The following is a 60,948-nucleotide window of genomic DNA, read 5'->3' on the forward strand; positions in this document are numbered from 1 at the left end:
TTCCAACTGGGTAAATGTTTTTGATTATTATGCTAGTAATTTTACATGCTTACTAAACATCAAATAATAGGCATATAAATAAAAATTATTAGTGTAACCTTACCTATCCATACACATGCACACAGTTTTGGTATATATCTATAGAGATTTCTTTGGCCTACATAAACTAGTTTATGTAAGTTCTTTTTATATGAACTAATCTGTAATAAGGCCAATATTAGGATTTGAATGATACGAAGAAAGTAGATCATAAACTTGTTAGTACATTTTGGGACCTTAAGAAGAATGGGAAGCCAATGAGAAGCTTGAACCAGGGAACTGATACAATCCAATTTTCCTGTCTCATTGGCTGTATCACTCAAATTCCAAATATTAGTCTTAGCTGGATATATAAATTTAGAAGTCAGCAGTAATTGCATAGAAACTAGGCTGGGCGCTGTGGCTCATGCCTGTGATCCCAGCACTTTGGGAGGCCGAGGTGGGCAGATCACTTAAGGTCAGGAGTTCAAGACCAGCCTGGCTAATATGGTGAAACCCTGTCTCTACTAAAAACACAAAAATCGGCCGGGCGCGGTGGCTCAAGCCTGTATCCCAGCACTTTGGGAGGCCGAGGCGGGCGGATCACGAGGTCAGGAGATCGAGACCCTCCTGGCTAACACGTGAAACCCCGTCTCTACTAAAAATACAAAAAAAAAAAAAACTAGCCGGGCGCGGTGGCGGGCGCCTGTAGTCCCAGCAGGAGGCTGAGGCGGGAGAATGGCGGGAACCCGGGAGGCGGAGCTTGCAGTGAGCCGAGATCGCGCCACTGCACTCCAGCCTGGGGGACACAGCAAGACTCCGTCTCAAAAAAAAAAAAAAAAAAAAAAAAAAAAAAAAAAACACAAAAATCAGCTGGGCGTAGTGGCATGCACCTGTAGCTACTCAAGAGGCTGGGGCAGGAGAATGACTTGAATCCTGGAGGCGGAGATTGCAGTGAGCCAAGATCGCGCCACTGCACTCCAACCTGAGCATCACAGTGAGACACTGTCTCAAAACAAAACAACAAAAAAAGTGAAAACTACAACTTTAAAGTTTCAGAAGCAAAGATGATGGTGTACAGATCACAAGAGGAATGTTCAAACTTTGACACGTAGAGAGGTAATTGCTTGATTTTAAAAAAGGGGCCGGGCGCGGTGGCTCAAGCCTGGAATCCCAGCACTTTGGGAGGCTGAGACGGGCGGATCACGAGGTCAGGAGATCAAGACCATCCTGGCTAACACGGTGAAACCCCGTCTCTACTAAAAACTACAAAAAACTAGCCGGGCGACGTGGCGGCGCCTGTAGTCCCAGCTACCTGGGAGGCTGAGTCAGGAGAATGGCATGAACCCGGGAGGCGGAGCTTGCAGTGAGCTGAGATCCGGCCACTGCACTCCAGCCTGGGTGACAGAGTGAGACTCCATCTCAAAAAAAAAAAAAAATTAAAAAAGGTTCCTGGCTGAGGGCCGTGGCTTACGCCTGTAATCCCAGCACTTTGGGAGGCCAAGGCGGGTGGATTACCTGAGGACATGAGTTCAAGACCAACTAGGCCAACATGGTGAAACCCTGTCTCTACTAAAAATACAAAAATTAGGCCAGGCATGGTGGTTCACGCTTGTAATCCCAACACTTGGGGAGGCCGAGGTGGGCGGATCACGAGGTCAGGAGTTCGAGACCAGCCTGGCCAACATGGTGAAACCCTGCCTCTACCAAAAGTACAAAAAATTAGCCGAGTATGGTGGCGCATGCCTGTAATCCCAGCTACTTCGGAGACTGAAGCAGGAGAATCACTTTAACCTGGGAGGCGGAGGTTGCAGTGAGCCAACATCATGCCACTGCACTCCAGCCTGGGCAACAAGAGTGAAACTCCGTCTTAAAAAAAAAAAAAAAAAAAAAAAAAAGCTGGGTGGGGTGGCATGGGCGTGTAGTGTGTAGTCCCAGCTACTCGAGAGGCTGAGGCAGGAGAATCACTTGAACCCATGAGGTGGAAGTTGAACCACTGCACTCCAGCCTGGGTGACAAAGCAAGACTCCATCTCAAAAAAACAAAAAATAAAAAAGGTTCCAGTGGAATTGTAAAAACATAAATCATAAAAAATTAAAAAAGGTAAGGAGGAGTGGATGGGATCAAATATAGGTCTCATAAATTCCTTATGAGAAGTTGAGGGATTTCCCATCTCATGACCTCTTTTTTGTTTTTGAGACAGAGTTTCCGCTCTTGTTGCCCAGGCTGGAGTGCAATAGCACGATCTTGGCTCACTGCAACCTCTACCTCCCGGGTTCAAGCAATTCTCCTGCCTCAGCCTCCTGAGGAGCTGGGGTTACAGGTGTGCGCCACCACGCCCAGCTAATTTTTTGTATTTTAGGAGAGACAGGGTTTCGCCATGTTGGCCAGGCTGGTCTCAAACTCCTGACCTCAGGTGATCCACCCTCCTTGGCTTCCCAAAGTGCTGTGATTACAGGCATGAGCCACCATGTCTGGCCTCATGACTTCTATTTTTAATCCTGATATACATAAATTTTTTCAATTAAAAATTTTTTCTTGGTGTAAATTACTACAAAACATTATCCATATTGTGGATCTGGTTTCAAGTCATACAGGAAGTCATTTCCTACACCATGGTTGTAAAAATGGTCTCCAATATTTTCTTGTATCTTCATGCTTTTTAGAAGCATGCTTTCGGATGGGCATGGTAGCTCATGACTGTAATCCCGGCACTTTGGGAGGCCAAGACTGGAGGATCACTTGAGGCCAGGAGTTCCAGACCAGCCTGGACAACACAGTGAGAGCTCATGTCTAAAATAAATAAATAAATAAATAAAACAAACAAACAGAAAAAGGACCTTTTAGATTACTGTGGGACCACAGAGCTGATTAAAGAAAATCTCACCATCTCTCTTGATTCCTAATTTAATCACACTGCAAATTCTCTTGCTATGTAAATTAAAATATTCACAGGTTCCTGGGATTAAGACACGAACATCTTTGGGGCCGGGACATGATTTTGTCTACTACAGTCCATCTTCTGGTCCCAAACATGAACATCTGTCCCATATGCAAAATACTTTCACCTCATCTCAACATCCACAAAGTCTCAACCTGTTACTATTGTAATATTGGTTATACAATTTTATTTTTCAAAAATCGTAGAACTATATACCAACAGTGAATTTTACTGAATATAAACATTAAAATGGGTATTGAAAAAAGAGGAAACAGCAAAGGAGAATGAGAAGAAGTCACCAATAAGGTGGGAAGAAACCAAGAGATTGTGCTGACCTGGAAGCCAAATAAAGAAAGTATATTAAGGAGTATGTAATATGGCCAGGCAAGGTTGCTCATGCCTGAAATCCCAGCACTTTGGGAGGCTGAGGTAGGTGGATCACCTGAGGTCAGGAGTTTGAGACCAGCCTGGCCAATATGGTGAAGCCCCGTCTCTACTAAAAATACTCAAATTAGCCCAGCATGATAGTGGGTGCCTGTAATCCCAGCTACTCGGGAGGTTAAGGCATGAAAATCGCTTGAACCCGGGAGGCACAGTTTGCAGTGAGTTGAGATTTCACCACCACTGTACTCCACTCAGGGTGACAGAGCCAGATGCTATCTTAAAAAGAAAAAAAAAAATGCAGTTCCAATTACATGCCCATGATTGCCATATGAAGTGTCTATACTCCTGCCAAGCCTGGATATAACGAATCTCTTTACTCTTGCCACTATGAGTCATGAAAATACCATTTAACTTGAATTTTCCTGATGAATAATGAGGTGGGACATCTTTTCACATAGTTTGGACATTGTGTTTCATCTACAAACTGCATGTATTTATCCTTTGCTTATTTTTCTTTGCTTTGTTTTTTTTTTTTTTTTTTTTTTTGAGGCGGAGTCTCGCTCTGCCGCCCAGGCTGGAGTGCAGTGACGCAATCTCGGCTCACGGCAAGCTCCGCCTCCCGGGTTCACGCCATTGCCATTCTCCTGCCTCAGCCTCCTGAGTAGCTGGGACTACAGGCGCCCGCCGCCGCGCCCGGCTAATTTTTTGTATTTTTAATAGAGACGGGGTTTCACCGTGGTCTCGATCTCCTGACCTTGTGATTCGCCCGCCTCGGCCTCCCAAAGTGCTGGGATTACAGGCGTGAGCCACCGCGCCCGGCCTGCTTTGTTTTTTAAATCTTAAATTCAATTAATATTTGAATATGTATAAGAATCAAGTTTTGAAACTCAAAAGGTAGAAAAGGATAGTTTGAAAAACCTTGCCTCCTAGCCACCCAGTTCCCCATCCCAGAAGCAACCAAAGTTATCAAGTTTTATAGTTTTAGAGACAGTCCATGCATATATAAAGAAAATGTACACATCTTTTCTTCTCTTTTTATGCAAATAGTAGCATGCTATCAGTTGGCACCTGGCTCTTTTTATTCAAAAATTATTTGGAAATTATTTCCTTCTCAGTAAAGAAAGCTGCCTCATACTTTTTGATGGTGTTACTTAACCAATCTTCTACTGATGAAGACTGAATCTGTAGTTTCATTCTGGCTATAACAAATAATCATTGAATTAATGCTGTAGCATAGGTGGGACTATATTGCCAGGATAAATACCTGAAGTAGAGTAACAGGGTCAAAGGACATATGCATCTGTGATTCTTTTTTTTTTTTATTTAATTTTTTAAACAACTGGTAATCAATTTATTAAAATAGTTGACTTAAGCATCTGCAATGGTGACTTCCACCTCAACTCCTGGCTCAATACTGATGGAAGTCATCTGCATAACAATCTCAGAAGGACTGTGCAAGTCAATGAGTCGCTTGTGGATTCTCATCTGGAAACGATCTCATGTCTTAGAACCTTCACCACAGGAGTTTTTCTTGTAGTGATTCTCAACGTCTTGGTAGGTATTCGAATTGGTCCTTTCACTTTGAGATTCTTTTTTTTTTTTTTTTTGAGACGGAGTCTTGCTCTGTCGCCCAGGCTGGAGTGCAGTGGCAGGATCTCAGCTCACTGTAAGCTCCGCCTCCTGGGTTCACGCCATTCTCCTGCCTCAGCCTCCCGAGTAGCTGGGACTACAGGCGCCGCCACCTCGCCCGGCTAATTGTTTGTATTTTTAGTAGAGACGGGGTTTCAACGTGTTAGCCAGGATGGTCTCGATCTCCTGACCTCGTGATCCACCCGTCTCAGCCTCCCAAAGTGCTGGGATTACAGGCTTGAGCCACCGCGCCCGGCCCACTTTGAGATTCTTTACCTTTGTGCCTCTGATCAAGTCAGCACACACCTTTTCCAGGGGTTTTGTGTTGCGGCTCCTTAGAGTGATTCGAATTCAGTGAATTGCCACCTCCAGGGCTCCACAGGTGTTTTTCCGGTATCCTTAACAGCCACGGCTGCTGTGCGGCTTCCTGACCGACTCGTTCCTCTGCAAGAGCGAACAGCGGTGAGTCGGGAGCAGGAGCTTGCGGGTCAGCGATCCACAGCACCTACGAGCGCGTCTTCCTCAAAGAGCATTCTAACAGATATTTCCAAGTCTGCCCTGCCCTCCACAGAGGTTACCAACACGTCTCGGTAGGATACAGGAGAATGCTGGTTTCTCTACAGACTTGCTCACATCAAGTGTTAACGTTTTTCTTCTATCCGCTTTGCTAACTCAGTGTCAGTCACTGAGGAGTTCTCTTATTATAACAGAAGTTTATTATCTTTTCATAGAAACCATTCCTGTTTCCTTTACTGTTAACTGTTCATACACTTGGCCCTTTTGGAAGCAGTCATTCTTTTTCTTTTTTCTTTTTCTTTCTTTTTTTTTTTTTTGAGACAGTGTTTCGCTCTTGTTGCCCAGGCTGGAGTGCAATGGCACGATCTCGGCTCTCCGCAACCTCCGCCTCCCGGGTTCAAGCGATTCTCCTGCCTTGGCCTCCTGAGTAACTGGGATTACAGGCACGCGCCACCACGCCGGCTAATTTTTGTATTTTTAATAGAGACGGGGTTTCAGCATGTTGGCCAGGCTGGTCTCTAACTCCTGACCTCGTGATTTGCCCGCCCTGGCCTCCCAAAGTGCTGGGATTACAGGCATGAGCCACTGTGCCTGGCTTCCTTTTCTTATGATTTGTAGGATCTTTGGTGTTAGAGAATTCTACCCTCGTACATGATATAAACGTCATGCACATGTACCCTAGAACTTAAAGTATAATAAAAAAAAAAAAAAAAAAAGAGAATTCTACCCTTGGTCTGTGACCCTTGTCTGGGTAAAAAAAAAATTTTTTTTTGAGATGGAGTCCCGCTCTGTCGCCCAGGCTGGAGTGCAGGGGCATGATCTTGGCTCACTGCAACCTCCAAGATTCTCCTGCCTCAGCATCCTGAGTAGCTGGGATTACAGGCGCATGCCACCATGCCCAGCTAGTTTTTGTATTTTTAGTAGAGATGGAGTTTCACCATGTTGGCCAGGCTCATCTTGAACTCCTGACCTCAGGTGATCCACCCGCCTTGGCCTCCCAAAGTGCTGGGATTACAGGCCTGAGCCACCACCATGCTTGGCTTTTCTTTTCTTTTCTTCTTTTTTTGAGATAGGGTTTTGCTCTCTCACCCAGGCTAGAGTGCAGTAGCGCAACCACAGCTCATTGAATCCTCAGCCTCCCGAGCTCAAGTAAATCTCCCACCTGTGCCTCCTGAGTAGCTGGGACTACAGGCATGGGCCACCACACATGGCTAATTTTTTTCTGTTTTTGTAGAAACAGGGTCTCACTATGTATTCCAGGCTGGTCTTGAATTCCTGGGCTCAAGTGATCCTTCCACCTCCACCTCTCAAAGTGCTGAGATTACAGGGTGTGAGCCACTGCACCTGGCCTTTATTTAAAAAAATTTTTTTTAGAGGTGGGGTCTTGCTATGTTGCCCAGGCTGGTCTTGAACTCCTGAGCTCAAGGGATCCTCTTGCCTTGGCCTCCCAAAGGGTTGGGATTATGGGCATGAACCACTGCACGTGGCCCTTTTTTTTTTTTGAGAGAGAGAGAGTCTCACTGTTGCCAGGCTGGAATTCAGTGGTGCAATCTCAGCTCATTGCAACTTCCCACTTCTGGGTTCAAGTGATTCTCCTGCCTCAGCCTCCCAAGTAGCTGGGATTACAGGCACATGCCACCACGCCCAGCTAATTTTTGTATTTTTAGTAGAGACAGGGTTTCACCATGTTGGCCAGGCTGGTCTTGAATTCATGACCTCGGGTGATTCTCCCGCCTCGGCCTCCCAAAGTGCTGGCATTACAGGCATGAGCCACGGAGCACAGTCTGGGCCCCATTTTTAACAATAAAATATTTGAATCAGCTGGGGTTTAGTAGATATGAATTATGAGGCAGGGATATAACATAAGTTCTTGATGCTTTCCCTCATTGTCTTCATAACATTTATCCTTTTCTTGGCAGGGCATCTGGGGCAGGATGATATGGTTTGGATGTTGTCCCTGCCCAAATCTCATGTTGAAATATAATCCTCATGCCTGTAATCCCAGCAATTCAGGGGGCCGAGATGGGCGGACCGCCTGAGGTCAGGAGTTCGAGATCAGCCTGGCCAACATGGTGAAACCCCATCTCTACAAAAAATACAAAAATTAGCCGGGCATGGTGGCACATGCCTGTAATCCCAGCTACTGGGGAGGCTGAGGCAAGGGAATCACTTGAACCTGGAAGGCAGAGGTTGCACTGAGCCAAGATCATGCCATTGCACTCCAGCCTGGGTGACACAGCGAGACTCTGTCTTAAAATATATGTAGATATAATCCCCAGTGGTGAATCTAGGGCCTGGTGGTGGGAGGTGTTTGGGTCATAGGGGTGGATCCTTCATGGCTTGGTGCTGTCTTCACAATAGCGACTCAGTTCTCACAAGGTCCGGTTTTTGTAAAGTGTGGCACCTTCCCCTATCTTGCTCCTGCTTTTGCCAAGTGACAGGCCTGCTCCCGCTTTGACTTTCACTGTGAGGAAAGGCCCCCTGAGGCCTCCCCAGAAGTGGAGTAGATGCCTGCATCATGCTTGTACAGCCTGCAGAACCCATGAGCCAATTAAACCTCTTTTCTTTATAAATTAAAACAATAAACATTGAATGAGCTAACTTTTCTGCAGTGAATTGAAACAACATCTTTTGGCCAGGTGCGGTGGCTCATGCCTGTAATCCCAGCATTTTTGGAGGCTGAGGCAGGCGGATCACCTGAGGTGGGGAGTTTGAGATCAGCTTGACCAACATGGCGAAACCCCATCTCTACCGAAAATACAAAATGAGCCAGGTGTGGTAGCGTACACCTGTAATCCCAGCTACTTGGGAGGCTGAGGCAGGCGGATCTCCAGAGGTAGGGAGTTCGAGACCAGCCTGACCAACACGCAGAAACCCCGTCTCTACTGAAAATACAAAATGAGCTGGGCGTGGTAGCTTGTACCTGTAATTCCAGCTAGTCGGGAGGCTGAGGCAGAAGAATTGCTTGAACCTGGGAGGCAGAGGTTGTGGTGAGCTGAGATCACACCACTGCACTCCTGCCAGGGGCCCAATTTGAAATTTCTATCTGAACATCTAGTTCCTCTATAATAACAGAAATGTCTTAAATATTTAATATGGGACTGGATTAATAGGAGCACAGCTCTAAAAGGTTAACAAATATTCCTGAATATATTGTTATATGCAATCATCAATGGTACCTTTCCAATTGTATTTTAAACTGATTCTTTTTGGTATGTAAGAAAATCGTTGATCTTCATGTTTTATAGTTTGCCACCCTTGCTAATGGTTTTTCTTAAATTCTCTAGATGTCTAACAGTTAATTCTTAAATTTTCTAGAGATTAATATATAACCATCCCATGCACAGATTAATCCTGCTCCTTTATCCAACTGTACTGATGAGCACTTTTCGACAACAGTAAATAGCAGTGATTATGAAAAGATCAGTCTTATCTCTTTTATTTCTGCTATTTTGTTATTTTTTAGTATATCCTAGAGATAACCTTTTAAATAAGACCTTAAAAAATAATCTTTCAGTTCAGGACATCATAAACAGAAAGTGAAAACAGAGCCCAGGTTACGGCTAGATTACAGGAACAGGCTTTGAGCATGTGTGAGCATAGTTTTTCTACTACAACTCCAGTAGTGAAATCACTGAAGTTAGTGACATTAATTCATCAACAGATATTGATTGCTTACTTTGTGCCAGACACTGTTCTATGTATGAAGGATACAGTAGTAAGCAAAAGATAGAACTTACATTCTATCAGGAGACAGAGACAAAGTAAGCAAGTAAGTTACATGTAGTATTTCCCCCTTATCTGCAGGGGAAACATTGCAAGACCTCAGGTGGATGCCTGGAGCCACAGATAGTACTAAACCCTACGTACACTATATTTTTTCCTATCCACATGTAACTATGATAAAGTTAAATTTATAAATTAGGCACAGAGAGTAACAACATCAATAACAAAATAAAACAATTACAACAAAATACTATAATAAAAGTTATGTGTGGTGTTGTGGTGCACATCTATAATCCCAGCTACTCAGAAGGCTGACTGAAGTGGGGGGATTTTTTTTTTTTTTTTTTTTGAGACGGATTCTCACTCTGTCACTTAGGCTGGAGTACAGTTGTGCGATCTTGGCTCACTGCAACCTCCACCTCCCAGGTTCAAGCGATTCTCCTGCCTCAGCCTCCTGAATAGCTGGGATTACAGACATGTGCCAACATGCCTGGCTAATTTTTGTATTTTTAGTAGAGATGGGGTTTCATCACGTTGGCCAGGCTGGTCTCCCAACTCCTGACCTCAAGTGATCCACCCGTCTCGAACTCCCAAAGTGCTGGTATGACAGGCATGAGCCAAAAGTGACATTGGAACAAAGACTTGAAAAAGATATATGGCAGTTGATCATTCCAGGCAGAGGGAACAGCAAGCACAAAGGTCCTCAGGTGAGAATGTGCTTGGCAATCCAAAAGTCACAGCGTGACTGACACAGGGTGTACAAAAGAACAGTAGGAGAGAGGAGGTGGGGTGGGGTAGGAAGTAGAGATTTTCTAGGTCTCTGAAGGCCACTGTCCAGGCTTTGGGGCTTTTACTGAGTGAAAAAGGAAACCATCAGGGTAGTATGTTTTAGAAGGATATTGTTGGCTGCTGTGTTAAGCATAGATTTTTTTTTTTTTTTTGTATGTGCATGGGGCTGGGGGTTCAGGGTGGAGAGGTGGTAAGAAGCAGAAAGACCACTTAAAAGACTATTATAGGCTGGGTGCGGTGGCTCACTTCGGGAGGCCAAAGCGGGCAGATCATGAGGTCAGGAGTTCCAGACCAGCCTAGTCAGCATGGTGAAACCTCATCTCTACTAAAAATAAAAAAAGCAGGCCTGTAATCCCAGCTACGCAAGGAGGCTGAGGAAGGAGAATCGCTTGAACGTGGGCAGTGAAGGTTGTAATGAGTCAAGATTGCAGCACTGCACTCCAGCCTGTGTGATAGGAGTGAGACTCCATCTCAAGAAAAAAGAAAAAGGAAAAGAAAAAGAAAAACACTATTATAATAGGGCCGGGCACAGTGACTCCTGCCTGTAATTGCAGCACTTTGGGAGGCCAAGGCGGGCGGATCACCTGAGGTCCAGAGTTCAAGACCAGCCTGGTTAACATGGTGAAACTCTCTTTCTACTAAAAATACAAAAAATCAGCTGGGTGTGGTGGTACACGCCTATAATTCCAGCTACTCCAGAGGCTGAGGCGGGAGAATCACTTGAACCTGGGAGGCGGAGGTTGCAGTGAGCCCAGATCGTGCCACTGCACTCCAGCCTGGGCAACAGAGCAAGACTCCGTCTCAAAAAAAAAAAAAAAAAAAAAAACAACCCCAAAAGACTATTATAATAGTCCAGGTGAAGATTATCGTGGCTGAGGAAGTAGCATTGGGGGTGCCAAGAATTGCTTGGACTCTGGGTATGTTTTAAAGGAAAAGCCAGCAGGATTTGCTGATGGATTGTCTATAGGGTTTGAGAGAAAGAGGAGTTGCCATTACAGAGGTGGAAGAGACTGTGGCAGATGGCTCAGCTGGGGACAATGTTCTGTTTCAGGCGTTTTTTTATATACCCAAGTAGTGATCTAGAAGAGGCAGTTGGATACATGTATCTGGAGTTCAGGGACGAAGGCCTGGCTGAAGATTCACATTTGGAAATTATCAGCTCATAAATTCTATCAAAGTCATGAGATTGTGTGAGACACCAGAAGCGTGAACGCTGATGGAGAAGCCAAGAGGCCCAGGGGTTGAGTCCTAGAGAATACCAATGAAAAGGAACTTGCAAAGCAGATAAAAGAAGCAGCTAGTGAGGTAGAAGAAAACCAGGAGAATGTAGTGTCCTGGAAGCCAAGCTGAAATAAACAGTCAAGGAAGAAGTGATCAACTGTGGGGAAAAGAGAGATCAGGTTGTTACTGTGTCTGTGTAGAAAAGGAAGACATAAGAAACTCCATTTTGATCTGTACTAAGAAAAATTGTTTCTGCTTTGAGATGCTGTTAACCTGTAACTTTAGCCCCAACCCTGTGCTCACAGAAACATGTGCTGTATTGAATCAAAGTTTAACGGATTTAGGGCTGTGCAGGAGGTGCCTTGTGAACAATATGTTTGCAGACAGTATGCTTGGTAAAAGTCATCGCCCTTCTCCATTCTCGATTAACCAGGGACACAATGCACTGCGGAAAGCCGCAGGGACCTCTGCCCAAGAAAGCCTGGGTATTGTCCAAGGTTTCCTCCCACTGAGCCTGAGATACGGCCTCGTGGGAAAGGAAAGGCCTTACCGTCCCGCAGCCCGACACCCGTAAAGGGTCTGTGCTGAGGAGGAGGAGTGAAAGAGGGAGGCCTCTTTGCAGTTGAGATAAGAGAAAGGCTTCTGTCTCCTGCTCATCCCTGGGAATGGAATGTCTCGGTGTAAAGCAGACCATTCCCATTCGTTCTATTCTGAGATAGGAGAAAACCGCCCTGTGGCTGGAGGCGAGATATGCTGGCAGCAGTACTGCTCTGCTACTCTTTGCTACACTGAGATGTTTGTGTAAGGAGAAACATAAATCTAGCCTACCTGCACATCCGGACACAGTACCTTGCCTTGAACTTATGATACACATTCCTTTGCTCACGTTTCCCTGCTGACCTTCTCCCCACCTGTTGCCCTGCTACACTCCCCTCGCCAAGACAGTAAAAATAATGATCAATAAATACTGAGGGAACTCAGAGACCGGCGCCGGTGCAGGTCCTCGTATGCTGGATGTGCCAGTCCCCTGGGCCCACTGTTCTTTCTTTATACTTTGTCTCTGTGTCTTATTTATTTTCTCAGTCTCTCATCCCACCTGATGAGAAATACTCACAGGTGTGGAGGGGCAGGCCCCATTCAATCAGCTGAGCCAAGTGTTGCTGGTAAGTTAAAAGAGGAGACCTATGCATTCATCTCCAACTTAAGCAATGTGGAAGGAGGTTATTGGTGACCTTGCCAAGAACAGTTTCAGTAGAGTAGTAGAGTGAACAGTGAGACTGGATAGAGAGGAGGGGAGAAGAATTAGAGATAGACTTCCCTGGTTTACGAATGAAACAATATTCCTTAGGAAACCTAGGGAATGTTTTCAAATCTTAAATTTGTGATTGTCACATATTCAAAGTTTGATTGTTCAAGAACTCAAGAGCTTACTAGGTGTGAGTTTTGTATTCAAGATTTATAAAAGCATCTCAGTTCAGACTGAGATCACTAAAATCTCTGAAACGGACAGACTTGTTAAAGGGCATGCCTTTCTAGCCTTTTCTGTAAAAAGAACAGGAAAAGGAGAATATAAAATTCATTTGCCAATGACTTTCTGAATGGTTACAGCATAAAAAATAATTTTTTCCCCCATGAGCCTTATCATACCATACATCTCAGCCACATTAACAGAAGGTCTCATTTAGAGAAGAACAACTGAATTTATCAAACCCAATAGGTGGTTTATTTGTCTATGGTGTTAACTCCTCCTTCCACTTCCCACCACCAACCACCACCATTAAAATGTAGATACCATGAAAACAGGCATCCTTTCTGTCCTATTGACCCCTGAATTCACAGCACCTGGAATACTTTCTGGCACACAGTCAGCTCTCATATGTTAAGTGTTAAATAAAATTAAATTAAATGCATATGTATGGAGACACTTTTGGTTGTCACGAGATTCCAAGAGCATCCTAGTAACCAGGATGCTGTTAAACAGCCTACAATGCACAGGAGAGACACCCCTCCCTCAACAAAGAATTGTTCAACCCAAAATGTCAGCAGGACTGGGGTTGAAAAACCTTGTCTTAGAGAAATTTGGGGAAAAATAAGAAAAGAGTAAGGATTAACTTGACTCAAATAAGACTTGTTTGAATCCTGGGAAGAAGAAAGAGGGCCTATGGCAGAAGCCTGGATATACTAAAATTCACTCAAGCCACTGGCAGCTCTCCCATGACAAGAAGATATGCAATCCCAGCCAGGTGCTGTGCCTCACGCCTGCAAACCCAGCACTTTGGGAGGCAGAGGCAGATGGATCACGAGGTCAGGAATTCGAGACCAGCCTGGCCAACACAGTGAAACCCTGTCTCTACTAAAAATACAAAAATTAGCCAGGTATGGTGACAGGCACCTGTAATCTCAGCTACTTGGGAGACTGAGGCATGAGAATTGCTTGAACCTGGTAGGCAGAGGTTGCAGTGAGCTGACAGCGTGCCACTGCACAGCCTAGGGGATAGAACAAGACTCTGTCTCCAAAAAATTAAAAAAATATATATATCCAATGTGGCTCTGGTTATTCATTAGTGTAAAATTTTCACCAGTGCTGGGGGAGGAAGAATCCAGGCTGCAGTGTTTGAACAGTAAATGACAAAAGAACAACAAACTAGGATGTATTTCTAACAAACATTGGGACTATCTTCAACATGTAAAGGAAGATTTTGTATCTGTATATATATATAGTGGTTTTTTTTTTTTTTTTTTTTTTTTTGAGACATAGTCTCCCTCTGCACATCTAGGCTGGAGTGTAGTGGTGCGATCTTGGCTCACTGCAACCTCTGCCTCCCAGATTTGAGTGATTCTCCTGATTCAGCCTCCTGAGTAGTTGCACTACAGGAACCTGCCACCACGCCCAGCTAATTTTTATTTTTATTTTATTTATTTATTTATTTATTTTGAGATGGAGTCTCACTCTGTCACCTAGGCTGGAGTGCAGTGGTGCAGTCTTGGCTCTCTGCAACCTCTGCCTCTCGGGTTCAAGTGATTCTCCTGCCTCAGCCTCTGAGTAGCTGGGATTACAGGTGCGCATCACCACACCCAGCTAATTTTTGTATTTTTAGTAGAGACGGGGTTTCTCGATGTTGGCCAGGCTGGTCTCAAACTCCTGACCTTGTGATCTGCCCGTCTTGGCCTCCCAAAGTGCTAGGATTATAGGCGTGAACCACTGCGCCCAGCCTTAATTTTGTATTTTTAGTAGAAACAAAGTTTCACCGGTTGGCCAGGCTGGTCTCAAACTCCTGACCTCAAGTGATCCACCTGCCTCAGCCTCCCAAAGTGCTGGGATTACAGGTGTGAGCCACCACGCCCAGCCAGAAGATTCTATTTGTTAAGAAAAAGAATATCCCAGGACAATAATAAGCAAAGGACTTGAATATACATGTCATAAAAGATTTATAAAAGACCAAATAACTTGGAAAAAATGTTTAACACTTCATTAGTATCCACAGAAACGCAATTTGAGACAATGACATAGTCATCAGATGGGTCAAGGTTTAAAAAAGATAACACCCACTATTAGTAAGAGTATGGAGACCAGGTGAGCTGGCTCATGCCTAAAATCCCAGCATTTTGGGAGGCCAAAGCAGGTAGATCACCTGAAGTCAGGAGTTCAAGATCAGCTGGCCAACATGGTGAATCCCTGTCTCTACTAGAAATACAATTTTTTTTTTTTTGAGATGGAGTCTTGCTCTGCTCTGTCACCAGGCTGGAGTGCAGTGGCACCATCTCGGCTCACTGCAATCTCCACCTCCCAGGCTCAAGTGATTCTTCTGCCTTAGCCTCCCGAGTAGCTGGGATTACAGGCGCCCTGCACCACACCTGGCTGATATTTGTATTTTTAGTAGAGATGGGGTTTCACCATCTTCGCCAGGTTGGTCTCGAACTCCTGACCTCATGATCCACCCACCTCAGCCTCCCAAAGTGCTGGGATTACAGGCGTAAGCCACCACACCCAGTCCAAATTTTTAGTATTTTCGTACTAAAAAATAGTGGCACGCGTCTGTAGTCCTAGCTACTTGGGAGGCCAAGGCAGGAAAATTGCTTGAACCCAGTAGGAGGAGGTTGCAGTGAGCCCGGATCACACCGCTGCACTCCAGCCTGGGAGACAGAGTGAGACTTAAAAAAAAAAAAAAAAAAAAAAGTGTACATTGGTATAATCCCTTGGTAGTGAGATTTCAAATAACTGTTTTGCTTTGTATTTTTCCATATTGCCATTTTAAAAAATGAGCTTTTAACTTTATAATAAGTCATGATACTGTTGTCATTTGGAATACATACACATACACATATACCTCTATCTATCTATCGATCGATCGATCTACCTATCTACCTACCTACCTACCTACCTATACACATATATACTTATAATAAAAGGTTTACTATACCTTCCCTAGTTCAGGGCCACATCTTTCTGCCACACATATTTCCTCCACATTGAACTATGATCTGATCCTCCTGAAACTAAAACTGACGTTGTTACTTCCTTGCTTGAAATACCTCAGAGGATCCCATTATCAACAAGACAAAGTGTGGTCTTCCAGCATAGTGTCAAGGCCATCCAAGCTCTGACCCTGTCTACCTCTTCACCCAGGTCCGCCTCACATTTTTGGTTCCAGCTACATACAGTGATTGTGATATTTTGTAGCTATTTGCCTTCCTACTTTACTCATTGCTTTGTCTGGCATACTTAAAACCCTCTACCCTTTTGCCCTCAGGGTACCCCCTGAAGTGGAGCTCCTACAGCATGTTGGGCCCACTGTCATGACTGCACTTAGCACAGAGTCCGGAAATCTATTCCTTGCTCTCTTTACAATGTAAGCTGCCCACCAGAGTCTTTAAGTTTTGTATTCTCAGTGCTAGCACAATTACCAGCCTGGTGAATAGAACATTTAACATTTAAATTGTTTTGTTCATTTTTCTGTTTTGTTACTTCTTTTTTTTTTTTTTTTGAGATGGAGTCTAGCTGTTGCCCAGGCTGGAATGCAGTGGCGCCATTTCAGCTCACTGCAACCTCTGCCTCCTGTGTTCAAGCGATTCTCCTGCCTCAGCCTCCTGAGTAGCTGGGATTACAGACATGTGCCACCATGCCCGGCTTATTTTGTATTTTTAGTAAAGATGATATGTTTACCATGTTGGCCAGGCTGGTCTTGAGCTCCTAACCTCAGGTGATCCACTCGCCTCAGCCTCCCAAAGTACTGGGATTACGGGCGTGAGCCACTGCACCGGCTGTTTTGCTACTTCTGATACTTAGTTTCATTTTCATTTACTGTTTGACATGTTCATTATTGCATTCAGAAAAATGTTGATGATTATACAACAAACATGTTGATGATTACATGAGAACATGGGCACCCTAACTTTTTAACTACACTGTTCCTTGTAAACAAAGTTCATCCCATAAATCTCAGAAACTGACTACAGATGCAAATTAAATTTTAAAAATAAATAAGAGTTAATCATCTACCACTGGTGTTCCCCTTTGAAACGAAAAACAACTGAAGGCAAAGTTTATAGGCTCTTCCAGAACAGCGAAACAGATTTCTAGAGAAGGCAATGGCTTTGAGATACACTTATCAAAAAGAAAGGAAGGCTGGGCACAGTGGCTCACACCTGTAATCCCAACACTTTGGGAGGTCAAGGAGGGCAGATCACAGGGTCAGGAGTTTGAGACCAGCTTGGTCAGCATGGTGAAACCCCGTCTGTACTAAAAATACAAAAATTAGCCAAGCATGGTGGCATGTGCCCCTAATCCCAGCTACTCAGGAGGCTGAGGTAGGAGAATTTCTTAATCCCGGGAGGCAGAGGTTGCAGTGAGCCAAGATCATGCAACTGTGCTCCAGCCTGGGCGACAGAGCAAGACTCTGTCTCAAAAAAAAAAAAAAAGAAAGAAGGAAGGCACCATTGCACTCCAGCCTGTGCAACAGGGTGAGACTCTGTCTCAAAAACAAAAACAAAAAAACCCAAAAAAATAAAAAAAAAAAGAAAGGGAGAAAGGCAATTTTAAAAATACATTTTGGCTTTAGTTTGTGAATGTTGTGTGCAGGTGACAAACAATTTTTTTTTTTTTTCTGAGAGACAGTGTCTCACTGTTGCCCAGGCTGGTCTCAAACTCCTGGCCTCGAGTGATCCTCCTGCCTCAGTCTCCTGAGTAGCTAAGATTACAGGCATGAGCAATCATCTTTATCTTAGTAGAAAACTTTCAGAATGCCCCAGCAATGGCTGTATCTAAAATAAACAGGTATTTGCCCTCCATAAATCAAATAGATGTAGCCAAATCAATATATCCCTTGCCTATACAATTATATCGAACACATCCCTATATAGTTACATATCAAATATTGAATATTCAGCTAATGATCAAAAAAGATGAACACAGTCACAAATATCCCCTTCCTTCATATTCAGCCTTCAACCAAAAGTCTTTCTAAGGCAGCATATAACAGAGCTAATAACAAATTGACGAATTAAAGGGGCATACTAGGAAAAATGGAGAAATAATGCCATTTGCTCTGAAAAATACTTCATTTTTATCTTGAGAATTAGATATGTTTAATATCTGCATATAACTTAATACGCATTTTATCCATTAAATTTTTTAAGTATAATCTAAGGCTTTAAAAGGTATCTTTTTTTTTTTATAGTAATTCAAACTTACAGAAGATGCCCTTCCTATAATTGAAGTTATTGATCAATTGAAGGTATAACCAGACTGAAATATACAGCAGCTTCTTGAAGAATGGCAAAAATAAAGTGAAAGTTCTAAATTCTTCTCTGAATTTTTCAGCTATTGCTAATGGAAGGTGCTGCCAATATAATAGGCAACACAGGTTTGTCTAACACTGGTCCAAGTAATCAATCATCATATCTTATTTATTTTTATTTTTATTTTTTTGAGACGGAGTCTCGCTGTGTCACCCAGGCTGGAGTGCAGTGGCGCGATCTTGGCTCACTGCAAGCTCCGCCTCCTGGGTCCACACTGTTCTCCTGTCTCAGCCTCCCAAGTAGCTGGGACTACAGGCGCCCACCATCATGCCCGGCTAATTTTTTTGTATTTTCAGTAGAGACGGGGTTTCACCGTGTTAACCAGGATGGTCTCGATCTCCTGACCTCGTGATCTGCCGCACCCGGCCCTCATTTCTTAAGAAAAGAAAACTGTAGGAGTTTGCATAGTATATCATCTGGTGAGACCACAGTCCCATGGTGAGAAAATTCTCTGTAAAAGCTACATGGCCCGTGATGTCATCCAACACCACATAAGCATATAAAATACATGATAAGGCTCTCCAGGAAAAAACATTCACAAGAAATAATGACTTCTTTCATCAGCTTAAAAGTGGGAAGAACTTATTTGATTAAAACCCTCTTTAAAATCGATTGTCTTGTTCGACTTCCCCTATCCATAATGAAATCATTACAGGGTTCTAATGTCAGGTGGAAAAGTGTTGACTATGGAGTTGTTTAGCCTCTGATTCTAGGATAAACCAAACAGTTAAATAATTTCCAAAAGTCCAAAACAGACATTCCCCTCAAGTTACCCGGGCTTCTACAGGTACTTTTCAAGTGACCTACAAGCCCTATATTTTAAACAGCCACAGAAGTCAGAACCAAATTCAGGTTTCCAGCAAACACTGTAAACTGCAGTTCCCTGTGGCAGCCTGTCAGGTGGTCAGGCAGTCTGAACGACTCTGGGTTCCTCTGCAATTGCTGTCATGACCGCGAGCCTCTCACGTTCTACTTGGCTGACCGTCCAGGTCTGAGGAAGTGAGAGCCAACAACCGCTTACTCAGCAGCGCATTGTGCCGCTTCAGGTATTCAATGGTGTCTCCTTGCTTTTCAACAATTTCTTCTAGGCCTGAAATAGTCCTGCAAATAATCAAGATATGAATGGGTTACACATATTCCCCAATACTCATTAGTTTCTTTGCAAACGAGTACCGATTAGTTTTGAGTAAAGCATATTGTATTTGTTACCTTTTCTTAGATGTCAGAAGCCAGAGCAATATTGCCAAATAACAATCTTTTCCTAAATCATTTTAGTAACTTCTACTCTTGAAAGAAATTTAAAATGTTATAAACTTTCACAACTCTACGTTTTAAAAAAGGCCATTATTGCTTTATTTAAGAAAGATCCTAATTTGTTAGAGTAACATAATTGAGTATAAGTGATCAACTTAAATGGCATTTAAAGATAAGTAAAGGCAAAATTCATTCAACAATCAAATGATGATTAAAATAGACAACTCTGACCATGAGAAACAATTTTTTAAATGTATGGCATTTGTTTCTTTTTGCATTTCTCCTTTTTTCTCCCATACCACAAAAATGTATCTTTTTGCACTTGACACAAATAAAAATACTATATAAGTATATAAAACAAACAAACAAAAAATCTAACTCCTCCCTACACTACTGCAGTGGTGCGATCTTGGCTCACCTCAACCTCTGCCTCCCGGGTTCAAGTGATTCTTCTGTTTCAGCCTCCCAAGTAGCTGAGATTACAGGTGTGAGCCACTGCACCCGGCCAGATTATTATTTTAGAGACAGACCCAACAGGACTTGCTGATGGCTTATCTGGGTGGAGGTGGGGTGAAGGAAACAGGAGTCAAGGATGATGCCAGCTTTCTGGCCTGAGCAACCTGTTGAATAGCGATGCTACTTCCCAAGATGGGGTGGGGAGAAGGTTGAATTTGAGTTGGGAGAGGGCTCTGTGTTGGACACGTTAAGTTTGCAGACATCCAACTGGAGATGCTGATGGCTAATGAGAAAGTCAGATACACAAATCTGGACCACAGGGGAAATACACAATTGGAGATACATGTTTAGGAGTCAGCAGCATATTTATGGGATCTATTTTTTTGTTGTTGTTTATATCCACTTAATACTCATACAGAGTTTAAAAAAAAAAAAAAGGTTCACAATGAAAAACAACAATCCCCTCCCTCGCCCCTCATGATCCACCACCTCTGAGTTTCAGGTCCAAAGGTAGCCACTTTCAACTCTTTGTAACTGTTTCTTCTATATTTATCTCTGTATTTCTAAATAATGAGATTATACAATTTCTGGATTTTTCCATGTTTGCTATTTATCTGCAGACTTCCTATATAAGAAATTAGAATTTAGCTCTCTTACTTTCCCCAAATCCATATACATATAAATTTAATGTCTTCTTTCTTGTAGCCTCTTAATCCAGTAAGCAATATTCTAATTTTGGGTTAAATCAATATTCAGAATCTATGATATCACTATGTAGATATTAGCCACAGTTAAATATGTAACAGTTGGCTAAATATTAGCTAGAGTTAAGCCATGTAAATCAGCCTTCTGATTTACCTAGAATTAATAATCACCTCGTTTTTTGTTCATATAGTTTTGTTTTTTGAGTCAGGGTCTCACTCTGTCACCCAGGCTGGAGTGCAGTGGCTCTCTGCAGCCTCAATCTCCTGGGCTCAATCAATCCTCTCAACTCAGCCTCTTGAGTAGCTGGAACCACAGGTGCCTGCCACCACACTTGGCTAATTTTTTGTACTTTTGCAGAGACAGGGTTTTGGCATGTTGTCCAGGCTGGTCTTGAACTCCAGGGCTTCAGTGATCCACCCATCTTGACCTCCCAAAGTGCTGAGATCACAGGCGTGAGCCACCACACGGGCCTGTATAGTTTTTTACATCTACTTTAGCCCCAAGATCTCCAACAGATGTGAATGATATTTTAATTGCCATGGAAGTCACTTAGGGAGAGACCGTATAGTAACAAGGGAGGGCAGACCGGACCGGCTGTTCGGGAGGCTAAAGTGCGAGGATTGCTTGAGCCCAGGAGTTTGAGGCCAGCCTGGGCAACACAGAGAGACTCCATCCCTTAAAAAGAAAGAAACAGGCCAGGCGAGGTGGCTCATGCCTGTAATCCCAGCACTTTGAGAAGCCGAGGCTGGAGGATCACTTGAGGTCAGGAGTTCGAGACCAGCCTGACTAACATGGAGAAACCCCATCTCTACTAAAAATACAAAATTAGCCAGGCGTGGTGGCGCATGCCTGTAATCCCATCTACTGGGGAGGCTGAGGCAGGATAATCGCTTGAAACTGGGAGGTGGAGGTTGCAGTGAGCCAAGATCATGCCATTGCACACCAGCCTGGGCAACAAGAGCAAAACTCCATCTCAAAAAAAAAAAAAAAAAAGAAAAAAAACAAAGACACCTATAAAAAAAGGTGCTTCGGTCGGGCACAGTGGCTCACACCTGTATTCCCAGCACTTTGGGAGGCCAAGGCGGGCAGATCACGAGGTCAGGAGATCGAGACCATCCTGGCTAACATGGTGAAATCCCATCTCTACTAAAAATACAAAAAAATTAGCCAGGCGTGGTGGCGGGTGCCTGTAGTCCCAGCTACTCGGGAGGCTGAGGCAGGAGAATGGCGAGAACCTGGGAGGCGCAGCTTGCAGTGAGCCGAGATTGCACCACTGCACTCCAGCCTGGGCGACAGAGCGAGATTCTGTCTCAAAAAAAAAAAAAAAAAGGTGCTTCAAGGAGGTTAATGAAAAAGCTCTTTAGAGGTTAAGTAGGTTGGCTAAGTGGTTAATCTTACTTTTGCATCAAATATATGGTCTGTTTAATACATTTATATATCCTGATTTAGACTTGATTTCATATAGCTGAAAGGAAATAAATCAAACAAATGTAAAAGTACAAATACATGATCACAAATTCCAAGCATCAGAATGGTTTCTAGCTTTCTAGGGGAAAAAACTCAATTATTTTATTTCTTACCTACATCTTACCTGAATCCAGTCTCCGAGGTAATATTGCTGGGGTAAGCATAGATTTTTTCTTCCTCAAGTATATCAGGCTCTGGTTTAGCTTTATTAAATCTCTGGATTTTCACTAAAATAATAAAGTCATTATTAGATCGAATTCTGAAAAACAAATCTAGTTTCATTTTTTCAAATTATGTAATTTGCTGTTCTTATTAATGTCCTCGAATATTTCAAAGTCTACTATGTGCCAGGCCTGTTCTAAGCCCTGCGAATACAGGGATTACATTAGTATTGAAAATAGCAATAATAGCTGATATTTATTGTGCACTTAGAACACACAAGGCACAGTTTAAATATTTTACATGGATGCCCTCATTCAGTTCTCATAACCACCTGCATGAAGTGGATGCACTTATTACCCCCCAGTGAAGCCCAGAGAAGTTGAGCAACCAGTCAGCCATCTAATTCAGAAATCATGACTTCCTCTGGTCCAGGGGAAAACAGAGATAATAAGCCTACATTCTAAGACAGTATGGAAAGTACCTTCAACAGAAGCTTGTGCAAGAAGCTTGCACAAGGAGTTGTCAAGCTGCTTTTTGGCCTGGAAAGCAGTGCCTAACTCAACAGGAGATATTAGAGAGGGGAAAGAGGATAGAGCTCGAGCCCATCTTGAAAGAAACACAGGAATTAATCACACAGACTAGGAGAATAAAGAAGGGTGCTTCAGGTGCAGGAGGAGTCTGAACAAATGCTATGGTCTTGAGAACCTACACGTATGTATGGGTGTGAGGGTGTATGGACAAGGGGTGAGGTTGGGAAGGTGGGCAGAGAATGCATCAGGAGTGGCTGGTGTGTCATGCAAGGCATTTACATTTTTTTTTTTGTTTTTTTTTTGAGACAGAGTCTTGCTCTGTCACCCAACCTTGGCTCACTGCAACCTCCGTCTCTGCCTCCTAGGTTCAAGCAGTTCTCCCACCTCAGCCTCCCAACTGGGATTACAGGTGTGCACCGCCACACCCAGCTAATTTTTTTGTATTTTCAGTAGAGATGGTGTTTCACCATGTTGGCCAGGCTGGTCTCAAATTCCTGGGCTCAAGTGATCCGCCCGCCTTGGCCTCCCAAAGTGCTGGGACTCCAGGCGTGAGTCACCAGGCCCGGCCTAAGGCATTTAGATTTTATCCTCAGAGCAACTGGCAGTCACTGAAAGGATCTCACCATCATCCCTGAAGAGCAGGCTATGCAGAGGCCATTCGAGGAGAACCTTTCAGGCCCGGCACGGTGGCTCATGTCTGGAATCCCAGTACTTTGGGAGGCCGAGGCAGGTAGATGACCTGACCTACGGAGTTTGAGACCAGCCCGGCAAACATGGTGAGATGCCGTCTTTATTAAAAACATAAAAATTAGCTGGGCATGGTGGTAGGCGCCTATAATCCTAGCCACTCAGGAGGCTGAGGCAGGAGAATCTATTAAACCCAGGAGGCGGAGGTTGCAGTGAGCTGAGATTGCACCATTGCACTCCAGCCTGGGTGACCAGAGTGAAACTCCGTCTCAAAAAGAAAAAAAAAAAAGAAAATGCTTTTTATGTCACATGAAAACTTCAGATTTTTTTTCCTTCAGCTGTTAGAAAACTCTGAGCAGGGAAGCTGTTAACAATCACAGTTAAGTATGAACAAGATCACGTTGGCAGGAATAAGAAATATGAATCAGTGGACAGAGGGAAAGAGACCTGTTACGTGTCTACTGGATACAGCCATGCAAGAGATGATGAGTACCTACCTAACCAAGGCAATGGCAGGGACCAAAGAAAAGAGACAGAGCTGAAAGACAGGTAGACTGAGTAAGACTGATGACTGACGATCCCCAATCCTATCCAGTTCTTGGGGAGTGAGGTAGAAGGAAGAAGGTAGATGACTCCTAGGTTTCTAGGATTCTGATTTATCAAGTGGATGCAGGCTGGTATTATTAACTGAGCTAGAAGAGGAGGGTTAGGATGGAGGGAAATTTTTTTTTTTTTTTTTGAGACGGAGTCTCGCTCTGTCACCCAGGGTGGAGTGCAGTGGCCGGATCTCAGCTCACTGCAAGCTCCGCCTCCCGGGTTCACGCCATTCTCCTGCCTCAGCCTCCCGAGTAGCTGGGACTACAGGCGCCCGCCACCTCGCCCGGCTAGTTTTTTGTATTTTTTAGTAGAGACGGGGTTTCACCATGTTAGCCAGGAGGGTCTCGATCTCCTGACCTTGTGATGCCCGCCTCGGCCTCCCAAAGTGCTGGGATTACAGGCTTGAGCCACCGTGCCTGGCCAAAATTTTGAAGAAAATTATGTTCTGTTCAATTCTGATCTTGTTGGTGCCTGTGGGACATGTGGATGAAAACTTCACTAAGCAGATGAATATATACAATTTGGGACCAGGTGCGGTGGGTCATGCCTGTAATCCCAGCACTTTGGGAGGCCAAGGCGGGCAGATCACCTGAGGTCAGGAGTTAGACACCATCCTGGCTAATATGATGAAACCCCATCTCTATTAAAGTGGTAGCCTCCTAAAGTGCTAGGATTACAGACATGAGCCACTGTCCCTGGCCTATTTCTTAATTTTTAATTTTAAATGTCAAGCTGACATTTCAGCTGCCTTCAGAGAAGCAAAAGTTTGCGGATGTTTTTGTTGTTGTTGTCTTAGGAGACAGGGTCTTACTCTGTCACCCAGGCTGGAGTGCGGGCATGTGATCTCGGCTCATTGCAACCTCTGCCTCCCAGGCTCTAGTGATCCTCCCACTTTAGCCTCCCGAGGGGCTGGGACCACAATTGTGCACCACCATACCTGGCTAATTTTTTGTATTTTTTGTAGAGATGGAGTTTCATCATGTTGCCCAGGCTGGTCTTGAACTCCAGAGCTCAAGTGATCCTCCTGCCTCAGTCTCCCAAAGTGCTGGGATTACAGGCTTGAAACACCTTTCCCAGCCCAAAAAGTACATGTCTTGTTTTAATGGAAAAGGTTCACTTGCATTGACAAAAATTTATTAATGACGCAATCTTAAAAGAATGGGGTCTCACAGGTGGTGGCTGTACCTTCCTGTTGGTTTGAAATTAAAGAAGTCTGCATGTGGTCACCACTCAAGATACACAGAGAACTTCCTTGTCGCTAAGGTAATGGGCTATACTTTAAACTGGGAGGAAAGGAAGCAGTTCGAGGTTCCTATAAGAACAGGCTCGTTGTAATTCTCACCTGTGTAAATGAGGAGACATATCAGGGAACAGACGAGTTCCAGGGCCAAGATGGCCAGAATGAGGTCAAGATACAATCTGCCGGGCTCTGGGAAGGAGTGCTGCATGCACAGTATGAGGAGAAGCACTGTGTTGCCTGAGGAAGAGAAACATAAAACACAGCGTGTGATGAGAAAGACATATATGGTCTTCGTCCAATAGATAGTTGGCCTTTGCCTGGTTCCTTATACAGAGCTCCTAAAACACTTGTTAATTCCCTGAGTGATCAGAGCCTTCAGAAATGAAGACCCAGGCCAGGTGCAGTGGCTCACACCTGTAATTTCAGCATTTTTGTGAAGCCAAGGCAAGAGGATTGCTTGAGCCCAGGTGGTCAAGATCAGCTTAGGCAACATAGCAAGACCCCGTATCTACAAAACAATATAAAAAATTAGCCAGGAATGGTGGCACACATCTGTAGTTCCAGCTATCTGGGAGGCTAAGGTGGGAGGATTGCTTGAGCCTGGGAGGTTGAGGCTGCAGTGAGCTGAGGTCGTGCCACTGCACTCCAGCCTGCGCAACAGAGCAAGACCCTATCGCAAACAAACAAACAAAAAAAAACTAAAAAAAAAAAGAAAAGAAATGAAAGACCCAGAGAAAACTATTCTTATGCTTCGGTTTGATGAAGAATGGACAGCCATGTAGAAATGTGATTGGACAAAGTATGACCTAATGAGAATAGACTGAAGGGGGTAACCCAGTAAGGCCTGTCTATTCAGATTCTTCTTGGCCTCTCTGTGTAGACTCCTCACCCCCAACCCTCCTGCCATATGGGGCAGGACCCCTGTGAAATAAGGGTCTTTCAAGGGAAAAGGGTAAAGGGAGGAAGTGACCTTTCTAGATTTTATGGCCTGCTTTGGGAGAGAGGAATCTAGTTTCTACGGCCTGCCTTTGGGAAGAAGAGTTCTGGTTTCTATGACTGGCCAGGGGAGAAAGAAGGACAAGAAACAGGAGGGCAGGAAGGCAGAGAGACTTTGCTTCTGAGCCCCTTCCAATCTCCTTTAGTTTGGAGTACTCAGCATGCCAAAGCCCTGCACTTTGGAGTACGGTGTTCTGAATCCCAACAGGTATATTTGGTTTCTGTATAGAGTTCCTAAAACCCTTGGAATTTCCTGATAGAAGTGTCTTTTAGGCTGGGCGCAGTGGCTCAGGTCTGTAATCCTAACACTTTGGGAGGCCAAGGTGGGCGGATCACCTGAGGTTGGGAATTTGAGACCAGCCTGACCAACATGGAGAAACCCCGTCTCTACTAAAAATACAAAATTAGCTGGGCGTGGTGGCGCATGCCTGTAATCCTAGCTACTTGGGAGGCTGAGGCAGGAGAATCACTTGAACCCGGGGGGCGGAAGTTGCAGTGAGCTGAGATCGTGGCACTGCACTCCAGCCTGGGCAACAAGAGCAAAACTCCATCTCAAAAACAAAAATAAAAAAGGTATAGTGGTGGGACATGCCTGTAGTCCCAGCTACTTGAGAGTCTGAGGCAGGAGAACTGCTTGAACCCAGGAGGCAAAGGTTGCGGTGAGCTGAGATCGTGGCACTGCACTCCAGCCTGGGCAACAAGAGCAAAACTCCATCTCAAAAACAAAACAAAACAAAACAAAAACAAAAACAGAAAAGGTATGGTGGTGGGACATGCCTATAGTCCCAGCTACTTGAGAGTTTGAGGCAGGAGAATTGCTTGAACCCGGGAGGCAGAGGTTGCGGTGAGCCGAGATCATGGCACTGCACTACAGCCTGGGCAACAAGAGCAAAATTCCATCTCAAAAAAACAAACAAAAAAAAAACCCAAAAAAACAAAAAGAAAACAAAAAAGGCATGGTGGTGGGACATGCCTGTACTCCCAGCTACTTGAGAGTTTGAGGCAGGAGAATCGCTTGAACCCGGGAGGCGGAGGTTGCAGTGAGCCGAGATCACACCACTGCACTCCAGCCTGGTGACAGAGCGAGACTCCATTTCAAAAAAAAAAAAATATATTGAACAATGAGTTCTGATGAACTTCTGTGTTGCCGGGAGGGTGGTGCACCCCAACTCCATGTGGACAGAAGCTCCTGTACTTGGGACCCTGCTAGACCTCACGCAACGTACCTCTTCATCTGACTGTTCATCTATCTCCTTTATAACAAACCAGAAAACATAAGTGTTTCTCTGAGTTTTGTGAACCATTCTAGCAAATTACAGAACTCAAGAAGAGAGGGGCCAGGTGTGGTGGCTCACACCCGTAATCCCAACACTTTGGGAGGCCGAGGCAGGTGGATCACTTGAGGTCAGGAGTTCGAGAGCAGTATGGCCAACATGGCGAAACCCTGTCTCCACTAAAAATACAAAAATTAGCCAGTGTGGTGGTGCACATCTGTAATCCCAGCTACTTGGGAGGCTGACACAGGAGAATCACTTGATCCCGGAAGGCGGAGGTTGCAGTGAGCTGAGATCGCACCACTGCACTCCAGCCTGGGAGACAGAGAGATTCTGTCTCAAAAAAAAAAAAAAAAAAAAAAAGAGGTCATAGAAACCCGAGTTTATAACTGGTACGTCAGAAGTATGGGAAGCATGGTCTTTCAACGGACATCTGAAATGGGGAGTCTTGTGGGATTGAGCCCTTTAATTTGTGGGATCTAAGACTATCTGCAGATAGATGGTGCTATAATTGGATTAAGTTGAAGAACACCCAGTTGGTGTCTGCTGGAGAACTGAATTAAACCGTTGTAGGGGAAACTCTACACATCTAGTTTAGTAAGAAGTATTCTGTGTAGGAATGTAGAAAAGCAGTTTTTTCAGACATGTTAGAGCTCAGCACTGACACCCACAAGGGCATACCTGCACGCAAAACTATTTATTCTTAGCAGCAAAGGAAGTTAAAGGATAAAAACAAAATACTGCTAAATTTGGGGGAAAATGGAAAAAAAAATCTACACATCTAAGAGTTAATAATGGCCCATAATACAAATATATAAAAACTTGAACTTTCTTAAAAACTTAGGAATGATTTTTTGCTTTATAGAATTATTAACAATTACTTCCTTTGGGTACCCAATGCAAATAAAAAGTGATGCCATTTTTAGAAGTTTGCATTTAAGACACAAAAAAGAAAAAAAAATGTTTGCATTAGACCAGTTCTTCAGGACCCACATGGTGGGAATCCTAGGAGTCCATTCTGGTCACCTCGTACAGCAACAGCAGAACTAAAGGATGATTAAGAGTGTGCCCATGATCCAGACTACCTGGATGAAAATCCAGGACAAGTTACCTAGTATCTCTGCTCTTCCAGTCCCCATCTAAAAAATGGGGATAACAGTACCTTCCTCAGAATGCTGGTCTTTTTTTTTTTTTTTTTTTTTTGAGTTGGAGTCTTGCTCTGCTGCCCAGGCTGGAGTGCAAAGGCACAATCTCAGCTCACTGCAACCTCCGCCTCCCGGGTTCAAGCGATTCTCCTGCCTCAGCCTCCTGAGCAGCTGGGATTACAGGCACGCACCATCATGTCCAGCTAATTTTTGTATTTTTAGTAGAAACCGGGTTTCACCATGTTAGCCAGGCTGGTCTTGAACTCCTGACCGCAAGTGATCTGCGAGCCTCGGCCTCCCAAAGTGCCTGGCCTACAGTGCTTTTCTGGGGAGTGAGTTAATATGTGAAAAATTCTTAGAACAGTGCCTGGCCTGTAAATATTCAATAAGAATTACTTGTTTCCACCCCCCACCACCCACTCAGCATATCTATTACTTAAGAGGACCAGGACCATTTTAACCTCATTTTGCACTTTTATTCTGACAAATGTCAAAGAGAAGTTTAGGGGCAGACTCTGTAGCATCTTATCTCAGAATTTTCTAAAACTTATTTAACATATTTATGTGAATCTGATCCTGAGAGGGAAAATGCTTAATTTATCTTCTATTGCTTGACACAAATGAAATGATTGTGAGCCAAAGAGCCTTGCTGAAAGAACCCCCAATTCAGACCAACTACACAAGCCTAGGAGTTTGAGACTACAGCGAGCTATGACAGCACAACTACACTCCAGCCTGGGCAACAGAGCGAGACCTTGTCTTTAAAACAAACAAACAAAACAAAAAACAAAACAAAAAAAGTTTTGACAAAATATCACTGAATTAAAAAAAAAAAAAGTAACGACACAAAGTTACCTTCTAGCAGGCCCACTCACGCAATGACCTGTCACAGTATATTAGCATATTGACAGATTCTTTGTAAATCAGTTTCATGAACAAGATAAATACAGGTGGTTTTTTCTTTCTTTTTTTTTCTTTTTTTTTTTTTGAGATGGAGTCTTGCTCTGTTACCAAGGCTGGAGTGCAGTGGCGTAATCTCGGCTCACTGCAACCTCTGCCTCCCAGGTTCATGTGATTCTCCTGCCTCAGCCTCCTGAGCAGCTGGGACTACAGGTATGTGCCACCACGCCCGGCTAATTTTTGTTTTTCGTAGAGACGGGGGTTTCACCGTGTTGGTCAGGCTGGTCTTGAACTCTTGACCTCGTGATTCGCCTGCTTCGGGCTCCCAAAGTGCTGAGATTACAGGTGTTAGCCACCCCGCCCAGCCAAAACAGTTTTACAACATTTAGGAACGAAATACACGCTAGGAAAAAAAAAACTTCTGCAGAGAAATGAAAAGTTTTCAAAGGATTTTAAAAGTACTGGGCAAATCCTATGTACCAGCAAGTTCACAGTCTGGTGGGACAGCAATACTGAAATAAAACATTCCTTATAATGGTATGTGCTGTGGACATTACACAAGTACCCTCCTTGAAGAAGACCATCCCATATAATATCTTAGTTCAGACAAAAGTAACTTCACCTCTGGGTTACGACATCAACCTCCTTACCAGTTTTGTGCTAACCAAATACACTCTCCAGTTCTATAGTAATAGTCTAATAGCTGGTGTCTTTTTTTTTTTTTGAGACAGCGTCTTACTCTGTTGCTCAGGCTGGTGAGATCTCAGCTCACTGTAACCTCTGCCTCCCCAGTTCAAGCGATCCTTGGCCTCCCTAGTAGCTGGAATTACAGGCGCCTGCCACGCCACCATGCCCAGCTAATTTTTGTATTTGTTTTGTTTTTTTTTGAGTTGGAGTTTTGCTCTTGTTGCCCAGGCGGGAGTGCAATGGCGCGATCTCAGCTTACTGTAACCTCCGCCTCCCAGGTTCAAGAGATTCTTCTGTTTCAGCCTCCTGAGTAGCTGAGATTACAGATACCAGCCACCATACCTGGCTAATTTTTTGTATTTTTAGTAGAGATGGAGTTTCACCATGTTGGCCAGACTGGTCTCGAACTCCTGACCTCAGGTGATCCGCCCACCTCGGCCTCCCAAAGTGCTGGGATTACAGGCATGAGCCATGGCACCTGGCCTAATTTTTTTTTTTTTTTTTTTTTTTTGAGACAGAGTCTCGCTCTGCCGCCCAGGCTGGAGTGCAGTGGCCGGGTTTCAGCTCACTGCAAGCTCCGCCTCCTGGGTTTACGCCATTCTCCTGCCTCAGCCTCCCAAGCAGCTGGGACTACAGGCGCCCGCCACGTCGCCCGGCTAGTTTTTTGTATTTTTTAGTAGAGACGGGGTTTCACCATGTTAGCCAGGATGGTCTCGATCTCCTGACCTCGTGATCCGCCTGTCTTGGCCTCCCAAAGTGCTGGGATTACAGGCTTGAGCCACCGCGCCCGGCTAATTTTTGTATTTTTAACAGAGACAGGTTTTCACCATGTTGGCCAGGCTGGTCTGGAACCCCTGGCCTCAAGTGACCCGCCTGCCTTGGCCTCCCAAAGTGCTGGGATTACAGGAGTGAGCTACCGAGCCCGGCCTAGTTTAGTGTTTTTTAAATGGTTTTATAACCATAGATACAGTCTAAATGTTTTTTGTTTTACGTCACTCACCATTTTAAAAAGATTCTAGGCTGGCGGTGGCTCCTGAGGTCAAAAGTTCGAGACCAGCCTGACCAACATGGAGAAACCCCATCTCTACTAAAAATACAAAATTAGCTGGGTGTGGTGGCACATGCCTGTAATCCCAGCTACTTGGGAGGCTGAGGCAGAAGAATCGCTTGAACCGGGGAGGCAGCGGGTGCGGTGAGCTGAGATCCTGCCATTGCACTCCAGCCTGGGCGACACAGCGAGACTCTTTCTCAAAAAAAAACCAAAAAACCAAAAAAACAAAGATCCTAGGCAGGTGCAGTGGCTCACGCCTGTAATCCCAACACTTTGGGAGGTCAAGGCAGGTGGATCCCTTGAGGTTGGGAGTTCAAGACCAGCCTGACCAACATGGTGAAACCCCGTCTCTACTAAAAATACAAAATTAGCTGGGAGTGGTAGTGCATACTTGTAATCCCAGCCACTCGGGAAGCTGAGGCAGAAGAACTGCTTGAACCGAGGAAGTGGAGGCTGCAGTGAGCCAAGATGGCACCACTGCACTCCAGCCTGGGCAACAAGAGCGAAACTCAGTCTCAAAAAAAAAAAAAAAAAAGATTCTAAGGTTAATGTTTGCTATTCATTAAGAATATTTGAGGCTGGACACAGTGGTTCACGCCTGTAATCCCAGCACTTTGGGAGGCCAAGGCGGGTGGATCACAAGGTCAGGAGATCAAGACCATCCTGGCTAACACGGTGAAACACTGTCTCTACCAAAAATACAAACAATTAGCCAGGTGTGGTGGTGGGTGCCTGTAGTCCCCCACCTACTCGGAGGCTAACTCGGAGGCTGAGGCAGGAGGATGGCACGAACCTGGGAAGCGGAGCTTGCACTGAGCTAAGATCGTGCCACTGCACTCCAGCCTGGGCGACAGAGCGAGACTCCATCCCCCCCCCCCAAAAAAAAGAATATTTGGAAGAAATAAGTTCCTGTGGGCTGGGCGGTCCTGTAATGACCAGAAACTGAGAGCTACCACGCCTGGGCTCCAGTGTAGGATCTGCTGCCTCCTAGAAACGAAACCCATGATCTCACCCAGACCTGGACTCCTCCACTGTAAAACGGGAGAAATAATGCTTATCACACAGGGTTCTGGTAGGAAGCAATGAACTAACAATGCCTAAGCAGACATGTAGTAAATGCTATATATCATTAGTATTAAAACAAGAATTCTGATTTTCAATTCCAGGCACATGCTATGCAGCCCCTCCTCCAAACAAAACTCACAGGGGACTTGAAGTCAGATGCTATGCTATAGGAGAGACCTAGCTGCTCCGGCTCACCCCAGGGCACCAGGCCCAGATATCAGTGAGGACTCCAGCAGGCATTTCTACAAGTCAACTAAGACAAGTCTCGGGCCCTCCCGAAGAATGTGGGCCTCTGAGAACTAAAGGTGAGCAGGAAGGACACAATCACTATGCCCTCGGGTCCTACAATTCCTGCCGAGAACTCCTTCCAGAATTTACCTTTAAGAGCAGTTCCCTTGAACTGCACTTTGGCATGTCCTCAGCCTCTGGCTTCATACTTTGAGGCCCTAGAGAGACTGTTCGACTAGACCCATGTGATGGGTTGAAAATTACTATTTTCAGGGAAGGACCGAGTTTTCTTTTTTTTTTTTTTTGTATTTTTTAGTAGAGACGGGGTTTCACCGTGTAGACCAGGATGGTCTCGATCTCCTGACCTCGTGATCCACCCGTCTCGGCCTCCCAAAGTGCTGGGATTACAGGCTTGAGCCACCGCGCCCGGCCCAGAGTTTTCATTTCAATGTGAAAAAAGCCCCAAATATGCAACTTGGCTCTGTAACTAATAATATAATTGATGTTTTATTTTATTTTATTTTAAGATGGAGTCTCACTCTGTCGCTCAGGCTGGAATGCAATGGCGCCATCTTCACTCACTGCAACCTCCACCTCCCAGGTTCAAGCAATTCTCCTGCCTCAGCCTCCTGAGTAGCTGGGATTATAGGCACCCACGACCACCCCTAGTCATGCCCAGCTAATTTTTTTTTTTTTTTGTATTTTTAGTACAGACGGAGTTTCACCATGTTAGCCAGGCCTGTCTCGGACTCCTGACATCAGGTGATCTGCCTGCCTTGACCTCCCAAAGTGCTGGTTTTACAGGTGTGAGCCACCACACCTGGCCCAAATACATTTTGAACTCAAATATTATTAGGACGGGCACAGTAGCTCATGTCTGTAATGCCAGCACTATGGGAGGCTGAGGTGAGTGGATCACCTGAGGTCAGGAGTTCGAGACCCGCCTGGCCAACACGGTGAAGCCTTGTCTCTACTAGAAATACAAAAATTTGCTGTGCATGGTGGTGCATGACTGTAGTCCAGCCTGGGGAGGCTGAGGCAGGAGAATCAGTTGAACCTGGGAGGCAGAGGTTGCAGTGAGCTGAGTTCACACCACTGCACTCCAGCCTGGACAACAGAGCAAGACTCCCCATCTCAAAAAAAAAAAAAAAAAATATATATATATGGATCTAAGGAAGGAGAACAGATAAATCAGGTAAATATTTTCACTTGGTAGGAAAGCTAAGCCCTTTCTCCCATCTCTACCCAAAAGTAAATAATTTTTTTTCTTCTCTGGAAAACAACAAAATATATCAGACTGAAGTTAATATTATCAGTACTGTTATCTTTAAGTCCTACATCTCCATAGATTTATCTTGTTATTTTTTTTCTTTGCAAATAAGAAAAAATATTTTAAAAAATAAAATAAGTACCTGCTTCATTCCTTTTGATTTTCTGGGTTTCACATGAGCCACATAAACGTGACATCACCTGTGATTCTAAAGGTCCAAGTGTTCAGAAACAGATTATGATCACAGCTCACACGTTTAACAAGAATTTGAAAGGCAGATTTTGGAAAGGTAAAGATCAAACAATCTCTTTGTGAGCTTCAAAAATACTATTTCCAGACCATCACTTGAGAAACTGAATATTATTTTGGTCACAGATCATATAAGATCTTTTGTAGTTTAAAAATAAGCTTTTTTCTTTTTGTTTTTAGTCTTTGTGTTACCCTGACATCTTCTGGCCAAAAGAGAGTGCTGCACATCCACAGCTGAACATTCTCAAGCTCGTTCTCACAAGCGGCAGGGAGCGATACATGCTCCCACTTCAAGAGCGGTCAAGATCACCCATCTCTATAAACTGCTTAGCCCTGTTATAGCATAGCCCTGCAGCTTCCACTGAGAATTTCACTGAGTAGATGAACTTGCAGTTTGCCCTTTAAGAAAATGCACTAACAGAACAGAAGAAAAATAAAAGTTAAATTCTGTAGAGTCTTTTTTTTTTTTTGGAGAAAAATCTTTAATTTGATTCAATTTTTTTGTCTTTTTTTATAGAGGAGGGTATCACTCTTTCACCTAGGCTGGAGTGTGGTGCATACTCATAGCTCACTGCAGCCTCAAACTCCTAGGCTCAAGTGGATCCTCCCACCTCAGCCTCCCAAGTAGCTAGGATTACAGGCACAGGCCACTACACATGACTAATTTATTTATTTTTATTTTATTTTATTTATTTATTTTGAGATGGAGATTTATTTATTTGTTTGTTTATTTAGAGATGGAGTCTCACTCTGTCACCCAGGTTGGAGTGGCATGATCTCAGCTTAAGGCAAGCCTCCACTTCCTGGGTTCAAGCAATTCTCAGCCTCCCAAGTAGCTGGGATTACAGGTGCCTCCCACCACACCCAGCTAATGTTTATATTTTTAGTAGAGATGGGGTTTCACCATGTTGACCATGCTGGTCTCAAACTCCTGACCTCAAGTAATCCTCCCGCCTCAGTCTCCCAAAGTGCTGAAGTGCTGGCATTAACAGCATGAGCCACCGTGCCCTTCCTTAATTTCTTTCAGACGGAGTTTCGCTCTTGTTACCCAGGCTGGAGTGCAATGGTACGATCTCAGCTCACTGCAACCTCCGCCTCTGGGATTCAAGCAATTCCCCCGCCTCAGCCTCCCAAGTAGTTGGGATTATAGGCGCCCGCCACCACATTCAGCTAATTTTTGTATTTTTAGTAGAGACAGGGTTTCACCATGTTGGCCAGGCTGGTCTCGAACTCCTGACCTCAGGGAATCCACCCACCTTGGCCTCCCAAAGTGCTGGGATTATAGGCATGAGCCACCATGCCCAGCCAATTTTTTTTTTTTTTTTTTTTTAAACTTAACTTGGGCCGGGCGCGGTGGCTCAAGTCTGTAATCCCAGTACTTTGGGAGACCGAGACAGGCGGATCATGAGGTTAGGAGATTGAGACCGTCCTGGCTAACACAGTGAAACCCTGTCTCTACTAAAAAATACAAAAAACTAGCTGGGCGAGGTGGCAGCGCCTGTAGTCCCAGCTACTCGGGAGGCTGAGGCAGGAGAATGGTGTAAACCTGGGAGGCGGAGCTTGCAGTGAGCTGAGATCCGGCCACTGTACTCCAGCCTGGGTAACAGAGCAAGACTCCATCTCAAAAAAAACAAAACCAAAAAAAACAAAAACAAAACAAAAAAAACACAAAAAAAATTAGCTGGGTGTGGTGGCACGCACCTGTAGTCTCAGCTACTCAGGAAGCTGAGGTAGAAGGGCTTAAGCCCAGGAATTCCAGGCTATAGTGAGCCATGAAGGTGCTGCCTTTCAGCCTGGGTGACAGAGCAAGGCCCCATCTCAGAAAAAATAAAATTAAATTAAAAAATTCCCTCTCCCTATCCTCAGAAATATCAAATAGCAACAGCATTTCTATCTTTATGAGTAAACCACCTGATAACAAAAGAGGGTATAATTCCACATTTCACACATGCTATGAGGATACCATGTTCATAACAAATAACAGATTCAAATGAAAATTAAGGCTGTATATTTCATAAGAAAAGCTTTTTTTTTTTTTTTGAGATGGAGTCACACTGTGTTGCCAGGCTGGAGTACAGTGGCACAATCTTGGCTCACTGCAACCTCTGACTCCCTGGTTCAAGTGATTCTCCTGCCTCAGCCTCCTGAGTAGCTGGGATTACAGGCACGTGCCACCATGCCCAGTTAATTTTTGCATTTTTGGTAGAGACCGGGTTTCACCATGTTGGCCAGGCTGGTCTCGATCTCCTGACCTCATGATCTGCCTTCCTCAGCATCCCAAAGTGCTGGGATTACAAGCGTGAGCCACCGCGCCCCGCCAAGAAAAGCTTTAAGACATTAAGGTGATCCAAATTTTAGTGGTTAGAACACACATAACCCTTACAAAAATGAGAGAATATATTTGATTCTAAAATCAAACTTCACATATTCTTTCTGCTGTCATTTTTGTCCCTCAAGCATCCAAGTAGCTGAGAGAAAACTGGGACGTACCAGAGGAGTGTATCATTAACGCAAGTCTCTTGAGATGCCTTGTCGATCGGTAGATCAAGTTATAGCCTCGGTTTCTGATTTTGCTGTGGTGATACTGGATGTAGCATTCAAGGAGTAAATGGAGAATCCACAAAATAACTTTCCCAAGGATTATAACCGTCTGAACTTTCAGTGGGTTTGTGTAATTTCCTGGGCACTTGTCCTCATTTGGATTAGGATAAGAACAAAGCACACCTGTTAAAAATGCTAAAATAACAAACACAAGCTGAGGGAAAGGAGAGTAGAAAGATTAATATTCAATATTTGTAACTAGGAAGCAATAACTACCATCCCAGCATACATTCTTATACCTACAGCTTCCCCTATCCATTTTTATAAATGAGTTTTTAAATGTATTTTCATTTTGTTTTGTTTAAATGTATTTTTGTTCTCTGTGTGAGATACAGTCGTGCCCTGTTGCCCAGGCTGGAGTACAGTGGTATCATCTCTGCTCACTGCAGCCTCAACCTCCTGGGCTCAAGAAATCCTCCTACCTCAGTCTCTGGAGTAGCTGGAACTACAGGCCCATGGCACCACACCTGGACAATTTAAAAAAAATTTTTATAGAGACAGGTTCTTGCTATGGTACCCAGGCTGGTACAGAGTATGTTACACAAAAAGTAAAAGGAAAGAAGAAAAAGAAGTCACCATCTGGAAACCACAAGGTCACCCCTGCACATGGTGGTACCAAGAAGAAAGCACTTCAGCTGGGATCTGGGGATCAGGAAGCCATGGTGGAGCCACACCACAGCTACTAGTTCCCTCAAGGAAAGGGGATACCACCTCTCTCCCCAGTGATTCAGTTCTGAACTCAAGACTCCCACAGTGCGCTTCGCTGGACAGGAATCCCAGCTGCAGGGGAAGCTAGGAAATGTACTGGGGGAAATGGTCCGCGCAGACAGGCAAACCTATCAGTAGGAGGCTGAGCAAAGGCTGAGCAAGTCAATCAGCTCCATTCACAGTCCTCATAAATACTCAAGGAGTGGTGAGAATGAGCCCTCTTAATTTTTCACACTGCAGCAGAGAACAACCATAACCCCCAGTGCTTCCGACTGCAATAATTGAAATGGAGGAACTGATTAAACAGACTGGCAGCGAAGTCACCACCAGTGAGGCCTGTGATAAGACTTTTCGCATATGTGCTTTTATAAACTCCAGATATTTGTAATTTTGTCATCATACAAAAATTGCACATATTATTCCACTGCAACTTGATTTGTCTGCTGAAACATTATTCCCTAGGTAAAAGTAAATTGATAAATTCCTGTGTCAACATATGTAGACTTTTCTGCATCTTTTTTGTAACTAAAAAAGTAATACATGCACATGGTTAAAAAATCAAGCAGTATTCAAAAGTAAACAGTAAATTATATTAGTGTCTCTTCCACCAAGACCCTCAGTCCTCATTTCAGAGGCAACTAGGTCCATGAATGCTTCTGGAAATATCTATTATATACAGGAAAACAAGTGCACACCAGCCCTCTCAACTCCCTTTTAAAAACTACAAATAGGAACATTCTGTACAAAAGGTTGAAAACTTGATTTTTTGTCACTCGACAATGTAATCATGAAGGCTATTCTATGTTAATACACTGTATACCTGTCTACCCCATTCTTAACAGTTGCATAGCATTTCCTTATACGAATGGGACACACTGTGTCCTCTGGATGCCAAGTAGTTTGTAGTCTCTTGATATGATAGACAACATGGCTATTATCAACAATATCTTTACATGTATGCAAATAATATCCACAATGAATTATTTGAAGATGTAAGTAAAAGTGTATGTACTTTTTTTTTTTTGCCCATGATACAGCCCTCAGGATATCCTAAAAACATGTGCCCTACGTTTTAAATGTTGATAGATACAGCACAACTGCCCTCTGAAACACTTGTATAATTTTTACAAACATCACCTCTGGATAGGTCCCCTTCTTCCAGCCAACTTACATGAATAAACCACAGAAGATTCACTATGATGACCGTAGGAAGAGGATGGAATCGAGGTCTAAAGTGAGCTTGTAATGAGTGATGTGGGAGAAGCTGGGCATCCAGAAGTGGGTCGTCTTCAATACTCTGGGTGATATCCAAGGAACCCTGGGGTGCAGAAAAACAGAAGCAAGCTATAATCACCACTTTCTAGATTATGTTTCTAAGACAAATCTACTAAACTATAAAACTTTTAAACCATACACAAATTACAGGCAAGAGAACACATTCCCTCCCTGAATCCAATTTTTTTTTTTTTTGAGAGCGGAGTCTCGCTGTGTCGCCCAGGCTGGAGTGCAGTGGCGCGATCTCGGCTCACTGCAAGCTCCGCCTCCCGGGTTCCCGCCATTCTCCCGCCTCAGCCTCCGAGTAGCTGGGACTACAGGCACCCGCTGCCGCGCCCGGCTAGTTTTTTGTATTTTTAGTAGAGACGGGGTTTCACCGTGTTAGCCAGGAGGGTCTCGATCTCCTGACCTCGTGATCCACCCGCCTCGGCCTCCCAAAGTGCTGGGATTACAGGCTTGAGCCACCGCGCCCGGCCCCTGAATCCAATTTTTTAAAATTAATTAATTTTTAAAAAATTGTAGAGACACGGTCTCGCTATGTTGCCCAGGCTGGTCTTGTTTGTTTGTGTTTTGTTTTTTGTTTTTGAGATAGTGTCTCACTCTGTCACCCAGGCTGGAGTGCAGTGGCACAATCTGGGCTCACTGCAACCTCTGCCTCCCAGGTTCGAGCAATTCTCCTGCCTCAACCTCCTGAGTAGCTGGGACTACAGGTGTGCACCACCACACCCAGCTAATTTTTTTTTTTTTTTTGAGACGGAGTTTCCCTCTTGTTGCCCAGGCTGGAGTACAGTAGCACAATCTTGGCTCACTGCAACCTCCGCCTCCTGGGTTCAAGCGATTCTCCTGCCTCAGCCTCCTGGGTAGCTGGGATTACAGGCATGCGCCACCACGCCCGGTTTATTTTTTATTTTTAGTAGAGACAGGGTTTCTCCATGTTGGTCAGGCTGGTTGCAAATTCCCAACCTTAGGTGATCTGCCCGCTTCGGTCTCCCAAAGTGCTGAGATTACAAGCATGAGCCACACACCCTGCTAATTTTTGTATTTTTAGTAGAGACAGGGTTTCACTATGTTGGCCAGGCTGGTCTCAAACTCCTGACCTCATGTCATCCACCCACCTCAGCCTCCCAAAGTGGTGGGATTACAGGTATCAGTCACAGCGCCCGGCCCCAGGCTGGTCTTGAACTCTTGGCTGCAAGTGATCCTTCCATCTTAGCCTCCCAAATTGCTGGGATTACAAGTGCGAGACACTACACCCAGCCTAAAGCCAATTTAAAAAAATACTCTCCTATAAATAACTACTATCTACATCTTGGTAAAACAAGTTTTAAAATGGGTAGAGGAAATCTTAATTATATCTTCATCTCATAAACAAGGTAATATGTAATGAGATTTAAGCAAATCATTTCTCTTCAAGCCTTAAAAACATACATATTGATTTATTTAACATTACCTATATTGTTGAAATAATTACATACAGTTGCAATCTTTTTTTTTTTTTTTAGACGAAGTCTTACTTTGTTGCCCAGGTTGGAGTGCAGTGGTGTAATCTCAGCTCACTGCAACCTCCATCTTCCAGGTTCAAGTGATTCTCCTGCCTCAGCCTCCTGAGTAGCTGGGATTACAGGCACCTGCCACCACAGTCAGCTAATTTTTTTGTATTTTTAGTAGATAGGGTTTCATCATGTTGGCCAGGCTGGTCTTGAACTCCTGACCTCAAGTGATTCCCCTGCCTCGGCCTCACAAAGTGCTGGGATTACAGGTGTGAGCCACTGCACCCAGTCCAGTTACAATTTTTAAAATAAGTTTTATTATGTCTATTTAAGGTATATAACACATTATGGGATACATACAGAGAGTAAAAAGGTTACTATAGTGGAACAAATTAACACATCCAACATCTCACATGGTTATCCACTATTTGTGTTTGTGGCAACAGCAGCTAAAGTCTACTCGCTAAGCATGGATCCCACATACAGTACAATTTCATTCCCTATAGTCCTCATGTTGTACATAACTCCAGTAGACTTGCTCATCCTGCATATCTGCTACTTTGTATCCTCTGATCTACATCCCCCCATTTCTTTCCTGGACCCGCTGCCCAAGAGCTGCAGTTCTTAAACTGTCTCTGGTGGTTCCACAACATTTTGAAAAGTTGATAGATGCTTTATTAAGAGTTCTTAAAACAAACTTTCCATTATGATAGAAATAGAATGGAAATGGATCACCCGGATTGGCCTTTGAGGAAACTTAGTTTGTAGATACCAGATTCTCAGTGAAAGCAACTAGAGTTGTAATGTCACCAAAGTACCCAACAAAGACTTAGTGCGTGGAGGCTGTCACCTAAAAATTTCAGCAAGTCACGTTTAAAGGTATGGTTTTGACAGGAACAGTTCTTCCAGGTCTCTGCTGCATGAAAATGAACCACAACAATCTCTCAATCTCAGACCCTTACTATAAACTATTATGTGTAACACTGTGCCTGGGGTAAAAGAATATAATGTGATTACATTTTCATTGGGGGAGGTAAGAGACAAAGACATGAAGAACTAAACAACAATATGATAATACACAATAGAATATAGTGCACAGAGATCTAATGACAGCATAGCAATTATAGTTAACAATACTGCATTGTAGGGCTAGGGGAAGTGGCTTATGCCTGTAATCCCAGCACTTTGGGAGGCTGAGGTGGGCGGATCACCTGAGGTCAGGAGTTCGAGACCAGCCTGGCCAACATGGTAAAACCCTGTCTCTACTAAAAATATAAAAAAATTAGCCAGGCGTGGTAGCACGCGCCTGTAATTCCAGCTGCTCGGGAGGCTGAGGCAGGAGAATCGCTTGGACCCAGGAGGTGGAGGTTGCAGTGAGCCGAGATTGCGCCACTGCACTCCAGCCTGCGCAACAGAGCAAGACTTCATCTTAAAAATATGGATATATACTACATTGTATATACTTTTAATTTGCTAAGAGTGTAGATCTTAAGTGTTCTCACCACATGTTAAAAAAAAAAGAAAAAAGAATATGGTGCATGGGAAGTACATCATAAGTCAGCAAATGAAAAGCACAGAAGACAATGACAAAAAATTCAGTTCAGTTAATTGCACTACAATGAGACGGAAATGAAGGATTCACGAATAGGATTTGGCTACATAGAATGAGAGCTCTTTATTCTGGAAGAAGTAGGGAGCAGGAACAATTATGTAAGGGATGGCTGTTGGTTGCAAAGATTACAAAGATAAGGACAGTAATCTGGGGTGTAAACTAGCTCTGGAGTGGGCGCCTCGATTAGTAGCAGGTATTCAATACTGTTCTGCAACTGTTTTCGTTGTTGTTGTTTGGTTTGTTTAGTTTTTTTTTTTTTTTGAGATGGAGTCTTGCTCTGTCGCCCAGGCTGGAGTGCACTGGCTCAATCTCAGCTCATTGCAACTTCTGCCTCCTGGGTTCAAGTGATTCTCCTGTCTCAGCCTCCTGAGTAGCTAGGATTAAAGGCAAGCGCCACCATGCCCGGCTAATTTTTGTATTTTTAGTAGAGATGGGGTTTCGCCATGTTAGCCAAACTGGTCTCGAACTCCCGACCTCAGGTGATCCATCTGCCTTGGCCTCCCAAAGTGCTGGGATTACAGGCATGAGCCACCATGCCTGGCTAACTCTTTTATTCAATGCCTAGACTGCTTCCTGTTTAGTTTACCATAACTCATGGTACGGTTCAGATTACTCCTGTTCTCTTGATGACCCCTCTGCCTCTAGCTCATTCTCAGTCAGCAGATGTTGGAGCCTTGAGATCTACTCTTCCCTTAGCTAACGTCTATGCATTCTTTCATGCTCGGAAGGGGCAATTCCCACCACATGGCCTTTCTGGATACCCCTAATCTGGACTGCGCCACCTCCATGTTTTTCAAAGCATTCTGTGCTTGCCTCTTCTATCACAGTATCCTGTGATGGTCTCTTACTTATCTCTTCCTCACTAGACTTCATTGGACCCATTAACTTTACACCTCTTGCCTTTGTAATCCCAGCACTCAACATTGTCTCATGGTTGTCACTCAGCAAACATTTGCTAGATGAATGAATGAGTGCCGCAAACCTGTCTCCGCAGTATTTTCTAACTCAATTATGATCATCATCAAAGACCTGGGCTAATCAGAAGAGATTATCAGGACATACAGGGGATCAACTGTGACTAAAGGCAGTAAGAGCTTTGGTTAAGGGCAGGCTCCTAAGGGCAAACTGCCTGGATTCAAGCACAAGTTCTACTGCTGTCTAGCTGAGAGCAAGTTACTTCACCTCTCATGCCTCAGTTTCCCCATCTAAAAAGGAGACTAACAATAGCACCTGCTTTGTAGCTGTCAGGAATACTAAATGAGTCACTGCACATGCAAGTCCTCATAACACTGCCTGACACACAGAGAGCTTTCTTTTTTTTTTTTTTTTGAGACGGAGTCTCGCTCTGCCACCCAGGCTGGAGTGCAATGGCCGGATCTCAGCTCACTGCAAGCTCCGCCTCCCGGGTTTACGCTATTCTCCTGCCTCAGCCTCCCGAGTAGCTGGGACTACAGGCGCCCGCTACCTCGCCCGGCTAGTTTTTTTGTATTCTTTTAGTAGAGACGAGGTTTCACCGTGTTAGCCAGGATGGTCTCGATCTCCTGACCTCGTGATCCGCCCGTCTCGGCCTCCCAAAGTGCTGGGATTACAGGCTTGAGCCACCGCGCCCGGCACAGAGAGCTTTCAATAAGTCTTAGCCAGTATTATTTATTAACTCTTTTCTCTTTTTAATATTTTTTAAATTTTAAAATAAAAATCAACAGGGTCTCGCTATGTTGGCCAGGTTGGTCTTGAACTCTTGGCCTCAAGCAATCCTCCCAAGTGGACTCCCAATGTGCTAAGATTACAGGTGTGAGCCATCACTCCTGGCCTTTTTATTAACTTACTTTTGACTTGCACCTTGCTATGGTCTAAATGTTGGTGTCCCCCAATAGTCCCCTGCTTTCCTTTGGGAAGTAATTAAGCCATGAGGGTTCCTCACTTATAAATGAGATCAGTGCCCTTATAAAAGAGGCTCAAATGAGCTCCCTTCCACCTTCCACTGCGTGAGGATGCAGCAAGAAGGCGCCATCTTTGAAGCAGAGAGCAACCCCTCCTCAGGGCTCTTGGCACCTTGATCTTGGACTTCCTGAATCTGTGGCTGCCTTAATCTTGGAATTCCTGTCCTCTAGAACTGTGGGCAATACATTTGTATTTGTAAATTACTCCATTTGTATTTTATTATAGCAACCCAAACAAAGACACTACCCCTATAATCATTACCATTCTATCCACTCAGTGCTGGGGCATGATAAAAAGAGAAAAAATCAGGCCAGGCGCGGTGGCTCAAGCCTGTAATCCCAGCACTTTGGGAGGCCGAGACGGGCGGATCACGAGGTCAGGAGATCGAGACCATCCCGGCTAACATGGTGAAACCCCGTCTCTACTAAAAAATACAAAAAAACTAGCTGGGCGAGGTGGCGGGCGCCTGTAGTCCCAGCTACTCGGGAGGCTGAGGCAGGAGAATGGCATGAACCCGGGAGGCGGAGCTTGCAGTGAGCTGAGATCCAGCCACTGCACTCCAGGCTGGGCAACAGAGCGAGACTCCGTCTAAAAAAAAAAAAAAAAAAGAGAGAAAATCATTACTATTCTAACTCCTAAACCTGTTATTTGCTCTCTATTTTCACTATCTTAGTCCAGGCCCTCCCATTTCTCTTGGCCTTTTACTAGAAGTTTCCAGTCTCCTGGTCTTGGCAATCTCTTTCACTGCTGTCAGAATTCTTCCAAGACAAACATTGTTTCTCTCCTCAAAAACTTTGGGTAGCTCCCTGTGATGGTCACTATTAGGAGTCAAATGGATGGTAAAGTATTGTGTGTGAGGAGCCAAACATTTGAGTCAGTGGACTGGGAGAGGAAGACCCACCCTCAATATGGGCGAGCACCATCCAATCAGCTGCCAATGCAGCTAGAACAAAGCACAGAATAGGGGTATAAGCAGCCTGCTGAGTCTTCTGGCTCTCTTTCATTCCTGCGTCGGACGCTTGCTTCCTTTCTTCCTGCCTTTGGACATCAGACTCCAGATTCTTCCGCCTTTGGACTCTGAAACCTGCACCAGCAGCTTGCCTGGGGCTCTCAGGCCTTCGGCTGCGGATTGAAGGCTGTGCTGTTGGCTTCCCTGGTTTTGAGGCTTTGGGGCTTAGACTGAGCCACTATCTCCTTCCCTTTCCCCAGCTTGCAGGTGGCCTATCATGGGACTTCACTGTGTAATCTTGTGAGCTAATTCTCCCTAATAAACCCCCTTTTTATATATACATATATCCTGTTGGTTCTGTCCCTCTGGATTATCCTAATACAATCCCCAAATCCTCAAGACAAAGTCCAAATTCTTAGTCTATCGCTTTACAATCTGTCCCCAAGTTACTTCTCAGGACTTTTTTTCTTTTTTTTTTGAGACAGAGTCTTGCTCTGTCCCCCAGGCTGGAGTGCAACAGCATGATCTCAGCTCACTGCAACCTCTGCCTCCTGGGTTCAAACAATTCTCCTGCCTCAGCCTCCCAAGTAGCTGGAATTACAAGCGCCTGACACCTTGTCCAGCTAGTTTTTGTATTTTTAACAGAGACAGGGTTTCGTCATGTTGGCCATGCTGGTCTCGAACTCCTGACCTCAAGTGATCCGCCCTCCTCAGCCTCCCAAAGTGCTGGGATTACAGGTGTGAGCCACTGTGCCCAACCTTTTTTTTTTTTTTTTTTTAAACAGGGTCTCACTCTGTTACCCAGGCTGGAGAACAGTGGCACGATCTCGGCTCACTGCAGCCTCTGTGCCCCCCTCCCCAGGCTCAAGAGCTCCTCCTACCTCAGCCTCATGAGTAGCTGGGATCACAAGCACACTCCACAATGCTCGGCTAATTTTTGTATTTTTAGTAGAGACAGGATTTCACCATGTTGCCCAGGCTGGTCTTGAACTCCTGAACTCAAGCAATCCACCCACCTTGGCCTCCCAGCTCATGCTGGGATTACAGGCCTGAGCCACTGCGTCTGGCCAAGGATTTGCCTCTCACCATTTCCCTCCCTCCTGGTGCTGGCTGCTTATGATACCCATCTTTCACGAAACACTTTCCATCTCTACACCAGCTCTACTTGTTCTTCCCCGACCTGTCAAACGCTTGTCCCAGCAAAACCGCCTTCTCCGTGATGCCATTTTAGCATTCCCAGCCCCAGCACCATTCCTACTGCACTCTTAATCTGACATTGTAGTTTTCATCTATACAAGTTTGAGCTGGGTCTACTTTGTATCTTCCACGTCTCTATTTAACTTCTAAATATATAGAAGACATGTATAATAATATTTAATGTTCACATGCTATTTCTAGCATATGTCATATCTGAACTAGACTCAGTACAGCTCACAGTTTCCTGCCTCTTGGCATGCCTTGTCATTTTTTACTGGATGCCAGATATTGCAAATTTTACCTCTGTGGGTGCTGGACATTTTCTGTATTCCTTTTTTTTTTTTTTTTTTTTTGAGACGGAGTCTCGCTCTGTCGCCCGGGCTGGAGTGCAGTGGCCGGATCTCAGCTCACTGCAAGCTCTGCCTCCCGGGTTCACGCCATTCTCCCGCCTCAGCCTCCCGAGTAGCTGGGACTACAGGCGCCCGCTGCCTCACCCGGCTAGATTTTTGTATTTTTTAGTAGAGACGGGGTTTCACCGTGTTAGCCAGGATGGTCTCCATCTCCTGACCTCGTGATCCGCCCGTCTCGGCCTCCCAAAGTGCTGGGATTACAGGCTTGAGCCACCGCGCCCGGCCCCCCCTTTTTTTTTCTTTTTGAGACAGAGTCTCGCTCTGTCACCCTGGCTGGAGTGCAGTGGTGCGATCTTGGCTCACTGCAAGCTCCGCCTCCCGGGTTCATGCCATTCTCCTGCCTCAGCCTCCCAAGTAGCTGGGACTACAGGTGCCCGTCACCACACCCAGCTAATTTTTTGTATTTTTAGTAGAGACAGGGTTTCACCGTGTTAATCAGGATGGTCTCGATCTCCTGACATCGTGATCTGCCCGCCTTGGCCTCCCAAAGTGCTGGGATTACGGGCGTGAGCCACCTCGCCCGGCCATTTTCTGTATTCCTATATTTGTGAACTTTGTTATGGAGTGCAGTGAAGTCACTTAGAAACAGTCTTGCTGTTAAGAAATTAGGTGGGCTTCATCTAAGGTTAATTATACTCCACTACTGAGGCAAGACCTTTCTGAGTCCTCTACCTACATGCTCTGTCAATTATGAGGGTTCTGTCTGGCTGGTCGGTGAAACAGGCAGTATTCTTGGCCCTGTATCGAGAAAATGTTCCTTCCAATCCTTTTAGGTGGTTCTTTACAAGGCCTCCAAGAGCTTCCTCATGCCCTGATTAGCATTCTACTGGATGCCTAGTAGGGGTGGGGGTAGGGGCTCCCCTGCAGACCTTCAGTTTCCCTCTTTGTAGCTCTCTCCTCTCTGGGTGCTCTGTCTTGTGAACTCTAGTTACTTCGGTCTCCTAGATCCTCAACTCAGAGGTCTGCTGGGCTCTGCCTGCCTTCCCCCTTCCTTGTCACAGCCTGCACACTCTTTCAAGGCAGTCAGCCGGGGCAGTGATAGGGTTCATAGCATTTGTTTCCCATCTCTGAGATTGCTTACCCTGCGTTGTCTGATGTCCGGTATCTCACAAAGTGTTGTATCATATGTTATATCTAGTTTTTCGGTTGTTTCAGGCAGAATGGTAGATCTATTCCCAGTTACTCCATGTTGGCTGGGAATGGAAGTCCCTATTGAACTCTGTTACATCTGTATTATAACCTACCATACTAAGCACATGGCATTGAAATTGTCAGAATAAAATGTGCTTTACAAGGGCAGAGACTCTTTTATATTATGTCCTTTGTGCTTTTAACACTTGATACATAGCAGGTGCTAAAGTGTTCAATATGTGTGTTGAGAGAATGAAAGACTGCTCAACTTCCTTGTATGCTTCAGACCTGGGAAATTTTTATTTATCTATTTATTTATTATTTATTTATTTACTTTTGAGACAGAATTTTACTCTTGTTGCCCAGGTTGGAGTGCAATGATGTGATCTTGGCTCACTGCAACCTCTGCCTCCCAGGTTCAAGCGATTCTCCTGCCTCAGCCTCCCGACAGGTTGAGATTAAAGGCATGTGCCACCACACCCGGGTCATTTTTGTATTTTTAGTAGGTACTGGGTTTCGCCATGTTGGCCAGGCTGGTCTCAAACTCCTGACCTCAGGTGATCCGCCCACCTCAGCCTCCCAAAGTGCTGGGATTACAGGCGTGAGGCACCGTGCCCAGCCAGACCTGGGACATTTAAACAAAGCTAGCATTGAAACCTTCACTATAAGACAATAATCTACTTTATCTCCTACTATGTTACTTTCATGCACCTTCTTCTCTCGCTTAAATGAGCTTTCCATAGAATCCTACAAATATGCTCCCCTATCTTTTTCAGAATTCTATGCATCTTTCAAGGTCTTAACCAAGTTTATGTTCTCTATAAAACTGGCCCTGTTAAGTGGTTTCCTTCTGCTTTAAACTCCTATAAAACATATTGCCCATAATACTCATTTGGAATATTTCCTACGCTGCCTTATATTGTTTTCCTTTTCATGTGTGTATCTTTTTTTTTCCTAACTACACTGAAGGAGTTGGGGACTATACTATGGTTCTTCTCTATGTCACTAAGGAGTATTTACTTTCCAATGAATCCTATAGGAAATATGCAGCATAACCATATAAACAGCACCCAGTCATTCTATGAACTTACCATCTGCAAGTGAAGGCTGAAGGGAAGAGGACTCCTGAAGCCAAATGTTCTTTTCATTTCCATTATTAACTACATATATCCATTGTTTTTGCCCACATGGTACCTCTTCCCTCTTCTGTGACAATAACCCTATTTCCTTTGAGGACCCACTGTCTACTTCTGCATTAAGTCTTAGTGGAAACATCCTTCAATACCCTTCCTCCTCCTCTGGTCTAGGAGTGGTCATGGAACGAAAAACAGTTGGGTGAATCCAACTCTCTCCATGAGCAGTAAAAGAAAGATCATGAGGCCAGGTGCAGTGGCTCACGCCTGTAATCCCAGCACTTTGGGAGGTCAAGGCAGGTGGATCACCTGAGGTCGGGAGTTCAAGACCAGCCTGACCAAAATGGAGAAACCCTGTCTCTACTAAAAATACAAAATTAGCCAGGTATGGTGGTGCATGCCTGTAATCCCAGCTACTTGGGAGGCTGAGGCAGGAGAATCGCTTGACCCCGGGAGGCGGAAGTTGCAGTGAGCCGAGATCGCACCATTACACTCCAACCTGGGCAACAAGGGCGAAACTCCATACAAAAAAAGAAGAAAGATCATGGTTTAGGCAGATTCATTCCAGGGTAGACTCTGAAAAGGACTCCTGTCATTTCAATGCCTTGAGATGCCCTTGTTTGGGTCCTTTCAGAGGCCTTGGCATATACTCACCCTATAGCCTTTCAAATAAATCCTTTTCTTAAATTAGTCAGAGTTGGTTTCACTGCCTGCAAACAATGAATGCTTACTAACACAAAGTCTTTGACTCAACTCATTTAAGTGTCTGTAACTAAGGCATGGTCCAGAATTTTTAGCTTTTCCCTGAAGGCTAGAAATCATGTCTACGAAATACCAAAAGCAGGCAACTTACTCAGATCTAAAGTGACTCCAATATGTGGTTGGTGGCAAAACATTAATCTCTAATTAATTTTTATTTATTTTTATTTTTGAGACAGAGTCTCGGTCTGTCGCTCTGTTACCCCGGCTGGAATGCAGTGATGCGATCTTGGCTTACTGCAAACTCTGCCTTCTGGGTTCAAGGATTCTCCTGCCTCCCCAGTATCTGGGATTACAGGCCCCCCCCCAACACCTGGCTAATTTTGGTATTTTTAGTGGAGACGGGGTTTTGCCATGTTGGTCAGACTGGTCTCAAACTCCTGACCTCAGGTAATCTACCTGCCTCAGCCTCTCAAAGTGCTGGGATCACAGGCATGAGTCTCCCAGACCGCCCCCAGTCCCCAGATCCAAGAACCCTAGAGCAGCTTAGCATCAACCAAGAAGCACTTACTGCATGTGTTTTTCTAAGAGTCTCTCATTTTCCTCTTATGTATTCGTTTTTTTCCATACATTGTCAGCTCATGAAGCTCAGCCTTAAAAACTCAGAAACAATGAATTTTGCTTTAAATATATATGAGTCTCAAATCTACTTACAGGTCTTACAGTTAATTTTCCATTTTCTCAACTGGAAAAAATAGAAAATTCTAGTTTCATTAGAAATTGTTTGGTCTTTATTTCATCAAGATTATTTAACTATGGTCACTGCACAAGAATCTAAGCTACCGTAGTGCTGGAACTGTTCCGTGTTTCTCTTCCTTTTTCTGATGCAGTTCATTCAGTGATAGCATCACAGTAATATTCCTACTAATTTATTAACCCAAATTAGTGCTTTAATGTAACTGTCAACTTTGCCTTTCTCAAGAGGAAAACTTTTATTACTTTCCAGTGGAAATTCCAGTTAATTCTGGGCATACATACATGTTTCCCCTAAAAACACCTTATGATACTGAAGCAAAGAAACAAGATTTTTGTAATTATGCTACTATTCTGTACTACTATACACGCTGTAAACTAGGCCACTGGTTTTTTTGGTAATCTGGTTTGAATCTATCAAAGATTTAAAAACCTCTGCATTCCTACCATGCTAGATGCAAAACAGCACATGACACTGTTTTTCTCTCGTATGAGTTTCCAGGCGATGATAGCGACAGGTCTGCGGGACGCTGGCGCCCGGCCCGAGCGTCGCTGTCACTCCAAGTCCACAGCCTCTAGAGCCAAGGCAAGGGACCCCACTAGGAAGGGAGATTCGCCCCCTGCGCCCCTGGGGCGTCCGAGCCGAACCCAGTGGCCCGGCTCCCAGAGACTCGCGGGGAGGAAAGGCTGTCAGGCCAGGCGCGCATCACGTGAAGCTGCAAGTTCCGGGATCAAAGACGTACCCCGCACGTGGGCTGGGCGCCAGCCTGGGACCTCCGCAGCCGCGCGCCCACCGCCTAGGAGCCCACCCCAGCCTCCACCAGGAAAATTAGCCCAGAGTTAGCGTGTCGCGGATCCCAAAGGCGCCGGCGCCCTCCCACAGCCCCGCGCCCAGGCCTCCCCGGCACAGGCGGCGCCCCCTCCGGCCGCGGCCGCACTCGCCAAGGGTGGCTTCCCTCTCTGAGTCTCCGCCCCGTGCGCCCCGGCACAGGAAAAAGGGGATTCCGGGGCCAGCCGCCCGCCACCTCCGTGCACTCACGTCCTCCATCCTGCCCCCCGCCGCCATTTCCCGACGCCGGAGGCCGAAGCCCCGGCCAGCCCGACCTCTCCACCGGGACTTGGAAGCCTCTGGCCGCGAAAATTGCCACCTTCTGGGACCTGCCAGGCCCCGCCCCAGACACACCCCCTCCTGCGCCCGCCCCGCCTCCGGCTGGCCCATCCCCGCCCCCTTAGCTCCGATTGGCTGAAATGGTGGGAGGGGCGTGCCGGCCCAGAAGACCTGGACTGTGGGTGGTGCCTACCGCCTGAACCACTTCGGTTCCTGGGGCTTCTGGCCACAGCCGCTTGGTGAGCTCTTACCCAGAGACCTGGGCATTAAAGGATGCCTTCCTAGTCCAATAATTTAACTATTTTCGGGCTCCACTTGCATATTTTAAGAACATTAACATTTTTCGTTCTTGCCTAGTTTTTTTGTTTGCAGACACAGCTCTACGCCTAGGTAGAACCAGCGGTAAAATCCTACTCCACCAGCAGAGGGACAGGAGGAGAATAAAGATTCCAATTTCCATGACATATTTACAGATTTATCCAATGGGAAACAAAGCACTTCGGAATGTTTACGGCGTTTGTTTATTAAGACAGAGTCTCGCTCTGTCGCCCACGCTGGAGTGACCTAGCACGACCGTGGCTCACGGCAGCCTCGAACTCTTGGCCTCCAGGCCAGTTCTCCCACCTCAGCCTCTCAAAGTACTGAGATTACAGGCGTGAGCCACTGGGCCCTTGTTTCTTTTAAAATTGAATTTCAAAAAGAGAAAACTTCAATGACATTTTCTGAAAAGTTCATGATTGCAAAAATGTAAGCAAACAAGGAAAGAAATTTTCTGTTACCAGCTCCCGGAGAGAACTTTGATATCAGTTAGAATGTATGTACTCATACCTTTTTTTGGTGGGGCGGGGGAGACGGAGTCTTGCTCTGTCGCCAGGCTGGAGTGCAGTGGCGCGATCTTGGCTCACTGCAACCTCCGCCTCCCGGGTTCAAGTGATTCCCCTGCCTCAGCCTCCCAAGTAGCTGGGACTACAGGTGTGCACCACCACGCCCAGCTAGTTTTTTGTATTTTCAGGAGAGACAGGGTTTCACCTTGTTAGCCAGGATGATCTCAATCTCCTGATCTCGAGATCCGCCCGCGTCGGCCTCCCAGAGTGCTGGGATTACAGGCGTGAGCCACCGTGTCCAGTCCTAATTTTTGTATTTTTAGTAAAGACAGGGTTTCACTATGTTGGCCAGGCTGGTCTCGAACCCCTGACCTCAAGTGATCTGCCCACCTCGGCCTCCCAAAGTGCTGGGATTACAGGCATGAGCCACTGCGCCCAGCCAGAGATTTTCTAGTAAATAAAATAATGCATGTAATGCTCTTTCTACAGTGTTGTCTCTACAAAGCACTAAGCAAATGTTAATCATTTTTTTCTAAATCAGATTTATTAAGGCATTATTAACACACATAATCATTTTTTGTTTGTTTTTTGTTTGTAAAGATAGAGTCTCACTATAGGCTGGTCTTGAATTCCTGGTCTCAACTGATTCTCCTGCCTCGGCTTCCCAAAGTGCTGGGATTACAGGCAAGAGCCACCATGCCAGACACATTGTTTTAATAATATATTAAAAATACCTTATGTAAGTAGTTCAGCAATTTTTTTTTTCTTTTGAAACAGAGTCTTGCTCTGTGGCCCAGGCTGGAGTGCAGTGGTGTCGTCTTAGCTCACTGCAACCTCCATCTCCCGGGTTCAAGCAATTCTCCTGCCTCAGCCTCTCAAGTAGCTGGAATTACAGGTACCCACCACCACACCTGGCTAATTTTTGTATTTTTAGTAATAAAATTTGCTCCCAGCCAGCAAATTTTTTCCTCTGCAGTTTGACATTTTTCAAAATAAAGTCTAAAGGGAAAAGATAGGCTAAAGAGCTTGCTTACACTATAGGGTAGGAATAATCTGTGATTACCTGCTATAAACCAGGAGAAAGAAATGGTATCAGGAAATAGACTTCTGAACTTTGCAAGTTTAATAGAAGGAGATTGGTGGAGCTGGGGAGTGAGGTTGTCAGACAGAGGGGTGCACTTCAGTAGGAGACCTTGACTGCCAGGAAAAATGATGAGTGGGAGGAAAGGATGTTCTCTGAAAAATCAAGGGTGACTCTATAGAAGGAAGAAGGGGAACAAGATCCATCTCGTCTTACCATTTGGTCTAGACCTTGCCTTGCTATTTCATGTTTAGTGTGTCTACGTGAAAAGTTAAAGGAAAGTATATAATTGCCAGTAAAAGTCATCCATATTCTTTCTCAGGGAATATATGCAGAAACCATGGGTTAGATGCAAGAATAGGACTCTGTGGAGCTCTCTCCAAAATGTACCCCTCCCTGCAATGTATTTGTATAGTACTTCAGGCATGGATAATATACAGGAATTAAAACTTAAGTCCTCACAGGGAAATAGTACTAAAATCTCAGCCCATATAATGCTCTAATGACTATTAAAGCAATTTATATAAGCATAGCCCTGTAAATAAATTATATTTATAAAGTATCTGACACTTCAATTTTGTATGACTAAAGATCTTTTGGTGAAGATTCTTGCATTTATTTACTTATGAGGAATAAGGAAAGGAGGAGAGAAGTTGTTTTCCTACTGTTGGGGCTCATAAGATAATATTGGATAGGCGCAGTGGCTCACGCCTGTAATCCCAGCACTTTGGGAGGCCAAGGCGGGCGAATCACTTGACATCGAGAGTTCGAGACCAGCCTGGCCAACATGACGAAACCCCATTTCTACTAAAAATACAGAAATTAGCCAGCATGGTGGCATGCGCCTGTAATCCTAGCTACTCGGGAGGCTGAGGCAGGAGAATGGTTTGAACCCAGGGTCAGAGATTGCACCACTGCACTCCAGCCTGGGTAACAGACCAAGACTCTTTTCAGATTTAAAAGTTTAAACATGCAAGCAGCCTGGCCAAAATGGTGAAACCCCATGTCTATCAAAAATAGAAAAATTAGCAAGGTGTGGTGATGCGTGCCTGTAGTTTCAGCCACTCGGGGAGGCTGAGGCATGAGAATTGCTTGAACCTGGGAGGCAGAGGTTGCAGTGAGCTGAGATCGTGCCACTGCACTCCAGCCTGGGTGACAGAGCAAGACCCTGTCTCAACAACAACAACAAAAAAAGAGGATAATATCACAAAGTATAGTGCTTTTATATGCTGAGTACTTGAAGTGAAGGACACGTTGGCAAGGCCTCGAAAGCAAAGTTTCTCTATGACTTTCCCCTACCCTCCTGTCTCCTGCTCCCCTTTCTCTCCCAAGGCAAGCCATGGAAACTAGAATTCCTCTTCCCCAAGGCCCATCATAGAAACTAGAAATATTACTGTAATGTTCCCCCACCTTTCTGTGTAGGAGCTGGCCATAAAGAAATTATGTGGGCCGGGCGCGGTGGCTCAAGCCTGTAATCCCAGCACTTTGGGAGGCCGAGACGGGCGGATCACGAGGTCAGGAGATCGAGACCATCCTGGCTAACACGGTGAAACCCCGTCTCTACTAAAAATACAAAAAAAAAACTAGCTGGGCGAGATGGCGGGCGCCTGTAGTCCCAGCTACTCGGGAGGCTGAGGCAGGAGAATGGCGTAAACCCGGGAGGCGGAGCTTGCAGTGAGCTGAGAGATCCGGCCACTGCACTCCAGTCCGGGCGACAGAGCGAGACTCCGCCTCAAAAAAAAAAAAAAAAAAAAAAAAAAAAAAAAAGAAATTATGTGACCTACCTTGTCATGAGACCTTTATTCTAGAAAGAGTCCTGCCTTACTCCTGGGAGGAAGGAATGCCACACAGAGAGGTCAAGATTTTTGAACAGACAGGCCTTGCTGACCCTGGTACTAAGCATTAAAGTAGATGCTTGTAAATTCTTATCCCTACTCAGTCTATTGTCGTTAGATCATTCCCTTTTTATTCGGTCACATTTCTACACAACTGCACATTCTTCATTAAACCCAAGCATGAGAATAGACAGCTTTCCCTGAGTCTTTCGGTCTTTATTTCTTTTTTTTTTGAGACGGAGTCTCGCTCTGTCGCCCTGGCTGGAGTGCAGTGGCCGGATCTCAGCTCACTGCAAGCTCCGCCTCCCGGGTTCACGCCATTCTCCTGCCTCAGCCTCCCGAGTAGCTGGGACTACAGGCACCCGCCACCTCGCCCGGCTAGTTTTTTGTATTTTTTTTAGTAGAGACGGGGTTTCACCGGGTTAGCCAGGATGGTCTCGATCTCCTGACCTCGTGATCCGCCCACCTCGGCCTCCCAAAGTACTGGGATTACAGGCTTGAGCCACCGCGCCCGGCCTCGGTCTTTATTTCTAAAGGCTCTGGGGTCACCTAAAACTTTGATTAAATAAATCTGTTATGCTTGGCCGGGCTTGGTGGCTCACGCCTGTAATCCCAGCACTTTGGAAGGCCAAGGCTGCAGATCCACGAGGTCAGGAGTTCGAGACCAGCCTGACGAACATGATGAAACCCCATCTCTACTAAAAATACAAAAATTAGCCGGGCATGGTGGTACGCACTTGTAATTACAGCTACTCAGGAGGCTGAGGCAGGAGAATCCCTTGAACCCGGGAGGCAGAGGTTGCAGTGAGCCGAGATCATGCCACTGCACTCCAGCTTGGGTGACAGAGCGAGACTCCATCTTAAATAAATAAATAAATAAATAAATCTGTTATGCATTTCTCTTGTTAACCTGACTTTTGTTATGGGAGTGTCAGCCATGACCCTGTGATGGGGAGGAAAGATATCACACCTTTCCACCTCTATGCTACCAAACAGTTCACCATTAGAAGATTTTGGACTGAAGCCCCATCTTTCCTCGAAGTGTTGTCACCATCAGTATTGTTCCAGGCACCGTGCTCATTCCTGATCACAAATATTAAAATGTTAATAATATCTCATTGATTTTTTTCAACATCAAATTCTGTCCTTTATTCACGATGACTTCTATTATTCAGCCTAGCATAATGTAACATGTCATACAATCAGTACTTAATTGATATTTTTGTTAGTTTTAAAGCAGGATCTCTCTCTTTTTTTTTTTTTTTAATTTAACAGAGTTTATTTGGGAATTTAAAAAGATTCTTAAACAGGGCAGCCCTCAGAAACAGAGCAGGTTCAAAGAACTCCTGCCTACTACAGGGTCAGGCAGCATTAATGGACAGGAAACAGAAGCGGGGCAAGAATAACTTAATTGGTTACAGCTGGGTGCTTTATTGGACTCAGCTGGCTGTCTACCATTGGCTAAAGTGCAGCTGCTGTAACCAAGCGAAACTCAGCTATCTGCTACCTGAATGTACTTCTAAGTTAATTAGTTTCATTGAGCATGAATGATTATATATTGGTTTGGTCTGTTGGACCCAGTATGGCGCCCAGTTCAAATCAACAAACACCTGCAAATGTCATTTAACAGAGGGAATTACTGGTCTGCCATGTCTTGACCAGGATTTATATATCTAGGTATATCCACCCAAACACTGCATTAAACTCCAATTCAGTTAACCTGGTTAAGATCTTCTTTCTTTCTTCTTTTTTTTTTTTTTTTTTTGGCGGAGTTCCACTCTTGTTGCTCAGGCTGGAGTGCAGTGGTGCAATCTCGGCTCACTGCAACCTCCGCCTCCCAGGTTCAAGTGATTCTCCTGATTCAGCCTCCTGAGTAGCTGGGATTACAGGCACCTGCTGCCACACCTGGCTAATGTTTTGTCTTTTAGTAGAGGCGGGGTTTCTCCATGTTGATCAGGCTGGTCTCGAATTCCTGAGCTCAGGTGATCCGCCCGCCTCAGCCTCCCAAAGTGCTGGGATTACAGGGGTGAAACACCACGCCCGGCCCTGGTTAAGATCTTCTTATAAAAATGTAAGTACTTTCAATAAGGTCAAGGCTATCACCATTTGTGGCAAAATGAATTAAGTGACTGAGTTTACTTTTTTCTATGGTCCAACTGGATGTAAATATAAGGCAGAAGAGAGAACTAAGAGAGAACTAGGTGAAAGACATAGGTTGGATAAGATGTGCGTGTTCTCTAGAAGCAGGGTCTGAGCTGGGGATGCTAAGCTCTCCAATTAAAGCAGGATCTCTTTACTGATACTGATTTTAATCTGCCTTTTAAATGGATTTATTGATTTATTTTTTGAATAAAGATGGAGGTCTCACTATGTTGCCAAGGCTGGTCTTGATCTCCTGGGCTCAAGCAATCCTCCCATCTCAGTCTCCCAAAGTGCTGGGATTACAGGCATGAGCCACAGTGCTCAGCTTAAATTTATTTTTAATCAATAAATAAAAGTTATATATATTTATGATGTTCAGCATGAGGTTTTGGTATATGGATACAGTGCAGAATGATTGAATCAAGCTAATTAATGTATTCGCCACCTCCCATACTTATTTTTTTCTTAAGTTGCCTTTGATATAAAATTTTAGAACAAGTTGACACTAGCTAAATATTTCTACAATTCTCTTAGGCTGCCCTATACCATTGTCAGAAATGCAGATATCCAAAATTCTGTCTTTGGATCATGTTTTGTAGCTAAATCTCTCTTAGATACTCAGAGGGATGCCATTAAAAACTTCTCTTTCAATGAACAGACAAAAAAAGGTGGTCAATAGTTATTTTAGTGTATCAAATTATATTTAGTTTATGTACTTTTTTCTAGAATTTTTTTTTCTAGAAATTTAAGGATATTGTAAGCAATTGGAAACATTCCAGTTTCCATTTGTTTCATAAATGTTTGTATCTTTCAAAGCACCTGTACCACAAATCCAGTTGTAAGCAAACATTTCACATTTGAGTGCTAATAGACTCTGTTAGAGGTCTCAGGGCTTGTAAAGTTTCAGGCTTGATATCCAGTACTTGCCCTCTCATTATTGTTTGTTTTCTCCTAAAGTTCTTATGATCTCAAATCCTGGCATTTAAAAACACACTTATTTTTGAAGGCAGAGGGTTTTTTTTTTTTTTTTTTTTTTTTGGTTTCACTGACTCATTCAGGAGGGAAAAAAAAAGTTCGCTAAAAACCGTAAAAGTAATTTATGTTTGGATAGACACCAAATATGTGAAGTTTCAGACCAAAACCATGATTTCTCTGAAAGTTTTTAGAACATACACACCGAAACTCAGGGTGAAAATGAATTTTGTAACCTTCATGAAACTCAAAGCTACTACTTAGCGATTATAGAGCTGACCTTGTCTAATCTCCACTCACTCCTGATTTGTCTTTAATGCCAAGTACCAGGCTCAGGCATCCAGCCCAAGCAGTTGGCAGCATTCTCATGGAGGACCTCCTTATTTCAGAAATAATCAGAAGATGGGGCTTTAAATGCTTTGCAATGATATCTCTTTTAATTAAGATCTAGACAGTTAAGAAGTAAAACTTTTCTTTTACAATACAATTCATAATTCTGTGTGTTAAGGTCTGAAAGAATATTTGAAGGTATCCCCAAATAACTTATAAAATAATTCTTTTGATTCTCTACACTGAACTGAGCAGTAGCTCCCTAATCTGGCTCTGATTCAATTCCAAAGTATACAAGCCTTTACCCTCTTTCAGGAAGCTCACTCTTCTGAGTCTGAGTCTTTGTATAACCAACCGTTCTAGGAATCAAAGGGGCCTAGTTTCTTTCCAACTTGACTTTTGTATTTCTTTTAAGAGTAATCCCCAGTTGATGGATTATTTATTTATTTGTTTGTTTAATTATTTTGAGATGGAGTCTTACTCTGTTGCTGGAGTGCAGTGGCAGGATCTCGGCTCACTGCAACCTCCACCTGCTAGGTTCAAGCGATTCTCCTGCCTCATCCTTCCAAGTTGCTGGTACTATGGGTATCTGCCACCACGCCCAGCTAATTTTTTTGTATTTTTAGCAGAGATGGGATTTCACCATGATGGCCAGGCTGACCTCAAACTCCTGACCTCAGGTGATCTACCTGCCTCAGTCTCCCAAAGGGCTGAGATTACAGGTGTGAGCCACTATGTCCAGCCTGATGGATAATTTAATAATGATGTTGAGAAAACCCACCAGCCATTTGGAAGAAAATAAAGCTGAATCACTCCCCATTTCTTTTTCTTTTTTCTTTCTTTTTTTATTTTTTATTTTTTTGAGACAGAGTCTTGCTCTGTCATCCAGGCTGGAGTGCAGTGGTGCAATCTTGGCTCACTGCAGCCTCCGCCTCCCGGGTTCAAGCGATTCTCCTGCCTCAGCCTCTGGAGTAGCTGGGATTACAGCCACACACCATCACACCTGACTAATTTTTGTATTTTTAGTAGAGACAGGTTTCACCATGTTGGCCAGGCTGGTCTCAAACTCCTGACCTCAAGTGATCTGCCCACCTTGGCCTCCCAAAGTGCTGGGATTACAGGTATGAGCCATCGCGCCCAGTCTACTTCTCATTTCTTAAACCAAAATTAATTACTAATGGTTCAGACTAAAACCTAAAAAATAAGTAGTTGGCTGTGGTGGCTCATGTCTGTGATCCCAGCACTTTGGAAGGCTGAGGCAGGAGGATCACTTGAGTCCTGGAGTTCAAGGCTGCAGTGAGCCATAATTGCAACACTGCACTCCAGCCTGGGTGACAGAGCAAAACCCTGTCTCTAAAAAAAAAAAAAAAAAATTAAAGAAAAGACAAAAAGAAGAAATCAAAGCAACAGAATTTCTAGAAAAAATATTTTAATGTGGTCTTACAATACTTCCCATGAATTACCCCAAATGCAAAACGATAAAGAAAAAGGTTCAAGAAATTTGACTACATAAAAAGTTTGAAACTTTTGCATAAGAAAAAAGAAAACATAAAGTTAAAATACAAATGACAAATGACAAATAACTAAAAGCAACATAAATATCCATTATTTAAGGAATGAATAAATAAACTATGGAATCTACACTTAGAAGACTATTCAACCATTTGAAAAAGAAGGTAGATCTGCGCACATTGGCAAAATAAATAGGCTTTTAATATAATATGTTACAAAAGCAGGTCGCAAAATAATAGCTATGCTATAATTTTATCCATGAAAAAAGAATACAAATATAATGCAAAACCCAACTATTTTCTTTCTTTTTTTTTTTTTTTTTTGAGACGGAGTCTTGCTCTGCCACCCAGGCTGGAGTGCAGTGGCCGGATCTCAGCTCACTGCAAGCTCCGCCTCCCAGGTTTACGCCATTGTCCTGCCTCAGCCTCCCGAGTAGCTGGGACTACAGGCACCCGCCACCTCGCCCGGCTAGTTTTTTGTATTTTTTAGTAGAGACGGGGTTTCACCGTGTTAGCCAGGATGGTCTCGATCTCCTGACCTCGTGATCCACCCGTCTCGGCCTCCCAAAGTGCTGGGATTACAGGCTTGAGCCACCGCGCCCGGCCTAAACCCAACTATTTTCATAGGCAAATATATGCTATGAAAGTTTACAGAGCCAGAAAAATTACGCAAGAAAAAGAAATAAATGGTATTCAAATTAAAAAGAAAGTTCTAAATCAAGGACCAGAGGAAACAAAATAGAAAGGAAGACATGAAACTATTTCTATTCATAGAAGACATAATGTTAAATCCAAAAAACCTTGGCTAGGCACATTGGCTCACACCTGTAATCCCAGCACTTTGGGTGGCCGAGGAGGGTGGATCGCCTGAGGCCAGGAGTTTGAAACCAGCCTGGCCAACATAGTGAAACCCCATCTCTACTAAAATATATATATATTAGTTGGGCAGGTGGCGCATGCCTGTAGTCCCAGCTACTCAGGAGGCTGAGGCATGAGAATTGCTTGAATCCAGGAGACGGAGGCTGCAGTTAGCTGAGATCATGCCACTGCACTCCAGCCTGGGTAACAGAGCTAGAATCCATCAAAAAAAGACAGAAAGACAGAAAGACGGAAAGACGGAAAGATGGAAAGACGGAAAGAAGGAAGGAAGGAAGGAAGGAAGGAAGGAAGAAGGAAGGAAGGAGAGAAAGGGAAGGAGAGGAGAGGAAGGGGAGGGGAGGGGAGGGGAGGGGAGGGGAGGGGACAGAAGGGAAGGGAAAGG

At 44.5% G+C, this 60,948-nt stretch overlaps 1 protein-coding gene across 4 annotated transcripts; it reads right to left on the bottom strand.

Moving 5' to 3' along the window:
• Positions 1-17,763: 17,763 nt before the first annotated feature.
• Positions 17,764-51,090, bottom strand: TMEM192 (transmembrane protein 192). 4 transcript variants are annotated; one of them, XM_033215605.1, is made up of 6 exons: positions 50,924-51,090; positions 38,466-38,612; positions 36,476-36,740; positions 25,223-25,357; positions 22,029-22,131; positions 17,764-19,123 (listed from the first exon to the last, which is right to left on the bottom strand). In XM_033215605.1, the coding sequence occupies exons 1-6, from the start codon at positions 50,948-50,950 to the stop codon at positions 18,985-18,987; spliced, it is 816 nt and encodes a 271-aa protein (XP_033071496.1). In that variant the 5' UTR covers positions 50,951-51,090; the 3' UTR covers positions 17,764-18,984. The 4 variants fall into 4 exon arrangements, with proteins under 4 accessions (XP_033071496.1, XP_033071497.1, XP_033071495.1 ...); XM_033215606.1 differs by lacking the exon at positions 50,924-51,090 and adding an exon at positions 48,391-48,738 and having other exon boundaries at positions 22,018-22,131; XM_033215604.1 differs by lacking the exon at positions 50,924-51,090 and adding an exon at positions 48,391-48,729.
• Between the last annotated feature and the right edge of the window lie 9,858 nt (positions 51,091-60,948).

The sequence above is a fragment of the Trachypithecus francoisi genome, unplaced genomic scaffold (genome assembly GCF_009764315.1).
Source record: "Trachypithecus francoisi isolate TF-2019V2 unplaced genomic scaffold, Tfra_2.0 Lachesis_group1, whole genome shotgun sequence".
Classification (NCBI taxonomy): Eukaryota; Metazoa; Chordata; class Mammalia; order Primates; family Cercopithecidae; genus Trachypithecus; species Trachypithecus francoisi.

Excerpts from the sequence above, each read along its gene's own strand:
- TMEM192 (XM_033215604.1), bottom strand. The coding sequence starts at position 48,453 with ATGGAAATGAAAAGAACATTTGGCTTCAGGAGTCCTCTTCCCTTCAGC. Across the intron at positions 36,741-38,465 it reads ATCTTCTGTGGTTTATTCAT|CTTGTGTTTGTTATTTTAGC; the intron begins GTAAGTTGGCTG and ends CCTTTCCCTCAG. Across the intron at positions 19,124-22,028 it reads ACCTCGGAGACTGGATTCAG|GACTATTTCAGGCCTAGAAG; the intron begins GTAAGATGTAGG and ends GATTATTTGCAG.